This window comes from Lagenorhynchus albirostris, chromosome 20 (genome assembly GCF_949774975.1).
Source record: "Lagenorhynchus albirostris chromosome 20, mLagAlb1.1, whole genome shotgun sequence".
Classification (NCBI taxonomy): domain Eukaryota; kingdom Metazoa; phylum Chordata; class Mammalia; order Artiodactyla; family Delphinidae; genus Lagenorhynchus; species Lagenorhynchus albirostris.
This window is the reverse complement of record NC_083114.1, coordinates 36,240,949-36,311,334: the sequence shown is the minus strand read 5'-3', so window position 1 is coordinate 36,311,334 and position 70,386 is coordinate 36,240,949. Positions and strand designations below refer to the sequence as shown.

The 70,386-nt window shown below is 46.4% G+C and overlaps 2 protein-coding genes across 7 annotated transcripts; one reads left to right on the top strand and one right to left on the bottom strand.

Annotated features, from left to right (window-relative positions):
• The first annotated feature begins 11,170 nt into the window (after positions 1-11,170).
• KAT7 (lysine acetyltransferase 7) lies at positions 11,171-44,855 on the top strand. Of its 6 annotated transcripts, none has more exons than XR_009537472.1 (16): positions 11,176-11,557; positions 14,251-14,398; positions 16,646-16,822; positions 18,043-18,282; positions 23,958-24,040; positions 27,228-27,317; positions 28,738-28,836; positions 31,501-31,611; positions 33,217-33,408; positions 35,837-35,926; positions 36,158-36,298; positions 37,397-37,490; positions 39,268-39,414; positions 40,604-40,710; positions 41,339-41,538; positions 44,625-44,855. XR_009537472.1 is itself a non-coding variant. In XM_060133530.1 (15 exons), the coding sequence occupies exons 4-15, from the start codon at positions 18,171-18,173 to the stop codon at positions 41,438-41,440; spliced, it is 1,368 nt and encodes a 455-aa protein (XP_059989513.1). In that variant the 5' UTR covers positions 11,284-11,557; positions 14,303-14,398; positions 16,646-16,822; positions 18,043-18,170; the 3' UTR covers positions 41,441-43,246. The 6 variants fall into 6 exon arrangements, 3 of the variants coding, with proteins under 3 accessions (XP_059989512.1, XP_059989511.1, XP_059989513.1); XR_009537471.1 differs by having other exon boundaries at positions 44,614-44,855; XM_060133530.1 differs by lacking the exon at positions 44,625-44,855 and having other exon boundaries at positions 11,284-11,557; positions 14,303-14,398; positions 41,339-43,246.
• A 2,819-nt stretch (positions 44,856-47,674) lies between these two features.
• TAC4 (tachykinin precursor 4) lies at positions 47,675-55,044 on the bottom strand. The gene is made up of 5 exons (XM_060135721.1): positions 54,928-55,044; positions 52,096-52,189; positions 50,015-50,044; positions 49,071-49,130; positions 47,675-47,781 (listed from the first exon to the last, which is right to left on the bottom strand). Exons 1-5 carry the CDS (start codon positions 55,042-55,044, stop codon positions 47,675-47,677), a joined length of 408 nt encoding a protein of 135 aa, XP_059991704.1.
• Positions 55,045-70,386: the final 15,342 nt, after the last annotated feature.

Genomic DNA, 70,386 nt, shown 5'->3' with positions numbered 1-70,386 from the left:
GGCAAAGGCCTGGTAATCTACAAAGTAGCGTGTATTCTGCTGGGGTAGGAAGCAGCTTGGTCTTACTTCTTCCATGCCACTCTGATAGTATCATACAAGTTGGCACCTTCCTTGGAAGTCCCACCCAGAAGCTCCATCCAATTCTCTGACCTACTGGGTGTTTGCCCAGAATGTCAAGTCAGGGTCTAGATCTCAACCCTGTTAACTTTTTGGCCATATACACCCAATTTTGAATTCTTCCCCAAAAATTCTTCCTGGGATCTCTGAATCTGTGGTGGGTCTGCATTCCTCAGAATTCCCAAGAAGCTTGTGCCACCTGTGGAGACACTAACATCAGGGCCCCAGAAAGAAGGTCATATAATTAGGATGCTATAGACCATATGCCCCAACTACACAGCATAAAAGAATACTTCTGCTTTCTGGGAGCTTCCTATAGGCTAAGTAATTTGCACACATAATATCATTTAACCCTCAGTCCTAGTTATTATATCCTATCCAGTTGGTGTAACTATCCCCAATTCACAGGTGAGAAAACTGAGGCTCAGAAAGGTTAGGAAATGTATTGGAGGTTATCTAGCTAGAGAAGACAGGTTCATCTGCTTTCAAAGCCTGTGTATAACCACTACTGGGGGGTTCAATGGACTAGGTCAGAGGGATGCAGACCTAGAGGTTCACCCTTATCCAGAAGTTGAAGGTCAGAGTTAGGAATACAGACCAGATCCTATAACCCACTTCCCTGCCTCCCTGTCCCCTCCCCTAGCCCTAAACTCTCTAGAACTCTGACTTTGTTTATAGCGCAGAGAAGCAGTGCTCAGAAATTATGGAGGTGAGTCTGGCAGGTTCCAGCTGTTCTTGGTGAGGGAGTTGAACATTTTTTGGAACTCCTCCTTGAAAAAAGCATGGACTAAATGCACTTCCTTTCTCCAAGCTTCCTACCTTGGGGAAGGAGAGAGATGGGGAAGCTGGGGGATTTCCATTTAGGAGAAACCAGAGACGATCAAAGGAGGTAGAACAGTGGTGCTGCCCTTTAAGAAAGACTGCCAGAGCTCTGGAACTTGGACTCTTAAACTTCTGTAAGGTGCCAAGTAAAGTGAGAAAGCTCTTCTTGGGGTCAAAAGAGGAGCTACAAGAGGAGGCCCTAGGGAAGACTTGGCAGAAAAGGGTGGGAAGGAAGTCAGACTCTATCCAGGACCAAAAGTGTGGTTTAATTCTGAACCCACCAAAACCAAAAAAAAGAAAGGGGCTCACCCCTTGACTCCCTACGTCTGGGGTGGGACAGCCAAATAAGGGGAACTCTTGCCGGACTGTGCTCTCCATTTTGACACAAAACACTGGCTGTACTGCCTGCCCAGCCTGCCAGAGAGCTGCTGGAAAGAGCCACTGACCGCTGCATTTGGTTGATAAATGATGGGCACCCCTGCCTGCTGCCCATTCTCTTTTTTTCTCCCTGCTTAGTTTGCAGCCTTCTGCCTGGCAGGGAGCCCCAGAATAAGGGTGGGAGAGAAGGGTCCTCCAGACAGTATTTAATCCTTAGTGATTTATAGGCTGCTGGAAGGGGGTGGGGGGGAATGTCAGACAGGGGAAGCCCCTGGGACTAGTTTCCATGATGCATCAGCACACCATTGACAAGAGTCTAAGTATTTTCCTGATGCCTGTGCCTTCGGGCCCATCTTTGAGAGATGATACAGCCCTTACCGCTCTGGTACCAGGTAGGATGAGACCAGCAGAGCTGGCTGGGAAATGAACATACAACCAAATCCTCAACCTTTACTTTAAGCCACACACTGCTGGGAGAGGGAAGAAATAAGTGAGGATGAGCAGCTCAATAGCTGTTTTTGGAGGATTTATTTTTTTAATGTACGAGAATTCTTTTGAACCCTCCATGGCTCTAAGAAAAATTATTTGAAATGTTCCTGCTTAAGGGGCCGGGGTGTGGTGGGGGGCGCGGGTAAGTGCCAGGGATTGAAGGCTAAATGCCAGGGAGGCTGGTTGCAGGGATTCTTGGAACCAGGGCTATTGGCCTCCCTGCTGTGGGCTCAGAAATACCAGCCCCAGGCTCTGGTTGCCCTGAGAGATGCAGCCATTTTTACTTCTGATTGAAGGGCACCACCTTCTGGGATTTTCCCTTCTTTGGTGAAAACCTGAGTAGAATATGCCCAGGGAACCAAGAGGGCATGTGCCCAAGAGTCTGGAGGGCACTGGAGATAACAATGTGAGAGGCAGGGTGAGATCAATGCTTTTTATAGTTTAGAGTTTTGTCCCCGTTGGTGGAGAGAAGATGCATTTTGTGAGAGTGTATGGTAATTGCCCTTCATAAGGATGATCTCAAAAGGTCAAGGGATGGGCCTTGAATAGCCCTAATGTCCCTGAAATAGTCTATTGTATAGCTATTGTCCATACATGTAAAGGAACCCTTCTTGACCCTATTCATACTTTTCTGCCTCTGGGATTTCCCAAGTGAAAATCGTATTCTACTTTATCCCCAGACCCAAGTCTACCTCTTTTAAGCTTCAACAACAAAATAGTTCAACATACATTTCTTGAGCTCCTACTATGTGCCAGGCATCGTGCTAGGTGCTGGGAATATAGAGATAAATAACACACAGTCTCTTCTCTGGGGAGTCCACAGTCTAGTTTTTGAAAGATTTTCCTTCGCACTGACTTTTCAGATTTGGTAAATAAATCTGCATCTATCCCCTTTATATTTTCATATGCACGGATCATAGTCTCAGCTTCCATCTTTCCACAATCTTTAAAATTTTGCCTCATATGGTAACCTCCATTTTCCCCTTGACCAATTTAGATAACTTTCTTTGGACTCTGATATGTCTTCTTAGGAGTTGAGTGACCAGAATTAGACACGATATTTCATATACAAATGCTATATGAATGTGTGTATGAGAGTAATGCTATGTTGTCTAACTTCCTTCATTTATCATTACTATTGCCATTCTTTCATACATCCAATAGTTACTGAGTACCTCTTAAGCACTATGGACTGTGCTGGGTGCTGAGAATGCAATGGTAAGTATAATGGACACTGCTCTCATGAAACCTAGCCTGGGTATGTGTTGGGAGGACAGAAGCAAAGAATCCAAAGAGTCACATAAATAGATATATAATTATAAACTGAGACAAATGTTATGAAGAAAAACGCCGGGTGCTGTAACAGTATAGAAATAAGGGCTTTGGTCTAGTCTGGAAGCTTCGGGAAATAGTTTCCTGAGGAAATGACATTTGACCTTAGAGCTGAAGGATTAGTGGAAAGAGGTGAAGAAGAGAATGAGGAAAGAACATTCCAGACAGAGTGAAGAGTATGTGCAAAGATCCTGAGGTGGAAGGAACCAGGGGACTCCTGAGAACTGCAGGAAGGCCAATGAGGTTAAAGCCCAGAGAATGAGGTTGTGTGGGACGGGCTGGAGAATTAACCAAAGGGCAGATCATGCGGTCATTGCAGCCAGGTAAGAATTTCAGTCTTTATCCTACAGAAGATCATGGAACCAAAGTCTTTACAGAAGAGCTTTTTTCCCCAGATTATTAATGCTGCTTATACTTGTCTTGAAGGGGAACAGTAATGATAGTCTGAACTGTTAGGAACTTTCCCAGTTTCCTGGCATGGTGTGGCTATGTCTGGCTGGCCCTGGGGAGGCCCAAAGCTGATGAACCGGCCCCAGCCTGGCAGCCCTCAGGCAAGGGATGGACACTGTCAGTATGGACAGAGGGGCAGGGGTGGAGGGTGGGTGGAGTGCTTTGCCTGAGGTATCAGCCCCACAGTGACATTTGGAACAGCCCCAAGCCTATGGCTCTTGTTCCTTGATAAGTCTATCATGTGTACCCCCCCCATTTAAATGGTCTTCTCACCCTGCCACCCTTCCTACAGCAGCTGTGCGCCCCACCCAATCTGGGGAAGGCCTCTGGATAAGAACTCTGACTCTGCCCAGAATCTGAGGTCCTGGCCTTCTGAGTTCAGGCCTTAGTACTGTCTGGAACCATGTATATACATATTCCTGATAGTTTGGAGTTATTAATGGAAGCCATGGGAGAATAGGGTCATGATGGTTGGACTTGGCCTTTCTGAAGCCCTCGCTTTCCTTCTGGGCCTATCTTTGGAGAATGTGGTCTGGTGTAGTGACATCTACTGGCAAGGTTAGGCAGGTAAAAAAAATGACCAGATGCCCACTCATCCTCAAGTAATTTCCAGACTAGTAAGAAAATCATCCTTAACTTCTGAGATTGGGTTGGGTCAGTAATCGCAGTTGGTTACAGCAAGACTAAGAAGAGCAGGGTTGTGAGTTTGGACCATGTTATGTGCTGATTTACCTTAAATAGAGAAATTATTTTCCTAGTTGTAGCTTGCATCCCTCACCCTGGCAGTTGATTCACATTTGGGTACAATTAGTCACAAGGGAGATTGACTGAGCATGTGTAAGTGACTCAGAGAGAACCATTCCTGGCCCCAGTTCCTGGGAAAGCATCTCCCAACAAATGAAATGACCCTCAGTTTACAAACGGCAGAAGGCAGGGTCATTTTTCATCCTCCTGAAGTTGACTGGTTTGCGAATTTTTTTCCTAGTACTCAGTTTCTCCTAGGTCATCAGGAAAATAGTGTCAACACGACCATCTTCAAAGTTTCTACAGTGGGCAAGAGTGACTACAGCTTTTTTTTTTTTTTTTTGCGGTACGCGGGTCTCTCACCGTCGTGGCCTCTCCCGTTACGGAGCACAGGCTCCGGACGCGCAGGCTCAGCGGCCATGGCTCACGGGCCCAGCCGCTCCGCGGCATGTGGGATCCTCCCGGACCGGGGCACGAACCCGTGTCCCCTGCATCGGCAGGCGGACTCTCAACCACTGCGCCACCAGGGAAGCCCCATGACTACAGCTTTTAAAGCGGCCCCTCAGTTCTTGCTGAGGTAAGACATAACCTGCCTCCCCACTGCTTTCATCCATGTCATCTACACATTCTGTTCATAATATCATTCTCCTTCTTAATAGCATGCATAATTGACAAAGAGTTTACCACTAGAGGTAATAGGGAAGCCAGAGAGAAAGAGTGAGGAGAAACAACTAGAGAAATTATTATGAAGCAAATCTTCTGCTTTCTTAGTAACACTGATTCCATAGCTGAATGTGGCTCAGACAAAGCATCTTTCACACAAACTTAAAAGAAAATCATCAAGACCTCAGTAGAGAAATGAGTAATACATAGGATTTCATGGAAGAGGAAACAGGACTAGTAAAGAAACACATGGAAGACTGAAGTCTATCCTAACTAGAAATAAAACGAAAAGCACATTTGAGGTGCAGTTTTCATTTTTTTACTAAACTTGCAAGATTTTATTAAGTGGTAACACTCAGTTCTGGGAACATCTTAAAATTGGTATCCTCCCACAATGATGGTGACACTTTAAATTTGGGCAAGTCTTTGGGGAAAGAAATAAAGCAACGTATAAGAGGCAGAAATAAAAACAGGAGAGCTACAGATGCATGCAGACTCTCACTGCAGCATTATTTGACTTAAAAGACGCTCAATAATCCCAAATAGGGGAGTGAGGGCACATTATGTCACAGAGCCACACTGCAATGGCACACGGCAATTACAATTACAATTATGAGGACTACAGAGAAACACGGGAAATATTGAGAATGTGTAAAAAATATGAAATTTCATGTAAACAATGAGTGCATTTATACAAAACGTGTACATGTAATAAAATGTACACATGTGGAGAAAAATTGGAAGGCAATATGCAAAAAATAAAAATAGCTCTATGGCACCAGTGAGATTAAGGATGTCTTTTATTTTTTCAGACATTTATTTAGTGTTATTATACTGTGTTAGTAACTTTTGAAAAGGTGGAGGGGGTTGGTGCCGGTGAACATCATACTCCCCCAGCCCCCTCCTATACACACTTGTCCTAAATCGTCAGCTGGAGGAGGAAAAGACCATGTGTGTTTATTCACAGTGTGCACTCAGCTCCTACCCAATGCCTAGCACTTATCAGATGTTCAATAAGTTGAATGAATAAATGAAAATGTCTGCAGTCTAAAAAGTCTCAACCCATGATCACTGAGTACATTCTATCCTGGGGAATAAAGAATTTGGTTTTGCTAGAATTAAAAATAAAAAAAGAAGGCCCGTCCATAACAGCAATTCCCTGGTTTTCTTGATAAGTGAATTTGGGCATGGAGAACCCAGGGAGAGACAGTCTGTTAAAGCAAACCCAATTACCACCCAGGAACATATGTTGCCCTGAGGCCTCTGCTGCCATAACAACATTGCGTAACTATAACTACAGCCCTGGAGGCTCTGGCCCTGTCAAATAAGGAAAAGGATGTCTTCATTGTATGAGGGCTTTGTGCTCAGATTGGCTTCCCTAGGGAGCTTGGATGGGGAAAGGGAGGTAGATAAGTGGAAGAAAGGGGGAGATGAAGGGCAGGAGTGGGAGAAGAACTGCTACTGAATCAGGATCAGAGTGATTTTTTTTTTTTACTTTTAGCAATTTTCAAAATGCAGTTATTTGACTATTTAGTTTTGGCCGTTGTTTATAACCCCAGCTACAGAGGTGGGCAACAGTGACTGAGCCTGCTGGGATCTGTCTAATACCTTCCCCCAGGGCGGGGCTGGGGAGGGTGGTGGATAAGGTGATCCAAGAACCAAATTAACAAGTGACCAAGAAGGTAAGAGAAGTTTCAGGCCATCTCCAGCAAGAGTAAGAAAGGAGGGACCACTAATGACCTCACTGATTCTATTTTTTTCAATTAAAAAAAAGTATTTACTTATTTGTTTATTTATTTCTGCTGACTCTATTTTTAAGGCAGCTGTGAGTGAAAAGATTTTAATATGAGTTATGGTCACATCAGCAAATTCTGAGATTCTTGCAGAGGGACAGAGACTAGGCCAATACTTTTACTCAGAAGTTGCGAGATTGGCCTGGCTACACTAGCATTGTCTTTAAAAGGTCAAGGCATGCTCTCCCACCTTACAGGACAGTTATCTGCACACAGAGGAAACTGCTATCCCTAACCCCTCCTGGTCAAAAAGAGGCTTAGAGGTGAGAGGGTGGCTGGTTCTGTGCAAGTCTTTCCTAACTGAGCCAACACCTGGCAGAGGCCACACCATTTACCGAGCCCTTTTAGATGCCAGCAAGGGAGAAGCTGGAGACGATGTGGCCAGCCAGGCAAGGCTCCCAACCTCCAGGAACTCCCAGGCCTTTGAAGCAAACAATGGACAACTACACTTTGTATTTGAAATATGGTACCCACCATTTTACTGGCAAGGGGAGCATTTGAAAGGAAATTGAAGGATCTTTTAGGGAGCTTCAAATGTAACTGAGGAGACAAGATACAGGTATGAGAAAGAAACTTCATAAGAACATACACAAAAGATTACCCCCGCTACCCCTGCCCTGTTTGGTTCCTCCTCAGCTCTGGGTAAGGGTATTATTATGGAAGCATTCTGACTGGTCTCCCTGCCACTCTGATCAGTCCCCCTCACAGCTTTCAGAAAAAGATCTCTGAAGTTCAAGTCTAATCGTGGGACTCCTCTGATTAAAGTCCTTCAGAGATTCCCCCTCACCTCCAGCCCAGGCTCCTCAGCAGGGCATTCAAGGCTCTGCATGAACTGGTTCCCAAAACCATTCATGCCTCTTCTTATGTCAACCACTCCAAATCCAGTCATGCCCTTAGTCACACACACACCGTACTGCTCCACACCTCTGTGCTTTTTGCACATGCTGTTCCCTCTGCATAGGAAGCCCTTACTCTCCTTGTCCGCTGGCAAACTTATTGGTCCTATGAAGTTTTACTCGTTTCACCTCCTCTATGCATCCTTTCCTAAACTCTCCTGATAAAACCGTCCACTTCCTCCTCTGTAGCACTTTTGAACCTTGCTCATCTTTCTATTTTTCCATTAATACCCTTATAGTGTTTTGGAACAACAAGCTTACTGGCCTGGGGAAACACGATGTTTTATCCATCTTGCTTTGACTCAATGCCTGACATATAATGCCTGGGTAATCAAACATCGAGACCATATAAAGCTATATTCACAAACATTAAGATGTTACTGTCATAACTAGGGTAACTGGAATAATAAATATCAGTAACAACAGCCATTTATTGCCAGAGTAAGAGCACTTACTCTGTCAGGAACTGTGCTAAGCTCTCTATAACAATCATTTCCTTTAATCCTTATAACAACCCTGTGAAGTGGCTATTCGCATCTCCACTTCACAGATGAGAAAACTCAGGCACAGGTAAATTTTATAACTTGTCCAAGAGCAATGCAGACAGAAAGCGACAGAGCTAAAATTCAAATCCAGATCTGACATCAAACCCTGTACTGGACGCTAGAAGACCTGATGAGTAAAACAAAGAGGAGTTATGTTCCTCTTACTTTTTAGGGAAGGAGAGAGGGAAACAGAACATCTACCAAACTGTATAAGGAAAAGTACACATAAAGCAGTAAGTGCAAAATAACATAAATCACTATGCCCTAATACCTTAGGAAGAATAAATCAGGAAAGACCTTCTGAAGAAAGTAAATATTAAAGAAGGTTGCGAGATGCATCAAGGCAGGAAGAAAAGCCTGTGTGAAAGCATAAAAGCAGGAAGAGCAGTGGAGCTACCCATGTGAAGTCTGGCGTACGAGTATGGGCAGGGGGCAACTGGTAAAAGGCTTTGAAACGAACATCAGTTCCTGCTTTGAGCAATAACTGTATCATGATGAAAATAAAACTCAAAGTAAAGATTATGTTTGGTTCAAAAAAAGAAAGGAAGAGAGCAAAAAGCTTTTAGGATTTCCCCTTCCCCATTCTAAATATACCTAGCTAAAAAAAAAAGGGACTTCCCTGGTGGCGCAGTGGTTAAGAATCCGCCTGCCAATGCAGGGGACACAGGTTTGATCCCTGGTCCAGGAAGATCCCACATGCCAGGGAGCAATTGAGCCCGTGCGCCACAACTACTGAACTACTGAGCCCACGTGCTGCAACTACTGAAGCCCATGCACCTAGAGGCTGTGCTCTGCAACGAGAAGCCACCGCAATGAGAAGCCCACACACCGCAACGAAGACCCAATGCAGCCAAAAAAAAAATATATATATATATATACATGTATATATATATATACACACACACACCTAGCTGTTTGACTTTCATCTTTAGTATACACCTTACGATCACATTTCTACCTTCTTGGTGTTAGTTTTTTCATCTTTCTGCCAGAGGGTACACCTTCCCAGGACAAGAACCATGTCTAAAGGAAACTGTAAACTCTTTTAATGCTACCTGCAGTGTTTGAAAATTCGGTGTAAGGGATTAACTAATGTTGAACATCTGTAATGCTGGTGTTTGTATTTTGAATGGCTAAGTCAGGATTTTATTCTAAAACACTAATTTCTAGGGAGGGATACTTCACCATCTTTGAATGCTATACATTCAGAGACTGTGAAACAGTAAACATATTCTGATTGACTAGCAAGAATTTACTGTACATAGAGCGTGGTCTGGGTACTATTTACTTATTTATTATTTTTGGATGCGTTGGGTCTTCGTTGCTGCGCGCAGGCTTTTCTCTAGTTGCAGGAAGCCGCGGCTACTCTTCGCTGCGGTGTGCAGGCTTCTCACTGCGGTGTCTTCCCTTGCTGTGGAGCACAGGCTCTAGACGCACGGGTTTCAGTAGTTATGGCGTGTGGGCTCAGTACTTGTGGTTTGCGGGCTCTAGAGCACAGGCTCAGTAGTTGTGGCACATGGGCTTAGTTGCTCAGCGGCATGTGGGATCTTCCCAGAACAGGGCCTGAACCTGTGTCCCCTGAATTGGCAGGTGGATTCTTAACCACTGTGCCACCAGGGAAGCCCAGCTCTGGGTAATATTAAGGATGGTATAAAAAAAATGAGATAAGCTCTTAACATTAGAGCTCCTTACCAATAGTCGGGGAGCCACAACATCCAACAGTAACCTCAGGAACACTCCAGTAAGTGCAAAATAACAGTAATAGTGTGAAATTAAATGCTTAAGTCCTGAGGGGATACAAAAGAAGAAACATGAGCCCTTTCCAAACAAGCTCTTATGTACGATTCAACCTAAGTAAATTATTCAAAGGTATTTATAGTAAACACTAAAAGCTAAACACTAAATACTAAAAGCTTCCTGTGTTAACACCTGCCCAGGATATCTCCAAGGAGAGTACTAACCAAGGGTCTGGAACTTCAATTCTTCAGAATCCTCTGTTCAGCACATTAATCAGTTGTTTACCTTCTGCGGCTTTGTTCCTTAGCTCAGCTCCAGGGGGAAATCTCCATCTTAGCTAGCCTCAGGTGAAACTGGGGTCCAGGATCCTAACTTAATGACTGAGCTGGGCTGGATTCCACCCATGAGCTCTGGGCCAAGCCTTGGTCTTCTCAAGGCTTTTCTTCCAGCGAGGCTAAATCCTCAATGCCTGCTGTCCACTTCCCAGCCCTTTCTTACGACTCTTCTAGCCTTACATCTTCCAAAACTTCTCCTTTCAAGGCGCTCTCACGATTATTTAAAAATCAACGCCTTTCTGAGCTCCAGCTTTACTAAAAATATTCCTTCCTCTTCCCCCTTCCCCCAACTCCTGGCTCCAGCATCTGCATTCGAGAGGTCACTTGGGCTAACGGGTTCAATGCTTCTCCGGCTCTGCTATGGCGCACACTCTCACCCTGTGGGCCACCCAAGGCTCTCAAACCCATACAGAATGTGCTCACCACAGAACTAAATTGGTAATTCTTTGGAGCTACAGCTTGTGGAGAATGGTTCTGTCTCCTTTCGCGAGTGAACGGATTAACTTACTTGCTGTTCGCTAAGGGCAAGGACAATGTCTCCTCTACCAGACAAGAAACTTCCCGATGACAGACGCTACCCTTTCGTTCCTTTCACAAGCCCCCATTCTCACCACTTTGAGACACAGGATGGCTGTTAAAATATAGTTTCTTCTGCAAAATATCCCTTCCCAACTTTGAGTTTATGTCATAAACGGAAACGTCCTTTAGCCAATTCGGCGACGAAGGGGTTAAACCTCAGCAACCTGATGGATTCTGGGGCTTTCCTTCTCCGACTTCGGAAATTAAAACGACCGGGAAGGGAAATGTTGCCCAAGGTAAAGATGAGAACCGTTAACTTCAACTGTCGGGCTTCTGCCCCAAACAGGAATGGCTACCCACGCCTACAAAGGGTGCCATTCCCCTAACTAAACACGGCTCACCCCGGTTTCCACCATCGGTGTCACTTCCTGACCAAGTCCAAAATGGCGCTCAGTAGCCTCACCGGAGGAGCGAACCTCCCAGCATCCTCTCTGACCCGCAACGTCAGGTGACGCGAACCCCAGCCGGAAGTAGAGGAAAAAGCGCCTCAGCCCGCGGCGCCTGCGCAGAAGGCTGTAGACGCTGTGAAGCAGGAGGCACTTGGGATCGTACGCAGGATTGGGACTGCTACAGAGGCCGCCACGGAGCCCGCCGGAGCCACCGTTCCTACTGCTGCTGCCGCCGCTGCCCGAATCGGAACCGTCGGGCCGCAGCCGCCGGCAATGCCGCGAAGGAAGGTGAGAGGAACGGGACAGGAGGGATGGCGGGTTTCTAAGGACAGTCTTTTGAGCAACGTGACGCAGTTGGCCACGCCTCACAGTGGTTGGATTCCAACTTCCCGCTCCCCCGAACCTAGCTCAGCAACCCTCTCTTCTGTCCATACCCAACAGAAAAATGTGGGCCCGACCCTGGCCTCGGCCTATGCTTGCAACTATTCCCGCCCTCTGCTTGCCTGGCTCGGAGGCGTTCTTCTCGTTAACTGGTCGCTGAAACGTCTAGAAGCATATTGATTGGCTGGTGACACCGCCCATTTGGGCTCAACGGTCACCTCCCCGCGTGTGGGGGCGGTGTCTGGGCCCGGCCCCACCGCTCTCCTACTGGCGGTAGAGAACTATCCCTTTTCTCTTGATTGGCTGGGCTTGGCAGTCTGTCCTGTGGGGGCGCGGTTTAGCGGGGCCGCGATTGGGTGGCACGAATCCCCCTCTCTTCCGTCTGGAGATGCTCATAGGAGGAGAGGCGGGGTTTTGGAGCATCCTTCCTTTCCCCGCGGGGGACACAACAAAGCAGAGGACTGGGTGGTGGAGAACCAGCGCCCACTCCCAAGGGATCTCACTCTGGCCTGTTGCTCCTACGCTGTAATTATTATTGTTTCCTTAGTTGGACAGCGCCTAGAAAATGCAGTTCGTAAAATCAGAAACTTTGTAGAATTAGATGGGACTTATGAAATCACCTAAGGACACTCCCATCCCTTCTTTTCTCAGCTAAACAGAGGCTTATTGGAGTGCCCCAAGCTACTCAATTAGGCAATGGCAGAGCCAGGACTACAGAACAAATCTAATTCAGTTCAACAAATGCTTATTGACTACTTGCTACGTGCTGGTTGCTGGGGATTCAGAAATTAATTAGACGTGAACCCTGGCTTAAGGAAATCAGAGTCTGATGGGGAAAACAGACATATAAATAACTGTAGAAGGATCTAGTAAATTCTCTACTTGGCAGTAATGTACAAAGCTTAATGTCAGAGAAGTGGGAGAGCAATTAAGTCTGTTCTGGAATAAGATGAGAAGTAGATTGGTGAAAGCCAGAGAGAAGAACTGAGTTCTACAGTCAAGCCAGGAAGGGATGGTCAGAGATGATCAGGGATTCAAATATCTGGGTAATTGGACTAGATGACCTTTAAGATTCCCCCTTTTATCCTGTCAATTTTCTGTGACCCTCTCTGGGGCCTCCACTCATTATCTGGGCAGATTAGACTTGAAATATTTGGAAAATTGGGTGGTATTGTTCACTTCTGAAGAAATGTTTCTCTTCACAGAGGCTTTCAAATATTTACACTTTTTAATGTCTCCTAAAATGACGTACATTGACAGGTGGTATTTATGTTAAGGCTTACCAAATGCAGGAATAGTACTGGTGCCTTGGAATAGGCCCACAGTCCCCTTTCTTCAATTCCCATATACAAAGAGCTCTTGAAAATGTAGATTTTCTAGTAACTTATTTGGTGACAAAACCTGTCCTAAACTGTCCTGAGTTTTCGTGTGTCTCATTTAGTGTGATTGTTTACATATTTTGCTGCAGAAATGGTGTTATTTGCAGCATATATGCAAATTATTCCCTTTCCAAAATTCTAAAAAGTTATGAATTCTAAATACAGCTGGTCCTGAGGGTTTTGAATAAAGAATTGGGGACTTGTAATTTGAAACTTTGGTGTTTTTTTGTTTTTTATTCTTTTAGCAAATACATTTCTCTTTCTGGTTTAGTAAAAGGTATAGTGTTAATGCTCAGTTGATAAAAGTTATCTTTATGGTTAATCATGCCTCAGGAGGCTAACAATTGACAAATAATTATTTAAAAGATGATTTTTTTTTTTTTTTTTTTTTTTTTTTTTTTTTGCGGTGCGCGGGCCTCTCACTGTTGTGGCCTCTCCCGTTGCGGAGCACAGGCTCCAGACGCGCAGCCTCAGCGGCCATGGCTCACGGGCCCAGCCGCTTCGCGGCATGTGGGATCTTCCCGGACCGGGGCACGAACCTGTGTCCCTTGCATCGGCAGGCAGACTCTCAACCACTGCGCCACCAGGGAAGCCCTAAAAGATGATTTTTAAAAACCTTTTGTTTTTGCATACCTATGAGTCTTCATGTGCAAGCCACTCCCTTCCCCGCTTTCTTAAAGCACTTCTGCCATTCACGTGGAGAAACTTCAAAAGTAGATAAGAAAGAAGAATGTTACTCTTTTTCTCCTTAAGTTCTTTTGGGATCAGAGTTGTGGACCATGACATTTTGAATTAGTGTGTAGTTTTTAAAAATGTAATAGCTGTTGATGGAGACTTTGTACAAAAGCTACTCTGAATTTCAATGGGGTCTAGTACTAACATTTTTCTCATTACTCTGGACTTTCTGTAAGTACATGGTTATGTCAACCGATCTGTTTTGAGTAGAATACTTTCCAGTTTGTGGTACTGACCTCCAGATGGACTTGTTTCAGAATTAACGATAATACAGTAAGAATTCTCTTTCTGTGTTTATTTAATAAGGGTGCATTATTTGTAGGTTGTTTCATTTAAATGCTCTAAATAAAGGAAAGTTGTCTGTGGAATCCTTTCTTAGGTTTGAACTTGGTGTTTTCAGTATCACAGTTCGTTTTTTTCCCAGTGTTAATTCAGACCCACAGAGTAAATGTTTCTGTGCTAATGTTTGGATCTATGGTGTTACAGAGGAATGCAGGCAGTAGTTCAGATGGAACCGAAGATTCCGATTTTTCTACAGATCTCGAGCACACAGACAGTTCAGAGAGTGACGGCACATCCCGGCGATCTGCCCGCGTCACCCGCTCCTCAGCCCGACTAAGCCAGAGTTCCCAAGGTAAAAGGCGGCTTCCTTCTTCCTGACCACACCTCACAGCTGACTGGACATCACATTATGGTGCTAGTTACTGTGGAAACTGGTCCCATGTCTTGAAGTTGATGACAGAATCTGGTAAAATGCAGAGTAGATGACTGCGAAGTATCAGGTTTTTAAAAATGGTTCTGTTGGGGGTACTGTCCAATTTGTAGACCCAAAGGAACTATGTCTGGTTTAATAGGTGTGTGACACATGTATGTCCTGAGTCATTTAATTTTTTATAGATTACTGTTTCCCTATCAGTAAAATGAGAATGCTATCTTTTCACTTTCGTTAGAATGGTTTAGGCCTAGGGACTTAAAATAGTCTCTTGAACTTGTTATTATAGGAGGCCCAATACTTTTAAAGCCACGTTTAATTCTGTAATATAGTCAGGTACAGGTAATAAATATAAATAGTTGACCTAACTATCAATTGTAAATACCCAGAATTTTGCTTTGGTACTAAAGAACAGAGAATCTTGGTGTCAGAAGGTTCTCTAGTGCAATTAGCTATCTGGGCTTAGATTTGGAGGGTACCCCTAAACCCTCTTGGCTCTGCTCTGGGATTCCCTGGGGAAGAAAGAAAGTTATAATGAATACAAAAAGCTGATGATCAACAGGCGATAATAAGTTAAGAGGGAAAATATAATATACTTAGAGTGCTTAAACAGTGTTGATTTGGTTAGTGCTTTGTATAAGCATGTTGCAAAATGAGAGAAGAACATCTCTTCTTTCAAGCAAGAAAGTGGGAACATTCTCAGCAACTGTTCCTTACTTTATTTTTGAATCTAATATTTGAGCTGAAGTATAGATGTTGTCTCTTGATTTCTCAACTTTTAAGTTTTATCTTTTGGCATAATGGGAATATTGATAAATGGCTACTATAATTCAGGTACTATGCTATGTACTGGAATACCATGGTAGAAAAATCATACTTCCTGCCCTCAAGGAGCTCACAGTTTAGTTCGGGATGTAAACTGGTATGGTAATGCATTGTGGAACTGGCTCTGAGAGAGGTTTGCATAGAGTACCGTGGAAGCCCAGATATGGAAATCTTACGGGATCTAGTAGGAATTTACAAGTTGAAAGATGGGAAAGTGTTATTATAGGTAGAGAGTACAGTATATGCAAAGGAATGGGCATAAGTGTTCTTAGAAAGTATAATTGATCATGCCCTGGACACCTGAAAGTTGTAAATATTCAAAATAGCTAGGAATTACACGAGCTCCGGGTCTCTTTCTAGTTATACTTTATGACCACTGAGTCACACAACTCCATGGGGCACCGTTCACAGTGTGGTCCATGTAAGATGACCCTCTGTAAAGCAAATGTAGACTATCAGTACATTGTGAATGGAGCCCCCTGGAGGTATGCAAACTGAAAACCTAGCTGTGTGCTAACTTTTACACAAGAGTTGGAGAATTTCAGTTTTCTTCTTTGCAGAATCTATAATATATACATGTTAGGATTTTTTGTTGATTAAAATATGCTTTAATTTTAGCTCTGAATTTCTTTTATTCCTTTTTTGAGTGTCATCAGAGTAGAGATGAGAAAAGGCTACTGGGTGCTTCAGAATAGACTTCTCTATCCAAAAGAATTTTAAAAGTTGTAGTCTTGCCTTGCCCTTTACGAATCTAATACTATTTTGCTTTAGGGTATCAGATAGGGTAATCAGGAAGAAAAAAAAGAGATCCTTAAGGAAAGGAAATATTCGTATATTGATATACCTTTAGTAGTAGAGCATCTGTTTTCTGGTGGGTTAGATAAAGGAAGAAAGAGAGGACGTAGCTAATATTTATAAAGCACTAGATTTAGCTACCTAGGGATCATGTTAGGTGCCTTACATGAATTATTCCACGTATTCTCACACAAAATGTATGAGGAATATGCTACTAGTTTTGCCCCATTTTTTATAGATCAGGAAACAGGCTTGGAGAGATTAACTTGCCCAAGATGCCACAGCTAGTTAGTATGATGAAGTGGAATTGAATCACGTTCAGTCTTGATTCCAGAGCCTAAACTATTAATTCCTTGCTGTATTGCATCTCTATACCTGATCTATTTTGCTTATATTTAGTTCAATAAAATGGGTATTTTGAGGATTTGTTGGATTTTGTGAAATATGAAGAGGAGGGCCTATGTGCTAATAAGTCATACCACTGGGAAATAAAACAGATTTCCTTCTTTTTTCTTTAATTGTTTTATTGTTTTTAAAAATCGGGATCAGATTCCAGTCCTGTTCGAAATTTGCAGTCTTTTGGCACTGAGGAGCCTGCTTATTCTACCAGGAGAGTGACCCGTAGTCAGCAGCAGCCTACCCCAGTGACTCCGAAAAAATACCCTCTTCGGCAGACTCGTTCATCTGGCTCAGAAACTGAGCAAGTGGTTGACTTTTCAGATAGAGGTGAGTGGGTGTGGTATGATTTGGACTCATTACAGAGAGGGTCTAGTCAGTTTCCTCTTAAGGGAGGCTTGGAGCCACTGCAGATAGATAGATGCCCAATACAAAATTCAGCTAGGTGAATGCTGGTGTGTCTGATTCCTTTTTTGTGTCTTGCTGAGGTCAAGTTTGGTACTCTAGTACTCTTGAGGTCCAGAGTAGCTGGAATATATTTGATTGGACCTGCAGTAGGCAAAAGGGACTGGGTACCTCTTACCCACAGATGAAGAAGGCTTAAAGCACATTTTCTTACAGCCTGCTTGTCAGTCCATTTATCTCTGAATTTCTGAAGAGGAGTGACCCATCAGTAATGGGGAATGGTAAGGTATTGAGGTTGTGATTCAGCAGCCCAAATCAGAGGCCTTAGATGAAAGGCTTTAGGCTTTTAGCCTGCCAACACCCCACGGCATGTGTAACTTCCCCAACCAGGGATGGAACCGGCGGCCCCTGCAGTGGAAGCTCAGAGTCTTAACCACTAGACCACCAGGGAAGTCTGGTCAGCTGGTTTGATGGAACCGTATTTACTTTTTAAAAAAAGTTTTGTTGCCAGTATTTGAAAAAACAAAGATTTCATGTAAAAACCTGAGTTACTAGTTTCTTTTAAAAAATGGAAAGCTCTGGGAACATTAGGTGGCCATTCACCACAGTAATAATTGGCTGGAACTGAGTAGTAGTTGTCCCCTTGAGAGGGACAGTCAGCTCTTGATTTGGCCTTGCTCAGCCCCGGTAGGCATTTGGTTTGCAACCCCTAATTTAGAGTTAGTCAGGTCCATTCACAGTCTCACACCAAGTCTGTTCAGTGTCATCCAGAAAGAACCATTTTCGTTTATCTTCCATCCTGTGTATCTCCTGGAAGGAGAGTGGGGTGGTAATGTTTTTTAAAGATTTATTCCCATCCAGTTTTGATTACCCATGATTTGGGGCTTGGGAGAAACACAGATAAGTAAAATGCATTAGGTAAACTCCAAATGGAATTTTAGTCAGGATTTAAAGTTGCAAAAGAGGAATGATGTTATTAGTTTCTCTTCATTTTCTATTTAGTTTTATGGCAGATAAGTGGCTAAAAGTTACTGGTTAAATCGTAGAAAGAGGGTCTTGGAAAGCCCATAAGCTCTTCTGAATATAATAACCCTCTAAATAAAATAAACCCCATTCATGAGTTCTACCAATTGCTTTTACTTTAGAAACTAAAAATACCGCTGATCACGATGAGTCTCCACCTCGAACGCCAACTGGAAATGCCCCTTCTTCCGAGTCTGATATAGACATCTCCAGCCCCAACGTTTCTCACGATGAGAGCATTGCCAAGGACATGTCCTTGAAGGACTCAGGCAGTGATCTCTCTCATCGCCCCAAGCGCCGCCGCTTCCATGAAAGCTACAATTTCAATATGAAGTGTCCTACACCAGGCTGTAACTCCCTAGGTAAGTGTGCCCAAGCCTCATGACACCCTGTGATATGTGGTTCTCTCTCCCTCTGGAATTAGGATCACCCAGAAATGTTCAGTGTTCCATTGCGACTTAGCTTCTTAGGCTCTTCAGTGATCACTCCTCAGAATAACTCTGAATTGCCCGCTTGAATAAAAGCATCTTTGGGACTTCCCTGGTGGCGCAGTGGTTAAGAATCCTCCCGCCATTGCAGGGGACATGGGTTGCAGCCCTGGTCCGGTAAGATCCCACGTGCCACGGAGCACCTAAGCCCGTGCGCCACAACTACTGAGCCTACACTCTAGAGCCCGCAAGCCGCAACTGCCAAAGCCTGCATGCATAGAGCCCATGCTCTGCAACAAGACAAGCCATCGCAATGAGAAGCCCACACACCACAAGGAAGAGTAGCCCCTGCTCTCTGCATCTAGAGAAAGCCCGCGAGAAGCAATGAAGACCCAACGCAGCCAAAAAAAAAAGCATCTCTGCTTCTTGGCCTCTTATCCATAGTAACAGATTTGGTTACAAGGAAATTAACTGTAATGGGCCATTCAGTTTATTGAGAGCTTTTCCCAGTGAAAAATTCTCTCATTTTTCCAGCAAAAACAAAACAGAAAACCAGTTATCTCTAAATATCTCATTGTGCGGTGCTTCGTTCAAGCTTACTGAGGACTAATAGACTGTAAGTTAGTGATGAATAATGGTTGTATGGCCATAGCTATTAAGGAAATGAGAAAAACAGATTTTTTTGGTCAAGAGGTTCTGAAGGTAAGGAGTACAGATGAGACCCTGGCCTTTTGTGACTTCTGTAATTTTAGGTCTTGTGGCTTTGTGTGCTTTAGTAAGTATAAACTAGATAAGCATTTCTTCACAGATAGATGAATATTTCATTATTTTCTTATGACTTATTTTTCCCCCTTACTGAGGGATTCTAGTAATGGTTTAAAAACCTTATTTGTGCTCCTTAACTGAGATTAGGTGCAAATGTTGGGCTAAGCTTTTGTCTAGAGTTGAAAGGTGCTGATTGGAAGATAAGGGGCCTCTCTTTCTATCTACAAATTTAGCCTTTGGGGACTTCCCTGGTGGCGCAGTGGTTAAGAATCCGCCTGCCAATTCAGGGGACACGGGTTTGAGCCCTGGTTTGGGAAGATCCTACATGCCACAGGGCACCTAAGCCTGTGCTCCACAGCTACTGAGCCTGCACTCTAGAGCCTGCGAGCCACAACTGCAGAGCCCATGTGCCACAGCTACTGAAGCTCGCATGCCTACAGCCCGTGCTCCACAGCAAGAGAAGCTGCCGCAATGAGAAGCACACACACCACAACAAAGACCCAACACAGCCAAAAATAAATAAATAAATAAAATTTAGCCATTGAATGTGGCCACCAGGTTCAGAAAAAAAGTAGAACAGAGTAAGTTGCTGCTTTGCAGACCACCAGTACATTTTCCCTAGTATTTTATTTATTTGGATCCTTTCCTGGTCTTAGCAGCAGTTTCTTAGGTAATTTCAGGCCATCAAAATGCATAAGTAAAGCAAAAGTTCCCCTGAACACTACACCAGTTGTTACTCAAGGTAGTTGTTTCAGGCCTAAATCAATTTCCTTGAGATAAATAATGAAAAACTAAGAATAGACAGTATATAAACACTAGTACAAGAGATAGCTAATATGCTTTCAGACAGTAAGAGGATCTCATTGCCACACAGCAGGAGAAGGAATTTTCCTCAGCTCTGCTTGTTGGTATCCACGCATCCTTAGATTGTTACTTTTATTTTATGTACTATGTGTAATCAGTCATTCAATACTTATTGACTTTTAAATTCTGGGGGTGGAGTTGTGAACATGTCAAATTCCCTACCCTCATGTAGCTTATAGTCTAACTGGGGAAGGCAAAACAGATGTGTAATACATCAACTGGAGATGTATGCTTTGAAGAGTAGGATACTGCACATACAAGCGTGTGTGAGTTGGGAAAGCCACTCTGATATGCTGATATTTGAGCAGAAACCTGAGATAAGTGAGAGAGTGAACCATTTGAGTATCTGGGGGATAAGCATTATGGTAGAGGGAACAGCAAGTGCACAGGGTCTGGGGCAGGAGAATGCTTAACCACTTTGAGGAGTATTTTTTTGGGAGGGTTGGGGGTGCTGCGCCGTGCAGCATGCAGGGTCTTAGTTCCCTGACTAGGGATCAACCCGTGCCCTCTGCACTGGGAGCACAGAGTCTTAACCACTGGACCTCCAGGGAAGTCCCTTTGAGGAATACTTTAGGGGCCAATATGCCTGAAGCAGATAGACCAGAATGGGGAGGAGGAGACAGACCAGAATGAGGTTAGAGTGGGGGACTAATTCTGTGTTATTTATGTCCTGGACTCAGCACCCTTAATGTGGTAGAGACCAGAGAGTAAGTATAAATCTGCTGCATCACGGGAAAGTTTACTTGACTTTTGGTTTTAATGTATTGGCGAAGATTGAAAAGTATGAACCAGAGCTTCCAATATTATTCTGGATCCTGTTCCACTCTTCATCTTAGGCAAAACAGTGTCGTTAATTTTTTTTTCTTGGTAATTTTGGTATGAAAGTAGGATGTGCTTTTGAAAAATTAAAACCCTACAGGAGGTCTTGAGTGCTAAGTAAAAGTTCTCCTTCACTCATATCCCCAGAACCATGCCCTAGATATAATACTACTATTGGTAGTTTTTTATGAATGCTGATAAGTTTCTATACATATATAGCACACGTGTATATGTACATGTATTTCTTTTTTTGTTATTTAGAAAAAGGAAAATATACAGTGGTTTGACATCTTAGATATTTATTGGCACTCAGAGGTCCATCTGTTTAAAGGATATAGAGAATTCCATTATATTGAAAGTTCAGAAATTATTTAAATTGTCCTGTATTGATTGACATTTATATTGTTTCTCATTTTTTAACTTCTTTTTTCTTAAAGCTATTTTGAACAGTACTGTAATTGATAGCCTTGTATGTATGTATTTTGGTGTCTCTAGAAAATCTGCTGGATAAATTCATAGCAGTGGAATTGCTAGGTGAATAGAACAGCTATCATTTTTAAACTTTTAATATAGACATATTGGTTGTAGTTTACATATTATAAAATAAAACAAACTTGAATAATTTATTCAGCAGTTACAGATGCATAGTATCTAAAAAGCTTGCCATAGCGATGATACTTTACATTTTGTACATAGTGTTTGATCAGTGAGGGTAGTATTTTGTGTGTAAGATAAATGTGTGGATCTCTAATATTACGTTTTAAATAATATAGTCCTGGAGACATGGCAGCCTGCATATCATATATTAATTCCCCTCTCCCCCAGTACTTGGACTGTTTTTACCCTTTATTTATTTATTTTTTGGCTGCGCTGCAAGGCTTGTGGGATCTTAGTTCCCCAACCAGGGGTCAAACCCAGGCCCTTGGCAGTGAGAGCACGGAGCCCCGACCACTGGGCCCAGGGAATTCCCTGTTTTTACCCTTTAAAGCTTACTCTGTAAATCTTGTATAATTTTTATTTTATTTATTTATTTTTGGCTGCATTGGGTCTTCGTTGCTGCGTGCAGCTTTCTCTAGTTGTGGCGAGCGGGGGCTAAAATAAATTTATTTATTTTATTTATTTATTTTTGGCTGTTGTATAATTTTTAAATCCCTTTTAAATGTCTCCTTTACCCCAAGAAAGATAAAGGTTTTTGTAGATTTGCAATTTAGCTTAGCTCACTTATCTTTTTATCTCATTAGCCTTGGCTCACCATCCCTCTCAATCTTAGGTGTTTGATAAACCTTTTGATTGAAGGGACATATAAAAATGAAATAATCAATTCTCTGTGTATTTTCACAAACCACATGAGAAATAGAAAAATGAAGAGATACCCTTTTAGATAAAATGAGCTTTCTGTATTGTTTTTCCTAATATCTTCATCTTCCCTTCTTAAGAGGGCCTTGTGCAAACTTCCTGATTAAAAGTTTGATTATGTATTTTATAAATAAATGAATGAATGAATAATATAAAAGTTTGATTATAGAAGAAGGCTAAATCTTTAAACAAAACCAGCCACCCCTCCAAAAGAATGAATATATTTAATCTGGTCCAAAGTTATCAAGGTATGTTTCCTTATACGATAGAAAAGGCCACTTCCTTCTCCATTTTTCATAAGTTTCTTTTGATTTTTGAAAGAAGTTCAGGGGCTTCCGGGGTGGCGAAGCGGTTAAGAATCCGCCTGCCAATGCAGGGGGCACAGGTTTGAGCCTTGGTCCAGGAAGATCCTACATGCCGTGGAGCAGCTAAGCCCATGCACCACATCTACTGAGCCTGCGCTCTAGAGCCCGCGAGTCACAACTACTGAGCCTGTGTGCCACAACTGTTGAAGCCCGTGCACCTAGAGCCTGTGCTCCACAACAAGAGAAGCCACCCGCAGCGAGAAGCCTGTGCACCGCAACGAAGAGTAGCCCTCACTTGCCACAACTGTAGAAAGCCTATGCGCAGCAATGAAGACCCAACGCAGCCAAAAATAAATAAATAAATAATTTTTAATAAAAGGACTTCCCTGATGGCACAGTGGTTAAGAATCCACCTGCCAATGCAGGGGACACAGGTTCGAGCCCTGGTCCAGGAGTATCCCACATGCTGCAGAGCATCTAAGCCTGTGTGCCACAACTACTGAGCCTGCGCTCTAGAGCCTGAGAGCCACAGCTACTGAGCCCACATGCCACAACTACTGAAGCCCGCGTGCCTAGAGCCCATTTTCCACAGTAAGAGAAGCCACCGCAGTGAGAAGCCCGTGCACCGCAATGAAGAGTAGCTCCTGCTCACCGCAAGTAGAGAAAGCCCATGCGCAGCAACGAAGACCCAACACAGCCAAAAAAAAAAAAAAAGTTCAATTCAGATTGTATAACATTGCATAACAGAAAGGAAAGTACTTACTATACATATGACTTGATCAGTTTAGCATAGGAAAGTTAAATTCCACCAAAAGAAAATATTCTTGCTTGTAACTTTGTGCCTTTTATTTTTATTTACTTATTTAAATTTGTTTATTTATTTTTGGCTGCACTGGGTCTTCGTTGCTGTGCGCAGGCTTTCTCTAGTTGCGGTGAGCAGGGGCTACTCTTCCTTGTGGTATGCGAGCTTCTCATTGCAGTGGCTTCTCTTGTTGCGGAGCACAGGCTCTAGGTGCGCAGGCTTCAGTAGTTGTGGCTCGCGGGCTGTAGAGCACACACTCAGTAGTTGTGGCACATGGGCTCAGTTGCTCTGCGGCATGTGGGATCTTCCCGGACCAGGGCTCAAACCCGCGTCCTCTGCATTGGCAGGCGGATTCTTAACCGCTGTGCCACCAGGGAAGCCCAACTTTGTGCCTTTTAAATAAGTTTATGGGCTTAATGACATTTTGGAATTTGAGAAAGAATTATCAGAAAAGAAGGAACTATAATTTATACTGAATATATGCAAGTGTGTTCAAAGATTGCTAGATCCAACCTGTGGAAGAAAAAAAATTATTGTGGGTGCAAGTTATGACCCTGACAGCACTTACCTTTGATGGATTTAATCTGTAATCAGACATGTATGTGATAAAATGATACTGTAAAAAAAGGTAGAGAAAAATATGACTTTACAAGCATAAATCTTTCATCTTGAGATTAAGTTTTTTCCTCCTTTAACAGGACACCTTACAGGAAAACACGAGAGACATTTCTCTATATCAGGATGCCCTCTCTATCATAATCTCTCAGCTGATGAATGCAAGGTAACTGTATTGTCATTTATTCAACATATACTTATTGAGTGCTTACCATTTGCCAGGTACTTTGCTAAACAATGGGGATACAGTGTGAACAAAATGTGCAAGGTCCATGTTCTTACATTCTAGAGGAGGAAACATTATAAAAAACAACTGTGTTAAGAAAAAAAACCAGACAAATGAATTATTCTACGTAGTGAGTGTTTTGAGAGAAATTAACAATGAGATTATCTATGGACTATTTGGAACATCATCCTCCAAGTGCTTTGATATTTTCTGTTGAAAATTATCTTCAAAGATTGCTCGGGACCTTTTCCACTAAGGAATAATTTGCATAAATATGTGATCTCAATATTTATGCATTAGTTTCTCTTATAAATCTATGAGGACATTTTGCTTTTTAAAAGTTTTTCAAAATTCTTTTCCTCTTTCTTTGTCTGTTTCTGTGAAATACTTTTCTTTTTGTTACTCTCAATCACACCTACTCTTGGCTAATTCTTGTCTTACATTCTTGAAAAATATAGTTCTAAATAACCTTTGGGGTTTGGAATAATGGATTTAGGAGTAGAGCCTAAGATCCTATTTTGTATGTTTCTCCATGGGTTGTTGCTACCAAGGAGGAACCAAGAAACTAATTATGGGCAAGCAGGAGTTGAAAATGTTACTAATTAAATGCATTGCTCAGGTAGTATTTGGACAGGTTACCCAAGTTGGTTAGACCAAAGTATTAATTGTCATTTTTATAGTTGTTATTTTGCTAAGAAGGCCAGGATAACAGGTTTATTCCTGTTTGGGCCAGTTTCCTCCTGAGAAAAATGAGATTCCCCAGCTAACATTAATTCTCCCTGATTCAGAAATATGTTCTCTTATTTACAAGTAGACCACAGGAGGGAAAGTTTCGTTCTGTGTTGTTTAGTCTTTCAGCAAAGTAGTATACTTTCAATGCTTACGTGGATTTTGAGGTTGTGGATACTTACTCTTATCTTCCTTCATCCCAGATCTCTAATACAAGCCAGGCAGTTTCTTCTGTTCTCTGTAGAAGTGGTAGGTCTTCCCATTATCTTCCCATTAGTGTGAGACCAGATCAAAACAGGAACAGCTCTTCCAACATCTGCATCAGAAGCTGACAAGTCATTAGGTGCTTCTTTCTCTGAAAATAACTGTGAACTCTGGTTTTTGAGAGTTGTCTGTTACCACTTGTCTTTAAACATAACGATCTGATACTATGGATGGTTTTACATAAAAGTCTTCTTAAGGTATAACTTTTTAAATTGTTGGCTAATAGCAGTATGAACATGTTGCCTTAAGCAATTTATTTTTAAAAAAGAAAAAGAGGGCTTCCCTGGTGGCGCCGTGGTTGAGAGTCCGCCTGCCGATGCAGGGGACACGGGTTCGTGCTCCAGTCCGGGAGGATCCCACGTGCTGCGGAGCGGCTGGGCCCATGAGCCATGGCCGCTGAGCCTGCGCGTCCGGAGCCTGTGCTCTGCAACGGGAGAGGCCACAATAGTGAGAGGCCCGCGTACCGCGCAAAAAAAAAAAAAAAAGAAAAGAAAAGAAAAAGAAAATTTTCAGTGTGGGGAAGAAAATTCTGAAAAAAGGAACGCATTTCCTGTACTTTCCTCTTTTGTCATCTTTTTCACAAGGGGAATCAGGCTCAGCATAACCCATCTTTACTACTGGACCATGTGCTTGTGCGGATCAGGAGAATTTCTGAAAGATACATATTTTTATTACATTTAGAATCCCAAATGGAAAGATGAGGCTAATTCCTCACATTTACTAAAAACCCAGAGTTTTTAAAGTACTTGCATGTACAGAATTACTCTGAGTTTTCCAGTAAATGATTGCAATCAGTGATATTACCATTTTATATTCAGTCAAAAGACTGAATTCAATGAGTTTACATTTTCATGGGGGAAGGCAAAATCAACATATAAAATTAGTAAGCAATTAAGAATTTCGTGTAGTGGTAATGCTGTGAGAAATGAAAAGGTTAAACAGAGTGACTGTTTTGGGGGTGACAGGGTTTGGCAGTGCTTTTGCTTGGGCTGTGGAGAAAGACATTTTATCTGAGCCATGGGTGACGGCAAAGAGGCAGTTAGTTGTGTCTAGGTCCTGAGGAGAAGTATGGGCAAACACAAAGGCCGTGAGACAGGGATAAACGGTTGCATTTGAAGGGTGGAAAGTAGGCCAGTGTGGCTGGAATGTGATGGGAAGTGAAGAAGCAGGATCCATATCATGAAGGACCTGTAGGCCTTGGCAAAAGGAGTATGCCTGTGTTCTGACGGCCGTGGGAGGCATTCGAAGGGCTTTAACAGAGGCGTGGTGTAATATCATAAACACTGTTTAAAAATCACAGCTTGCTGGTATGTGGAGAGTGGACTGGAGGGGGCAAGAGTTGACACAGGGTAGATAGGCTGTGTCTGAGGCTTAGGCAGTAGATGGTGGCTTGGTTTAGTGTCATTGTCAGTGGAGATGGTCAGAATTGGTTGGACTCAGGATATGTTTTGGAGGGGGGCAGCCTGATAGAGTTGCTGATGAATTCATTGTGAGGTGGGAGAGAAAGAGAACAATCAAGCATGACGTTCAAGTTTTTGACCTGATCAGTTGTTTAGAAAGTGTTGCTATTTATTGCTACAGGGAAGATTTGGGGTGGAGCAGATTTGTGGGAGAGTGTCAGTCACTCTGTTTTGACCGTGCTGAGTTTTAGTGTTGATGTAGAATAGGGAGTTGGATATGAGTCCTCACTGCCCAGAAGATGAATTTGAGACTTGGAGAGCCAATGTGATTTGTCTAAGGTCATAACTACAGAGTTAAATTTCTCTATAGACTTGATCCCAAGTATCTAACCTTTTCTTTGTACTTCTTTACTCTGTTCTTGCACTTCCTCACACATACTGTTGCACAATGGAACGAGTACAGAGGCTCAGAGTCATCAGACTTACTTAAAATCTTAGCTTTACCACCACCTGGCTGTAATTATTTCACTTCTCTGATTCTCGGATAATGGCTGAGAAAACAGAATGTGAAGCTTGCCTTATCTATTTCTTATAGAGATTGTGATACTAAATGTGAAGACCCTTTGAAAGTAAAAGTACAGTGTAAATTCAAGGGATTACTATTGTATTCTTGCACTTTAAGTAAACATAGTCTTAGAGGCAGGTGGATTGATTGACGTTGTTGATGGTTGCAGGTGAGAGCACAGAGCCGGGATAAGCAGATAGAAGAAAGGATGCTGTCCCACAGGCAAGATGACAACAACAGGCATGCAACCAGGCACCAGGTACGGGCCTTGTTAAAGCTCTGGCCATTTACAGTTGGAGAGCCAAGTCTTGGATCTCCTCTGCCCTGTCATGGTCTTTAGGTATATCCATGCCTCGTTTTCTATGCTGTGTCTGGCTAACTGGTCTTTGGTCATAAACTTAGAATCGTACTTTTTCCAAGTAGTGAATTTTCAAGAAAAAAACTTCTCCCTCATAAAAGAAGGGATCGTGCTACCTAGAATAATAATAATAATGGTAATAATAATATTAGTAATAATAGGTGATCTTGATTATTTGAAAGATTATACTTGCTGCTCTATTTCCTTATTTGCATCCATTTTCTAACCCATTATAATTTACTTTCAGGCCCCTCTGCTCTGGTGGTATGTTTCCAATGTCACCAGTAACTTCCTTAGCATTTGACGCTTGTTGTTTATGTCAGTTTTCTTCTGCTTCTCTTTTCTGTTGGATTCCAAGATGGTGCTTCGCTCTAATCTTTCTGCCTCTCTGAACATTCATGCCCATTGATTACATTTAATTCCTTGTTCCCCCTGAATGCCTTTGGTCTTTCTCTTGCTGTTTTTCTCCCTAGAACTCTATACTTATACCAAGAATAGATTGTGTTTCTCCTTCAAGGCCTTGTGCAACTCTTAGCTGTTGTAGGAATTCTTCCCAAATCTTCTACCATTAATGAATTTCTTCCTCATGTATTCCTATTTGCAATTTTCTCAGATTGTAAGTTTAGCCTTTGGCACATATTATATACACATAGCTCATCATATGGATGTCTGTTTCTGTGGTTAGATTATAAGTGGATAGCAGAGGAGGCACGGTGATGAGGGAGAAGTTTGACTTTGGAGCCAAACAGATCTGGATTTGAATACGGCGATTCTGTTACTCTAGCTGTGTGGTCTTGGGCAGGTCAGCTAACCTCCCTGAACTTTATTTCCTTGAATAATACCTACCTGGCAGTGTAGTCAGCTAAATTATGCATGTAAAGTACCTGTTCCCAGTGCTTGGCAGGTAAAAGCACTCTACACTTGTCTTCATTGTCTATCTTGGGTTCTAAATCAGTTTTTAAATTTTTATTCATTTTCGTATCAGTACTTGGAAAACTGTAAGCATTCAGTAAATGCCTATTGAATTGAAATGATCTTTTATTCCCGTTGTTTCCATCCTTAGTTTATATTCTGTTTGGATCAATATTAAAGTATTATACATTTCCTGAGCTCGTATTAACTGACAGGGTAGTGTTCTAGGTGATGAGGGAACCCCATTTAGAGTTTTAAAATTACCGCATTATTCACAGGGTGCCCGTAATGCATCTGGCGTCCCACCCCCGCCCCCCCACCCCTTCTTTGGTGTATGTTACTTTCATTTAGAAACTTAATTACATAATGAGTTTTCTAGCTAACTTCTCAATTTTCTCCTTCTTTTTAGGCACCAACAGAGAGGCAGTTGCGATATAAGGAAAAGGTTGCTGAACTCAGGAAGAAAAGAAATTCTGGGCTGAGCAAAGAACAGAAAGAGAAATATATGGTGAGAAAAAGTTAAATATTTAATTACCATGAACTCTTGCTATCACATTTGGTTCCTTTTGGTTACTAAGATTCTGCTTTTCACATTTGCCATTTGGTATGCTCTGTAAGTAACAGGACTCTGGCAGTTAGAGTTCACTATATATAATTCCCCAATAAGAATGGAACTGGGAGTCCTCGAAAAACAAAATACTGTTAGAATTTAGATGAAAAAAAATTGAATCCTTTAGTTTGTAATCCTCACTTTAGGTTTAAAGGGTTAAATTTACCCGCTCGAACAAATACCATGATGTTGGAGATGTCTGTGTAAGGAAGAGTATTCAAGCTAAGCAGTAGTGCATTTCCTGTAATGGAAGAATAAAATACCTACATGATAAAAGGTATTAATTGGGTGATACATTGTATAATAGGTCTTTTTGTAGTGTTTTAATTTATTTTTCTAGTTTTAAAAGTAGTGCACGTTTGTAATAAAAAATATAGAAAAATTAAGGAAAGTATTCAGAAATAAACACTAATCCTACTACCTAAAAGTAACCTAAAAATAAGCTAGCATTTTGAGATAAAACTTTCTAGCTTTTTACAATGCCTTATTTACATAGTTTGGATATTATTATAAGTACAGCTTTTAATTCTGTGTTTTCATTTACCTATCTTAAGCTGATTTCCCCGTTTTATTAAAAATTCTTCCAAAATTTTTTTGCACAAAATATTAATTTTTAAGTAAAGATTTATTATAAATATCTTCATAGCGTTTACTTTGAAAATACCAACTATAGAAAAGAAAAATTATAAAAAAATCACCCTCCCAGATATAAACCACTGTTAATGTTTTGGCATCTTCTTCTGATGTGTATTTTTATTTTTTCATGGAGTTGGACTCTTTGTTTACTTAGTCATTAGAATAGATTATTAAAAGTATGGTTTGTGAATACTTAGCATGGCTTCATTAAGACAGAAATATGCCCAACTATGTATTTGCTTTTGTAGCAAATTTACTACCATTTACTACCATCTCCATTTACTCGTAAGGGTATCATTTTTAAGACAGTGTGGCAGTCATCACTGTCTTAAAAATGATACCCTTACGAGTAAATGGAGATGGTCCAATTTGAGATGTGTGGAGGCTGTGGGGTGAGTTTGTAGCTAAACACCTGCTCCAGACTGTGCTGGGTTTGTAGAGAGAGGGAAGGCTCTAGAAATGGGCTGTGGGGGGGAAGTTGTATGCTTCCCCTCTGTCTTGTTCAGTGTTTTTATCTACAAGTTGGGTAGAGGTGTAATAATACGATAATACCGTTTATTGAGTGCTTATGTGCTAGGTAGGCACTGTGGTTATGTTGCTCCCATAATCTTTGTTACAGAGATGGATGGTATTTCACCTGTTTTATAGATGGGAAACTGAGATTTAGAGAGGTGATTTTCCCAGAATCATACAGGTAGAGAGAGTGTCTGAAGTAAAACCTCCTGAAATTTACCTTACATTTGCTTTCCACTAGTTTGGACTAGGTTATTTGGACTGAACCTTCCTGGTAAAAATGCTGGATAGGATTTTTTAAAGGTTTTTTAAAAAAATTCATGAAACTAGAAGAAATAACTTATACTTAAAACCCAAGTATTAGATAACAGCCCAAATTAAAAAAGATATCCATCAGATGGGCCCAGATTAAGCGGAAGAAATTTTAATTTCAGATTAAGCGGAAGAAATTTTAATAGATGCTGGTGAGTGGTTTCTTCATATGATAATATATGAGCGAAATCTACTGAGTTCTTCCTGGGATGAGCCATCTGCTCCTCTTAACAACCATTATCTTCTGTTCTCTGGGTAGGAGGTGGAGTCTAGGACGGAGTGGGAAGGGCTAGAATCAAAGGTTAAAAGCGAAGTTTCCCCTGTGGAATTTCTTTCTTGTGAAAGGATATTTGTGTAGTGACTGCCATGGTAAGATTTGTTACTTATTTAAAACTGGATTATTTCTATGATTCTAATTTTCTATGTCTGTTCTGTCCCTTGTTCTTGCTTAATATTGAGTAAAACATTTCTCAGAGGCCAGCCTTTTTTCCAGTGCACTTGGGCTGGAGTTCTAAAGTAGGAGCATTATGGTACCTTTGGTGGATCGTGTAGTGGTGGGTGCTGCAGCAGTTCAAGTGAAAGAGTTTACAAAAGACTGCTTAGTCCAACTGCCCCTTCCTACCTGCAGATTTTATTCAGTCTAAAATCTTAGACTCGAAAGCTTAGAGATTCTAGTTTTTATTTGGTTTTGTTTTTAAATGGGGAGTATCCACCAAGGTTCCTTCCAGATTTTAGGATTCTAGGGAATTGGTAGTGCCTTTGGGTTTGTTGTATTTTATTTCTTTGTATTGTCACGCACATTTTCAGAGAAAGAAATGGAAGCATAGAGTTCCAAAGAATGAAACTCACTTTTGGAGAGATTATAAGAGCATTTCCTTTCCAGGTTCACTAGGGTGGGTAGTGGGTGTCTTCTGGAATTAATCTGTCTGATAAATAGTTTATTTTGTACTCAATCCCTAGTGCTTAGTATAATGCCTAGCAAATAGTAGGCACTAAATAAATAGCTTATGGTTGTTCTTGGCCCTCTGGTTGGCATCCATTGAAATGCAATAGATTAAGTTCTTAGAAGCAGAGAGTATCATGCTCTGGTTATTTTCCTAGGAACACAGGCAGACCTATGGGAACACTCGGGAACCTCTTTTGGAAAACCTGACTAGCGAGTATGACTTGGACCTTTTCCGAAGAGCACAAGCCCGGGCTTCAGAGGATCTGGTGAGTAGTAAAATCTCCAAGCTGAGGACCACTTGTGAGGGGCACTTGGAACTGCCAAGAAAAATGATTAGCAGTCAATTTGATGGGGATTAAATATACCTTACTGGTTGACTCTTTCCCCTTCCCCCAGCCATCCTTATTTGAGACTTTCTTCCTTCCCATTCATATTTAAAATTAATTACCCCTCCTCCCTTCCCTCGTCCCTTAAAGTTTTTCCTCCCCACCTCAACTCCTGGAAGGACCTGTTTTGTGGTGGTGGTTAGCTGGGTAAAACAACAGGTATCCCTTTGTGTCAGGTGGGTCATTTGCAATTCCAAGAACCTCTAGACTGGGAGATAACCCCTCTCTGTTGTCCTCTTAACCTAAACAGGAACTCCTCTTTGCAGGGTTGCCTCAGCCCTTCATTACAGCTATAAAAGAATAAAGAGAACGGTGAAGAGGAATAATGGACACAGTTGTTGTCAGATATTTGAAAATTATTCTTTGACACAGCCTAGTTTCATGTATTAAGATTTTCCTCTTCTGATTTTTATTTATAGTTACCATTTAGTTTTGATTCCCTAGGCAGAATTTTCAACAGTTTTGCTTTAAGAAAATTGTGAATGAGGGATCTTGCCTGGTGGTCCAGTGGTTAAGACTCTGTGCTTCCACTGGAGGGGGCATGGGTTTGATCCCTGGTCTGGGAACTAAGATCCCGCATGATGCACGGTGCTGCCAAAAACAAGAATTGTGCTTGAGTTTACCTCGGATTTAATGAATTGAATGTCTTCAAGGAAATTTAGCTTGTAAAGTGAATTTCATCTTCCTCTTTAAAAAAATTATATTGAATACTTTATTTAAAAATTCTCGAATAGACTTGTTGAAAGTTTTGTGGGAGGCAGGGTTTGATAGCTGCCCTTGGCTAGGCTGGGTTGCTGCTGTTGGTTTCCCCTCTCCTACCCTGGAACAGAGCATTTCCTAGGTCAGCTTTTCACAACTCTTTACCTGGTTATTCAAAATTATTTCTGTAGCCAACTCATAGCTGCTGAGTGGGCACAGGCATCCAAAAATATCTTCTACTTTCTAGCTTTAGGTTCCAGAATTAAAGCATCATCCCTCTTTCAAAAATATTTTTTAAAGGACCTAAGCTGAGAGGATGGCTGCCATGGCTGTATGTCATGAAGATCCTCGCAGCTTTATAAAAGCTGCAGATATGTAAAGCACATTCTAGAGAATCTTTTGTTTAGTTTTAGAATGTTTCGTAAAGGTGTAGGGAGTATTTGTGATAGATTTGCCTTTTATCATTCAGTTTGGTTCTGGCTGGTAAAAATAAAATTTTACCAAGGACTTGTTCAGGAGATGAGGCCCAGAGTGTGGCAGGGAGCAGAGAAAAGCCACTATTGAGGTCTGTGCTCTGGGCTGTGCAGATAGTTACATTTTCTGTAAGCTTCCTAGTTCTGGTTATCTATGCTCCTGTAGTTCTCTTCAGTGCAAGTTTCTCGTGAGATAGAAGCCAAATCTGATTTTTTTTTCTCATAGCCTAGCATGGTGGCGTGCACACAGCTTAACAACAACAGAAATGATCAATTCTAATCCTCCTTTGACTTAATTTCTTGTCTACAACAGGAGAAGTTAAGGCTGCAAGGCCAAATCACAGAGGGGAGCAACATGATTAAAACAATTGCTTTTGGTCGCTATGAGCTTGATACGTGGTACCATTCTCCCTATCCTGAGGAATATGCACGACTGGGACGTCTTTACATGTGTGAATTCTGTTTAAAATACATGAAGAGCCAAACAATACTCCGCCGACACATGGTAAGTTGTTTGGGGGTCCATGACCATGGTGGTGATAAGCTGTGGGATCTCTAGATTTAGACATCTATCTAAGCACCTCTAAGTGGTCCACAGAAATGGGACGAAGGCACAGGAAATTGAAAGCCACATTTCAGAGTCGGGATATACAGCCTGTGGCAAGCCTGGGTGGCCCTTAACCACATCCTGTCATACTCATCTCCCTGTCTTTTTTCTTGCTGCCTGCTCTTGTCTGTTTCTCCCTTGGGATGTGAATTACCTCTGCCCACAGTTTTTCTATGTCTCAACTAGATGAAAATAAATGGACTTCATTAGATAGACCTTCATTAGACAGAAATGGGACGTGACTCACCTTTTGTATCCCCAGCAGCTAGCATGGGCAGTTAATGCCCCATAAATGTGTGTTAAATGAACACTTGCTTAAGAAAGACAAATTATGAAATTAACAGAATGGGTCCTTAGGTCAGCCCCTCCCTTGAGTTGCTTAGTGTTTTCTGGTTTCTGAACGGTCTTATTCCTGTGAAAATAGGAATAAACACTTGAATCTGATTTTATTGTTGACAAATGTGCTCACTAGGTATTTTGCAGTTTTAAGCCATTTTTCTTTCCTTAGTTATGGAATGAAAAGGCTTGTCTTAAAGGGAATTTCTGCCATGGAGCAGGGATGGGGAAGGGTCAGGGGTGGAGATTAGTCTGTCAGGTGGGGAAACCTATCTTTTTTCTTATTTCCATAGTCACAACGTAATTGTGGCTCTAAGGCCTTTTAGGGTGTCTCTTTTCCCTTCCCCTTCTGTCTTTATTTCCCAGGATTTCCACATGCTGAGAATCTATAACCCAGACTTCCTATGATTTCTGTCATAAGACTCTCCTCCCCAGTTTGGTGATAACTGCTTTTTGGTGTTCCCAACTCTGGAGTACGTAGTGGCCCAGAACTGCCACTGCTGATTAAGCCCTCTAGACTCCAGCCCACTAGGCTCCCACTAGACTGGGTGGGGAAGGATGTGGGGAGGGGGGACGGGGAGGGAAGGCAGGTGGGTGATGAGTGAGGACTGGACTCCATGATTGAAGACCATGGAGATAACCTCATTTAGGGTTTGCTATGTGAAAGACTGGTATTTTTACTGATATGAACTGCTTACTATTTGTGCCCTTTTTCTTTTTGTTTCTGTTTATTTAGTGGCACTAACCAATGAAGTAGCTAAAAGGCAAGAAATAGTAGTAGGGGGAGCAAACAGAGGGCCTAGATAAATCTGAGGATCAAGTAAACATTCTGAATATTTGAGGTTCTCTACTGTATTATGTGAGTTACAAAAATTGAATTTCATGAAATAAAAACCTGTTTTAGTTCACACGTCGGAAGATCCCTATTGCTTTAGGCACAGTCACAGAAATGGGCTTTCTTTGGCCATTTGGCCAACAGTTTGGCTTCTGTTTCTGAAGATAATTGGTGTTCATTTGCTTATTGTTGGGAAAAGCCAACATGAATAGAGAGGTGGAGATAGGAACAAACTACAGGTGGAGCTTTCTTGAAACAAGACCAGTTACTGCATATGTGGCCTTACATGTGACAAGTTGGGGCATGATTCTTGAGTTGACCGAAAGAGTCACAATAAAATTTAATAAAAAAAATTCCATATACATATGCCTTTTAAATGATATTTTTAAAAGTATTTTACATAAAACCTTTTAAAAATTCACCCATTTACAGCAGTGGCTTCCCGGCTGCATTAAATCTATTAGCAATTGAGGGTGAGGAAAGTAGTACCTTGTGCCCCCTTGTGGCCAAGTCAGTGTCCGTTGTCCTGTCTTCCTCCCTCCTCCGCTCCCCCTGCTTCCTGCTGCTCAACCAGGCTTCCTTGCCTTTTTTTTTTTTTTTTTTTAAGCCACAGAAGGACATGCTCCTATTTCATTACAGTATAACAAACGGAACACTTGGAGAGGGGGGCATGGTTTTTATCACTGGGTCTGTTTTCTAATCTGAAAAAAAGAAGACCATAATGGTTTAGGTGGTAATGAGAAGTTTCTGGTAAAGGTGAGAGTACCTTTACCTAGCAACTCTCAGCTGCTGGAATTAAGCTGCTTAAGAATTTCCTGTTGGCACAAGGCATTTTATAATAAGCTGGGGTATTTTTTTAAATTTATCTTGCTTTTACGTGGTAGATGATTTTAATCTCCTGGGTTGGAACAGTGCCAGAATATAATCCAGAAAACCTGTTCCAAACTGCTATAAAAATACCATAAATATATTGCAGTGACTTTAGAAACCTTTATTCGTTTCACTAAAAAGAAAATCTGTTTTGCTGTATGTTCTCAGGTTTGTCCACCTGTCCATTTCAGCTAACTAAATTTGACCTGTGATTCCTTTTCCCTTTTGAGCAGCATTCTTACTGGGAAGGTTTGTTTCTCTGATGTGAATTCCATTCTCTTGCAGGCTAAGTGTGTGTGGAAACACCCACCCGGAGATGAGATATATCGCAAAGGTTCAATCTCTGTGTTTGAAGTGGATGGCAAGAAAAACAAGGTAAAAAGTGCTGACATCAGAAAAAGGGGTGAAAGTGTTGTACATTCACAGGTTTCAGAAATTTGTTTTATCTCCATCTCACCTTGTAAAGAAGATAGAACTCTTCTATTGGCCAAAATACACAATTTCTGCTTCATTAACAATAATGGTATGATCTTTAAATTTTAGGCCTTTATCTGATAAGTATAAGAATCACTGGCCCACACATAAACGTTGTTTCTCTACTTCCAGATCTACTGCCAAAACCTGTGCCTGTTGGCCAAGCTTTTTCTGGACCACAAGACATTATATTATGATGTGGAACCCTTCCTGTTCTATGTTATGACAGAAGCAGACAACACTGGTTGTCACCTGATTGGATATTTTTCCAAGGTCAGCAGGATCTGGAGATTAAGAAGCTGATGACCAGAGCAGGGTGATTGATGTTGGCATATGGTGACGCAGATCACTGATGGAAAGAGGCAGCTCCCTGGGCAATGATGACAGCCCTTTTCTTAAAGGGTGGCGGGGGTGGGGTAGAAATCCACGTATCAAAGATTATTTAATGAAAATGTGCAATTCTTTATTAAAAGCTTCTGATTTATTCATTTCTGGACTTGTGGATTGAAGCTGCCCATTAATTAATGGCCAGGGCCCTGCCTACTAACCCACAAGCCCACATCTTGTAGTCAAGCCAACCAGCTCTCCTGGCTTTGTTCTTCTCTGTGGTATTAGCTTAAAACCAGGAATATGTTCCTTTTGCCTGGTTTTCTAGCTGGGCTCCTTCAGTTGATAACGCCACTGTGCCTTTAAAGACCCAAGGCCAGATTTTGCTTATAACTTTTTAATATAACAACTTTATTGAAATATAATTCCCCTACCATACAATTCACTCATTTAAAGTGTATGGTGTAGTGGTTTTTAGCATGTTCACAGAGTTGTGCAACCACCTGGCAGTCACCACAATCAGTTTTTGTTACCCCAGTAAGAAACCCCATACCCATAAGTAGTCACTCCTCATTTCCACTCATTCCCTCCCAGCCCCACTGTCTCTATCAGTTTGCCTGTTCTGGACATTTCACATAAATGGAATCGTGCAGTATGTGATTTAATTGTGTTTTGACCCCCTTCCAGAATGGGGACTTACTGTTTGGATTCCCTCCCTTCTCCAGTAGGCAACACTCTTTTGAAATACTGCTTTTAAAGAGGGCTGCTCTAGACTGACTCAGCGTTCTAAACCTTCTTGCCTTGCTCTGTGCCTGTAAGGAACCCAGAGTCAGCCCCCTTAAGATGAGACTGGAAATCTTAGAGCTAGGGAAACCCTGGGATCATAATAAAGGGTGTGGATGTACCAGCTGTGAGCCTGACAGCCACTCCTCAGGACTAGTTAGCATATATTTTGCAAGCAACCTTGTTTTGTATCTGTGGGACTGCTGATACCTTTGGTTCCAAATTCTCATGACCCACTCATCTGTTTGCTCTTGATTTTAGGAAAAGAATTCATTCCTCAACTACAATGTATCCTGTATCCTTACCATGCCTCAGTACATGAGACAGGGCTATGGCAAGATGCTCATTGATTTCAGTAAGTGAAACAGGAAAGTCATAAGTTCCACAAGCAGGGACCATGTGAATATTGTTGTTTGTCCTTTTGTCCTGTGATCTGTCTATACAGTTCCTGGCATGTAGTGGAATTACACTGGTATTAAGTGAATGAGTAAGTGGAAGAAACCTGAACATTGTCAGTTGGCCTGATACACATTGAACACTCAAATGAATACAGGACCCTGAGTTGGTACCTAATGGTGGGAGATATAGAGGCTAGTAAAGTAAGCTCTTTAGGATTACCCCAGTTTGAGACTTACCGATAGCACATACATGCATAAGGCTTCAAATTTGTTCTTGGGTGTTAGGAATTTTAGTTTTGTAAGCTTTTGTCTAGAGGCAGTCGTCTTATTAATCATGGATTCTGTATTTGGGAATTTGCCTACTCATTAAAATTTATTCATAAGCCCCAAATCAACCAACATGCCCATGGCAGCAAAAAAAAAAAAGTCACCATGCATTCCCAGATGAAGTTAAACAAGGTGCCTTGTTTCGGCTCTCTGTGTTTAAGCCAGTGTCCTTTTCATGGTCTATTAGTGCCATGTCATTCATATTTTTGTGCCTTTTTAAAAATCTTTATTTATGTGGCTGCGCCAGGTCTTAGTTGTGCAGGATCTTCATTGCCTCGTGCGAGATCTTCGTTGTGGCGTGCGGGACCTTTAGTTGCGGCATGCATGCGGGATCTAGTTCCCTGACCAGGAATCAAACCTGGGCCCCCTGCATTGGGAGCGCGGAGTCTTAACCACTGGACCACCAGGGAAGTCCCCATATTTTTGTGCTTTTTGTTATTGATTTTCTTTTCTTTTTTTTTTTTTTTGGCCGCGCCACACAGCTTGTGGGATGTTAGTTCCCCGACAAGGGATTGAACCTGGGCCCTTGGCAGTGAAAGCGTGGAGTCCCAACTACTGGACTGGTTTTAAATGGTCCCTAAGCATAGTGCTGAAGTACTGTCTAGGAAGGCTGTGATGTGCCTTACAGAGAAAGTGCGTTTTATAGATAGGTTTTATTCAGGCATACATTATTGTGCTGTTGGCTGTTAGTTCACTGTTAATGAATCAATGATATGTATTAAATAGGTGTTTTTAAACAGAAGCATATAAAGCAAGGTTATGTATTGATTGGTTGACAAAAATGTGACCAGCAGCCCACAGGAACCTAACCCTGTATCTCCCCTAAGAGCAGTGGTTCAATATTCGCTAATTCAGTGTTCACTGTGACTTTGTAGAATATAACTACTGTAAATAATGAGATTCAACCGTGTTTTATTCGATATTCACTGTAACATGACATATTTTAGTCAAATTAGAATTCTTAGAAACAGCTTTGTGATCCTTTTTTTTTTTTTTTTTTTTTTGTGGTACGTGGTCCTCTCACTGTTGTGGCCTCTCCCGTTGCGGAGCAAGGCTCTGGACGCGCAGGCTCAGCGGCCATGGCTCACGGGCCCAGCCGCTCCACGACATGTGGGATCTTCCCGGACCGGGGCACAAACTCATGTCCCCTGCATCGGCAGGTGGACTCTCAACCACTGCGCCACCAGGGAAGCCCCCCCCCCTTTTTTTTTTTAAGCCATCTGGTAAGAGATGAATCAGGAAATGGCATAATCCACTAAGGGTGTGAGGGGATTGTATATCTTTGAATAGGTAACACCTATTTTATAATTGATATTGCAAAGCAGACTCTGCTCCTTAAATCTTTTTCCATGTTGGTACATTGTTCTTACTAGGGTGAGATACAGTGTCTGTATTGTTCCCTGGCAGGTTATTTGCTTTCCAAAGTGGAAGAAAAAGTTGGCTCCCCAGAGCGTCCACTCTCAGATCTGGGGCTCATAAGCTACCGCAGTTACTGGAAAGAAGTGCTTCTTCGTTACCTGCATAATTTCCAAGGCAAAGAGATTTCTATCAAAGGTTGGTTTTTGACTCTTAGAAAATGGTTGTTACTCAAGATGTTAGTTCCACTGAATATTCTGACTTTTCTATTTGGCCCTGTTCATGCTTTGTAACCTGCAAAGAAAATAACCCCATTCTGTGTTTCATCTGAATATGAGAGCAGAAGGCCCACTAATGTGGACCACTCACTAAAAGTGCCTAAGGATTCCAGAGTGTTTGGCCCTTGGGACTTGTTATATGATTTGGTTTCTTGGGACTGGTTATATGATTTGGTTTCTTGGGACTGGTTATATGATTTGGTTTCTTGGGACTGGTTATATGATTTGGTTTCTTGGGACTGGTTATATGATTTGGTTTCTTGGGACTGGTTATATGATTTGGTTTCTTGGGACTGGTTATATGATTTGGTTTCTTACAGAGAAAATGTGGTGGGTTTTTTTGTTTTTAAAATTTTTTTTTTTGAGTTTTGAACTTTATTTACTTATTTTTGGCTGCGTTGGGTCTTCGTTGCTGCATGCAGGCTCCCTCTAGTTGAGGTGAGCGGGGGCTTACTCTTCGTTGTGGTGCACGGCCTCTAATTGCAGTGGCTTCTCCCGTTGCGGAGCACAGCGCAGGCTTCAGTAGTTGTGGCTCGCGGGCCCCAGAGTGCAGGCTCAGTAGCTGTGGTCACGGGCTTAGTTGCTCCGCCGCATGTGGGATCTTCCCGGACCAGGGCTCGAACCCGTGTCCCCTGCCTTGGCAGGCTGATTCCTAACCACTGCGCTACCAGGGAAGTCTGAAAATGTGTTTTATAGATAGATTTTATTCAGACATTCGTTATTGCGTCTCAAATCTCAGGTTGCTGACACTTTAATTCTCCACAAAAGTCAAGAAAGAAGAAAAACTTCAAGTCTTTTGGCACACACAGGAACTTCTAACATCCCTGAATATTTGTGAGGATGGGAGAATTTAGTTTGGTCTGTCTTTGACCTTGATTTCTATAGGGGCCAAGTGGTTTCCTGCTGTAATATCCGTCTTCTGTAGTTATTTTAAGTGGTCAAATGAATGCTTCGTAAATTTCTTCTGAACAGCTTGGGTCAAGTAGTGAAGATTCCAAACATTTGGAGTCTGCGTCTAGATTTCCTCCAAGGCAAAGGGGGCCTTGGTGGGGCAGGGCGGGGGTGGTGTCTACGTTTTGGCCAAGTTCTCAGTAGCTCTTCTGTTTCAGAAATTAGCCAGGAGACAGCTGTGAATCCTGTGGACATTGTCAGCACTCTGCAAGCCCTTCAGATGCTCAAATATTGGAAAGGAAAACACCTAGTTTTGAAGAGACAGGTAAAGTTACTCTCAGCCTCTTGCTCATTGCTTAATGTCCCTTGAGGCCTAGCAGAGCAAAGTGGGGCCTTCACACCTTACAGGTAACCTTCCCTTAAAGGAGTCTGGCTCTACGCATCCTTTACTTGGTCTCATCGTTAGGCTTATCTTAAGCTCCTGTCTCAGATTTGATGACAGACGTGTAAGCAGCTCCAGTTAAGCAGCTTTATGTCGCACAGTCGCACTTCTATCCTTTGATGATTTTCTTAGATCGGATGAAGAGTGCCCATCTGTGGAGGAGAATCTTCATAAACTCCAGGGCCTGTGGAAGTGGTTTTAAATTCCTTTAACAAATGCCATCTCAACTCATGCCAATTTAAAATTTTTTTAAGTTGACTTATAACGTTTACTGATGGAAGATGAATAATGATTTTCAGGTCTTACCGAAAGCATAGTAAGAAGAAATGGATTAGGTAGGAGAGCACTAGGTAAATCAAAAGATAATTTTTTTTATATATACTTGTCTCACACCTTAGTATATTATTAAATCTTTGGCCATTTCTTCTTTGCTAATAATCATTTTGGAATCCACTTACAAACATGTTTTAGTTGAATGTATATAATAATTTTTCCCATTGTTCTCCCTCAGGACCTGATTGATGAGTGGATAGCCAAAGAGGCCAAAAGATCCAACTCCAATAAAACCATGGATCCAAGCTGTTTAAAATGGACCCCTCCCAAGGGCACTTAAAGTGACCGGTTACTCCGAGCCAGCGAACCCCAGCAGTAGGAATCCGTACCCTAGGGATCTGTCTGTCATTTCTGTTGCTCTTGTGATTGGCAAGTACAGTATCCTTTGGGAAGGCCATCCCCCTCAGGACTGTCCTGGCTCCGACCTTCGTGTACACTGCAGACGCTGGTTCTGAGGAACTGTTGTTTCGGCCTCAGTGAGGTTGCCTGGATGGGATCTGTATTAGACTTGAGTGCAGATCCCTCGTAGCACTGACCCAAGGTGTTCTGTTTTGGTACTGTACCTGTCCAGTCACTGGTTCTCTCCTCTGGCCCCATGAGGTTGTGTCGTGTCTTCTAAACTTTGTAATAGTGCTTCTTCTTGCCGCCCAGTCACCAGACCACCAACTACGGTTACTGCCACCAGGACATTCCCAGTTACTCCTTACCTGTGTTCTTGGAGGGGCAGGGAAGAGGTAACACTTCTGAGTGTGTGTGTGTGCTGGGAGGGGTCCCTTCCCTTTGGATTTCATCTCACTTTAAGTTTTTTCCTCCATTTTAACTGAAAGACCTGTTTTTGATCAGTATCAGGCTGACCAGAGCCAAATACTTTTTTTTTTTTTTTTTTTTTTTTTGCAGTACGCGGGCCTCTCACTGTTGTGGCCTCTCCCGTTGCGGAGCACAGGCTCCAGACATGCAGGCTCAGCGGCCATGGCTCACGGGCCCAGCCGTTCCGCGGCATGTGGGATGTTCCCGCACCGGGGCACGAACCCGCGTCCCCTGCATCGGCGGGCGGACTCTCAACCACTGCGCCACCAGGGAAGCCCCGAGCCAAATACTTTTGAAGACTCGCAGGGATTAGTCTTGGTTACAGCACATTATCTGAGTGAGATGGAGAAAAGAATGGAGAAGTGGTGATTCTGTATTTGGATTTGAGTTCACCTGTGGGCAGTGGGCAACGTCTTGGTGGAAGGGAATGGAATACTACTTTTTGCCTCACCAGAAAGTGCCCAGTGGTAAATGTTTTCTTCTCTTTACTCCCTGCCCGTCTTTACGTTTGCAGGTGCCAAAATACTTTCCAGTTCTCCCTTTCATGCTGCATGTTAACTGGTTAATTATACTGCAGAAACCTTTTCACCAGTACCAGTCTGATATAGCATACCTATACTTCCACATAAGTTACACTGCTTTTGTCTGAACATCCTTGGAGAAGTGATTGAAAATGACTTCCGTGTCTCAGCCCATGACTCAGCAAGGCAGAATGGCCACCCCTGCCAAGGTTTGCTTCCCTTTTCAACAGTGCCTCACCCTCCCTCTAAGACTGAAGTGCTTACGCCCTTCCAAGAACTCCTCCTCCATTTCCTTTTTGGGATTTACCACCATCCCCCCATTCTCTGGTCTCCTATTTTTGGTGGTGTTTAAGTGAAGGAAGAGATGCTCCCTCTAATTTCTCTCTAGCCCGTTATAACCTGCTATCTTGGGGCAGCTTTTGATGTATGACATGTCACCCTTTCCAACTTGGTCTCTACAACACCGCTGTCTTCATGTGGAACCCTCACCACAATCCCAACTCTGGTCATTTGTGCCTTTCTCTTGTCATCTTTGTACACTACTTATATTCACTGTGGGTTGGGGGGAGCTAATTTTAAGCATGTTCAGTGGCAGCTCCCTGCCAGTTTCAGTGTCACTGTTAAAATTTATCCAAAAGCAACTTCACTGGGGGTTTTCTTAAGGGGTAAAGGCCTTTTACAGAAGCTAATCCTTCCCCACATGTGGTAGAATGTGCTGTTCTATATCTACTCCTCAATAAAGCATGTTCTCTGCTCAAGTCTGTTTCACCTAGGAGATCTCATTTGAGTAGAAAATGGTGCCACTGACCTGCCGCTAATAGGTAATGCACTTGGGATTTATTTTCCTAGCAGTAAACTGACTGTTGAGGGATGTGGTTTGTGGCTGGGGAAGGTTGTTTCTTCCTCTGTGATGCAGGGTATCTATGGAGGGAGTGCTTACTCTGAGCTTGTTTAGTTGATGGGATAAACTCCCTGCCACACTCTGGTTCCAGGTAATAGGTATGCATAGCAATAAGTAGTCTGTATTATCCATTCTTCCATTAAGTTCATTAAGTTCAAGGACAGAAAACCCAGCAGGAAGTTAGGATATGTGGGGTACAATCGATAGCTGTGGGAGGTGGGAAAAGGTGGGTCCCTTCTTGTCTCCAGGCTTATTTGCCAGTAGTGAGCAGTGCCACCTCTAATCATTGTCTCTCTCAGGTTGAGATGATTTCTGAAAGTAGCTGCATTTTCCTGTAGCATTTACCTAGAGCAGGAAAAGGGTGGCCGAGCACTTCGCTATATGGTGGAGAGGAGGAGGGTGGAAATTGTATTTGCTGGGGTGGTTTTGCCCACTGTGGCCAGCATGGTGAGAACTTCTCCTGGCAGACAAACTAAGGTAAGGTTAGAGTCCAGTGTGTCACTTGACTGGGGGTGGGAGATGGGATGGAGAGAAGCTCAAGCTTATAAAAAGACCCTTCTTACACATCTTAGAAAGATGTGTGCCCAGATCTCCCTGTTCTAGGTATTCACATCAAAGGGAAATTCTTCTCTCTCTCACATTTTGAAAAAATTTAGGTAGTTAATGTGGACCACGAGAATGGATGCTGAGAGGTCAAGGCACTTGAAGTTTTGTGCACAGTGCGGTCCCAAGCCTCCACTGATTGCCACCCCCTTTTCCTCACCTAGAAATCAAAGGAAGATTTCTCTGGTTTAAATCCTTGCAGGTATGGGAACAGACAGTTCACTTCCTTGGCTACTTTGAGTCAGCCTGTCCCCGCTGACTCCTTTTTACCTGCACAAAAGAAGCTCAGCTGCTTAGGCTCCTTCATTAGAAGAGCAAAAGTCTGGAGTCATTCCTGGATCTAGCTCCTGAAACTCTCTAAGTGGAAGCACCTACTTGCTATTTCTGGAGGGAGGAAGAGAGCCCTAGCACGAGCTGGTTGCTTCCTCTCTGCTCAGCACCGTGCTGGGTACCTTCACACTGCCTTGTTAGCGCAATGGAAATTCACACCGGTTTTGCAGAAGGAAACCTAGAGCACAGGGTGACGCAGGAAGCGTCAAAGACAAATATTTTGGTCTGTCCAGCTTGAGAACCTATATCATTTGCTTTCTTGGCTTTTTTGATTCCTTAATGATTTATCATCTCCCTTCTAGTTAGATTTCCTTGCTTCAACTGTAGACCCCAATGCTTCTAGTGGCTTCCACTGCCAGAAGGATGACAACACTGGTGAAAACTTTAAGATGAAAGAAGTGATTTTAGTTGCTCCTATAGGCAGCATTTGGAGGCCAGAGACCTAAACCAGGAAACAAAGATGTGCTTCATTCTGGCTCTGCTTCCGATTTAGGAATAAACTGTTTAGCAAGCACTGTCTTCCCATTTACTTACATGGTTTCCTTCAGTCCTTACAACGCCACCGCTGTAAGGTGAGTATTGTAGCCCTTTTCCACATGAGAAAATTTGAGGCTCAGAGGTCTTGCTGCTGGGTTATAGAAACAGAATGAGAGCCTTGCTCCTCTGATTCCAAATCCCGTGCTTCTGACAACGCTATTGTGAGTCATCTGATGCCTCTGTGCCTGCTTTCCCATTTCTCACGGGGGAACAGTGAGTCATATTAAGTAACTTTTAAGAATATGGTGTGCCCTCTGTAGGGAAGATGATGCTTTTGACACGTCCTCAGCTTTGGTTTGACCCTGTAGTTCTGGGCAGGTTGCCTCGCTGGGGTTAGGAATGGCCTCTAATGGAGTTCATGGGAAGCCAGTATAGAAAAATACCACAGCTTGCTTACAGCACACATTCCTTCTGGAATATGAAACCAATGAAAAGCAGCTTTTTGAATGTATATTAGTAACTAGTCATAAACATGGCTGCCTTTTCCTCCTTTGAAGAGCAATTGATATGCCAAACATTGAAGAAGTGTAGTTTGTATGAAAGGTGCTAGGATCAAGCAGTGTAGCTCTCAGTGATCCTTACCCTTTTTACTTTCCTTCTGACCTTTTGAGAATCTAATCAAAGCATCGAGTCTTTTTAAAAAAATGTACATAAATGCAAATATGCACGCATTTGTCTACAGTTGAGGAAATTGAGCCTTTGAAGTCCATTTCTGAACTGGGGTTAGTAAATAAGAAACCCTGGTTTGAGAAAGCTCCAGTGAAAAGGCAGGAACCCCACCTACCTGCCTTCACTCCCAGCCCATGACTAGTTATTTGTGTAAGATGACAGGTCCCGTTAAGTGAGGTACAGTGATGACAGGGAGAAGGCCTGGCTCACGGGCTCAACGTTAGGATCCTCACAGGTGCGCATATATACACAGTGGGGTTTTGCATGTTCAGAGAATAAGGTGAAAACTCTTTTGCTAAATATATATGATGTATGCTAGGAATTCTAGAAACTACCTTTTGCTATTCGTTGATATCATGGAATTGTAGAATTGGACCTCCTCTGGGTTTGCTCCAGCACTTTCTGCTATAAATTTGTATGACAGTCTCTTCCAGACTGTCTCCTGCTGATGGGGGCAGTTTAATTGCCCACATCCTTTGTGGTATCTTCAACAAAATGCCAATGAATGTCACTAAGAAGAAAAAAGGCTGCCCAGTGGTGAAAAATGCCCCTTGCTGGAATATCAGTTTGTCTCTTCCGTCTTGTGCAATACGTGTAGATGCAGGTCATGCTGCTACCATTCTGGGGTTTGGGAGTTTGTTTATTTGTGCCCAAGAGTGGAGAAAATAACCTGTGCTGTTGCACAACTTTGGCTCCATTGCTCCTCCCAGATGTTCTATGTGAGATGTAAACACCTTTATCCGTGATAAGTCATGTCCATTCCAAGAAGTCAGTCTTTCTCAATTGGGTATTTGTTTCTGGAAACCACTCACCTTATGTTTAATCAGTTCCAAAGTTTTTAGGAACCTATACCCTTATCTCACAAAAAAAGTGCGGTAGATCACCTCCAGAGATGGCCACCAACAGTTTCTCCCATCTCTGGATGTGTGTGCCGCTCCTTCCAGTAAGAGCTAATTTTCCTTTGGAGTGTGAGCTGGACTTTTTTTGGGGAGGGGGGTGCTGGACCCTGGGAGGCCTGCAGTCAGGAGGCGGCTTGCACCGCCCCCTACTCCCACATTTCTCCCTGGACACGGGTAAGGTGTGAGAATGAGGAAGAGAGATGCCTCATGATGAACAGTCAGTCTTGAGATGGAGACCGTTTCACTACAGGTCAAACAGAAGAATCTTAACTGGTTGTGCAGACACCGTCTGGCCTCTCAGGGCCTCTGCTGTCACTAAAACCTTCCCTGGTACCCAGATGAAGGGCCTGGCCTCTCCACCAATGCCTTCTTCCCCTCCTTTTAAACAGCCTAACGACCCCATCCCCAAAGAATCAGGCACCCCCCCAAGCCCCTAACCCATTTTCTTTTTGGAAAGAGGGACACAGAAGCTGAATGTTACGCAGCCCAGTGAATTAATGAATCGCCCTTTACTGCCAAGCCCACACGCCTCCCAGCTCAGTCCTTTGTTCACCTAGGTTTGGCCCCTAGGATTTCATTCTAGCTCTTTCTAAGCATCCTAGGGTCCTTTGTGTCCCGCCTGCCTATGAGCCACTGGGGCAGGACGATGGTCTCCCCGTCAGAAGGGGGGGCGGTGGCGGCTTCCTGAGGTGGGACCTGTTTCCTTCTCTAGAGCTCTTCCCAGTGGTGGGAGCATGACTAGAGATGCCTGTGTCCCCGAAGCAGAGCAGTCAGTTGACGGGCCGCCTCATACACAAGAATTGATGAAGGACCTGGGACCCACTTCTGCCCCTTGAGGTTATGATGGTGAGTAGGGAGGGGATGTCTGCTTTCAGGCAGGGGCTTGTCACCTTTACCTGTGTCCCAAGCCTGTTTTCCCACCTCGGATGGGGAGCACAACTGTTTAGTATTTCCCTTTACAACCCTGCAAAAAGGTCTCCCAGCTGCTGACATGCCAGGCCACTGGGCAGGGTGCAGAGCCCAGGCCATCCCTGCCCTCTGCCCTGCACCGGAGAAGAAGCCATCCACTGTTCATTGGTTTATTGAGCCCCTGCTGTGTTCTGGGAGATAGAAGAGGGGGGGAGACTCATCCTGCTGTGCAGTGAGGGGGGGTGCGGGCAGGGTCACTAGCTCACAGTGGTGACAACAGTGCACTTATGCACGACTGCTGCTTGAGACCGAGAGTCCTGGGAGGAGCCCCAGTGAGTTCAGTGAGGGCCTGGTGGTAGGGACATGCTGGCGATGAGCCCAGGAGACACGGAGGCTGGCTGGTTGGCTGTCACGTCCAGGTAGGGAGAAAGGGGTTTTTCGTCCTCTGGGAAGCACGTGGCAGGGGCTCTCACTCTGACCAGTGGTCCTCATCCTCTGGGCCTGGGAAGAGTGCTGCACGTGGCCGGCGGTGAGGGGAGACTGGTCTGCCTCCTCCACCCTCGGAGCCCTTCCCTAGTCGTCCACCCAAGGCCCTCCACGTCCCTAGCTCGCGTTTCTCCAGCTGCAGATATCTAAGGCAAATTACAGGTTCATCTGGCACAGCTTCCATTTTTCAACCATAAACGCCTCCAGAGCATGGACGAGCCAACCCTCACTAATCCTCTAAAGAAAGGGAGTGGTAATCCACCACTCAAAATTCCAAAGGCCCTCCTGGGGCCACGGGAAGTGCCCTGGCCTAGGGAGCGGGACACACAGTGTTTAGTCCTGGCTCTGTTATCAGTTCAGTGTGTGACTTCGGGCAAATTATTTCCATCCCTGAAAAATGATTTCTAAGGCTCCTGCCGACACTGCATGGAGGGACATTCATTTCCACATTGGCATTGGGTTGACTTCCATGGCCCTTCAAGTGGAAAGGCTCAGACACTTAGGAAAAACTCTTGGGGGAATATAGAGGACTTTCCCATCTTTATTCCCAAGAGCCTATGTTGGAAGGAGCAGGTATCAGGGAAGCTAGAGAGCAGTCCACAGGTCTGCGGCTCTGGGGGGAGAGGTCAGGTTTAGCAAAGCAGACTTGAGCTTGGCGTCTTTGATCAGCTGTGACACCCCCTGCCCTTCCTCTTGAGCTGACTGGCTTGAGCTATGGCTCCTTCCCCAGCTCGATTCACTTATCTACTTTCATGCCTGTTCATTTATTGAGCGTCCCCTTGAACCCCTTTGGGGTTGTGGCCCCTGCCAGAAGGCGTTAGCTGATAACTACTTAGGGTGTTACCCCTCCCAGGGCCATTTGCCTTTATTTATAATCATTGAAGATAGGAAATACCTTAAGACTTTCTAACAACGATTAGTAAGGGAATAAGGGGGATGTTCAGGATCTGAAAAACCACACACTACTCTGTAGCTTCAGCTGGCCCTGAGAGGGGGGAGCAGAGTGTGCCTGGGTGTGTTGGGGGTGGAGAGGGTGCAGCTTCAGGGCTACGGCTGTTACAGGCCTGGATCATCAAAGGGATCACGATCTCCCTGCACCTTGACTGCTCTCTTCCGTGGGTCCTCTGCCTAATAGCTTGTGGGGAGCCTTTCTGTCTGGCCAGCTGCCTGGCCCCCACTGTGGAGACTGGCAGCAAAGTGGTCACTTTCTCGTTATGCCCTTGCAATCCAGTAGAAGCTCTCATCTACCTTCTGTAGATGGTCCTCCCCTGCCCAGGTGGCCCTGGACTACTGGTCCTCGTTGATACGCTGGTGGTGAAGAGAGGAGATAGAGAAGAAAAAGAGAGAGTGCAGTAGAGGAAGGCTGTCTTGGGAACCAAGAAAGACAGGGCCAGAGCTGGGGCCTCATGAATGGAGTCATTTCTCAATCAATCTAGGAGCTGAGGTTCATTCATTCACTGATGCATTCACTGATTCCTTCCTCTTTCTCCTCCATTCTCCCTCCCTTCTCCCCTTCCTTCCACAAACACCTCGTGGGCACCTCTAACAGAAACTGTGGGGACAGAGGAGATGGCAGACCTCTACCTGTCTGTGGGGTAGTTCCTGCTCTGGGGACACCAGCCATGTGACCCAGCAGAACAGTACAAGGCAGTGTGCCAAGGAGGGCACCGTGCCCAGGCTATGGAGACAAGCTCTGGGTAAGGCAGGCAAGCAGGCAGGGAAAGAGAGGAGCTAGGAGTCCTGTCAGTGAGGGCGCCCGGGAGGATGTGGTGAGTCTAGGGCGTTAGGTTTGCTCCTGAGAGCACTGAAGGGTGGTGGGTAAAGGTTGGTTTGTTTTCTTTTGATATTGTTTTTCCCTTTTCACCAAAAGGACAGCTTTTCACTTTTAAGGTCCTTCTGGATTGATTAGTTTCTCCAACTCCAGGCTTTAGTAAGACCCAAGGTAATTTTGGACCTTTGGCAGAACTAGGTTCATCCCCGTATTTTCCATATCCCTGCAGCTACTCCCCAGGTATGCACAGACCGCCTCTCTAAGGAAACAACCAGGGAGCCTAGCATGCGGCCAAACCATGCTGCCCTGGTCCTCCACAGTGCCAGCCTGGTGCACCCTGGCCAGAGCATCTCTCCCGCCCCCCTGGACAACTCGGTTCTCCCCAGGGAGCATGCTGGGGGAAGGTCTGGACAACACTTACCTCTTCTCTCTGGCTGGATGGGAGGTATTCCTGGGGGAAAGAGAGAGAAGGAATGAGGGCTGCACCGCTTCCCTGGGGGCCCAGTGAGGTGAAAGGGCTCATGGCTCTTGGGGATCCTGCACCTTTGGTGGGTCTTCAATGGAACTCCAGTCACTCCCTGTTGTCCTGGTGTGGCTGGGCTGCACAAGGTACACTCTGGGTAGGAGGCAGCGTGGGGTAGTAGGAAGTGCGCATACTTTGGAGTCATTGCTTCTGGCACCAGCTGGGCATCCTTGGGAAGGTATTTAGCCTATCTGAGCTTTAGCTTCCCTGCTGGTGGTAAAGGGGATATTGTGAGATTTAATCACATGTGAGCACAGTGTTGTTTTTTTTTTTTTTGGCCGTGCCACGCAGCATGCGGGATCTTAGTTCCCTGACCAGGGATCAAACCTGTGCCCCCTGCAGTGGAAGCACGGAGTCCTAACCACTGGACCGCCAGGGAATTCCTCAGTAAATATTTCTCATATAATCCCTTCCCCTGCTTCCTCATGGGTTGCTGGATTTGGAAGAGAGCTCTGAAACGGCCCAGTCCAAAACTCATTTTGTAGAGGAGGAAACTGAGGCCAAAAGTGTTTGCTCACAAGTTGATTTCCTCTTTTTTTTTTTGGTGGAGGTACTGGGAAGGTTTTCTCTATTTTTATACGCATTTTTTAAATTACAAAAGCAGTCTCTGGGGACTTCCCTGGTGGTCCAGTAGTTAAGACTCTTGTGCTTCCACTGCAGCGGGCACGGGTTCGATCCCTGGTCGATCCCATGCCATGTGGCATGCCCCCCCAACAAAAAAAGAAAAGAATAAAAAAGCAATCTCTGAATAAATGCCCACTATAAAATGGTAATGTAGAGGATAGTGTCGTAAAAGTCCCTCTTAACTCTCTCCCTCACCTCCACTTCCTATCCTAGGCGTAAACACTGTAGACAGTTTGATATTTATCCTTCTGGAACTCTCCCTATGTTTTCATATATATATCTGTGTAAGTATGTAGTGTTTCTTTTAAACAGGTAAACTCCTATCTTACATATTGTTATATAACTTGCTTTTTCCACTTAACCAGTATCTTGGAGATCTTTATCTTTCCACAGATCTGCCTCATCCATTTTAATGGCCATAAAGGGTATGGATGTGCCCTATATATATATATATATTTTAATATAAACTTATTTATTTATTTATTTTTGGCTGCGTTGGGTCTTTGTTGCTGTGCGCAGGCTTTCTGTACTTGCGGCGAGCGGGGGCTACTCTTCGTTGCAGTGTGCAGGCTTCTCATTGCGGTGGCTTCTCTTGTTGCAGAGCACGGGTTCTAGGCGCGCGGGCTTCAGTAGTTGTGGCACACGGGCTCTAGAGCACAGGCTCAGTAGTTGTGGTGCACGGGCTTAGCTGCTCCGTGGCATGTGGGATCTTCCCGGGCCAGGGCTCGAACCCGTGTCTCCTGCATTGGCAGGTGGATTCTTAACCACTGTGCCACCAGGGAAGCCCAAAGTACCAGTTCTTTCATATCCTCACCAACACTACTTTAAAAAATATACAATATTGGCAATAAGAAAAAGAAAACGGCTCTCTGTTCAGACTGTTTTCTCCTTGTCCCCCCAGGACATGAATCACGCGTCAAGCGTGCCCTCAGGGAACATAGGTTCATTTTAATAATTTTATTTGAGCCAAACAGAATCAACTAGAAAGCTTAGCTCATGCCTTTACTCACATCTACAGGCTGATCTTGAGCACCACCACCTCTCTCCAGTCATCCATTGTATTGAAGGAAGGGCGCCAGCAGGATGCAATGCATTTGTCCCCACCCTTAGGGTGACTGCACTCCCCGGATGCTGGAGACAGCCCTGGTTTGCACCTGTTGCCTGGCATAATTACCACTCTCTGAAGTATCCTGGTTTAGATGGTAATTGACACGGACACTCTATCCCATCTCATCACATGAGCGCCTCCTACTGGACTGGAGTAAGAGCTGCTGTAAGCTAGGGTCTCTGCTTGGTGTAACAGAACCCACCCAGAAGCCCTCCTCGCTGGGCACCCGCCCACTTCTGTCACTCACCTCCCACCTGCTTCCCCATCAGTCCAAAAAACTGGCTCGCTTTGCTCCTCTTCACTTCCCAGAGCTGGAGCTGAATGCTGGGCACAACATCTTCCTGAAGAAGCAGAGAGTTCCTTAGAGTTGGGGCAAGGAGACAGCCTGAGCAATAACAATCTCAATAACACGGGCTCTGTGCTGCCACTGAGCTCTTCTGCACATTTTACACAATACTGTAAATAATAATAATAATTAATAGCTAACATTTTACCATGTTCCTAAGCACTTGCATATATTAATTCACTTAATCCTCACCAAAACCACATGAAGTAAGTACTATTACTGTCACCATTTTACAGATGGAAACACTGAAGCACAGAGCAATTACCAGCAAGGATGTGAGATGAAGCCAGAACTCAAACCCATGTCATCTGGCTTAAAGCTCAAACACTCCAGTCATAATCTCATTTACTTTTCACAACAACCATATGAAGTAGGAACTGATTTATCCCTGTTTTACAGGTAGGGAAACTGAGACTTTGGGAGGTTAAGTGACTTGTTCAAGGTCACACAGGAAGTGGTAGAGCCAGTAGAGCCACTCAGGAAGTCTGACTCCAGAGCACAGGTTCTGCTCCATCTTGGGAAATATCCCCAATATAGACAAGGAGGGGGCAGCTGATGAACTTGGGGTGGGCACCCAGTTGGCGAGATGAGACTGCTTCCCCTCCAACCCCCTCTCTAACTCCTGTTTTCCTCTCTTCCCCCGGCACTACCACCATTGTCCTGGATTTATCCTGCCCTAGAACCTGGGCCTCCCGTGAGGATAATGGCATGTGGCCTGGGGTGGAGGCCACTCCCCTGGGCAAAGACATTTTCATCCTTGAGCTGATGGGGTGAAAGTTCTGGACCAAGGACTATAGATTTAAGTTCTCATTCCTCCGTTAACCTTTGTGACCTTGGCCGAAGTCCTCTCCTTCTCTGGCCTTAACTGCAGCCTCTGATGGAGGCCCTGCTTAGCTCTGCTGAGAGGCAGAGATGCTCGCTAGTGGAGAGAATGACAGTGTGTGACGTTCATTAGACCGTCTTCACATCTCTATATCCCCAGTACCTGGCACAGTGACTGGTACACACAGGAGCTCAGCATGTGTGGGATACAGGATGCTGAATGAAAGGTCCTTTCTCTGATAGTCTGGGAATAGGGAAGAGGATGGGGTCTCCTTTTCCAGGAAGGCTGAGACAGGTGAACAGAGCCCTAGAGTAACACAAGCCACCTGCCAGGAGGCTGGCAGCTGGGGTTGGGTCAGGGACTTGCTCTTCCATTCCCAGTTTCCATGTCAAAGCTGGAAAATGTCAAAGCTGGAAAAAAAAAAACCTTGGGGATCATCCTCTCCCCGCTGCCCCCATTTTACAAGTGAGGAAACTGATGTGACCTTCCCCAGTTCGCACAGAGTCAGTGGAGAAGGTGAGACTTGAACCTGGGTCTCTCCAGCCTGCTGTCTTCTCAATGGCACACACTTCCACATTCAGACAAACCAGGAAGGAAACCTGCCATGAAGGAAACCCACCAGGAATGGCTGTTATTCGATGGCTCGTCCTGTGGCCCCAGTGTGTTCACCATCCCAGGACTTGGAGGAGCCAGGCCCCGGCCAGTCCCATCTGCCCTCCTGGAGGCCTTCCCTGAGCACCGGGCCTGTTTGTCTCTGATCCACTGGCCTTGCTCCCCTGTCTGATTGGAACTCCCCAAGGTCAGGATCTTTGTCTCCCTGACCAGACAGGGTGGGGCACAGATGCTGTGTCTCTAACTTTGAGATTTATTCCCAGTGACAGAACTCAGGTCAGTTTAGTAGGAGAGACTGGCAGTCAAACCAGTACTTGTCAGGAAATAAGAGTTTCTGCATGTGAGACAAAACAGTGATCCCGCCCCAAGTTGACCCCCTTGAAAGGAAATGCTGGACAATGTCCTCTGAGGCACAAATACACAGAATCAGACCTTGGGCAAGGTGCACAGTTGTGCCTTTTTAAAAATAATTAATTTATTTATTTTGGGCTGCATTGGGTCTTTGTTGCTGGGTGTGGCTTTCTCTAGTGAGCGGTGAGCGGGGGCTATACTTTGTTGTGGTGCGTGGGCTTCTCATTGCGGTGGCTTCTCTTGTTGTGGAGCACGGGATCTAGGCGTGCGGGCTTCAGTAGTTGTGGCACACAGGCTCAGGAGTTGTGGCTCATGGGCTCTAGAACGCAGACTCAGTAGTTGCGGCGCATGGGCTTAGTGGCTCCACGGCATGTGGGATCTTCCCGGACCAGGGTTTGAACCCGTGTCCCCTGCATTAGCAGGCAGATTCTTAACCACTGCGCCACCAGGGAAGTCCCTGTACAGTTGTGCTTTTGAAGCTGCATAACCTTGGACAAACTGCTTGACTTTTCTGTGCCTCAGTTTCCTTATCTGTGAAATGGGGATAGTAATGGTACCTTCCCCACCAGCTGATATGAGGATTACAGGGGTTAATATTTATGAAGCATTTAGGACAGTGCCAGGAACATAGTATATGTTAAATAAGTGTTTGTTAAATGAAGTGTGAGTGCATGCACGCGCATGCGCGCGCGCCACACACACACACACACACACACACACACACACACACACACACACACACACACACACACACACACTGTTGCTTCCATATGCATGCAACTCTTTGGAGGTCTGCCAGGCCAGGGGCCATGACCTTGAACCTGCCCAGGGAGGGGAGGCAGACACCCTACCTTGCAGTATACAACCTGCTCTCCTGGCAGCCATAAAGGGGATCTTCTGCCCCCTCCACCATGTATCATCCCCTGCTTCTCCCCAAAGGCACCTACCTCCAGGGTCACGGTGCCCCAGGACCCAGCTTCAGCGTCAAGTGGCAGTTCCTTGTCACCTGCCACAGTGCAAGCAGACAGCCCCGTCAGGAGAGGCGGGGTGAGGCAGAGCAGCATGGTGAGCTCTGCCCTGGGACCCTCGGGGAGCCCCTCTCAGTCCACAGACCGCCACTAGCAGGCTCCGTCCTCTCTCTCTGGCTGCTCTCGGCAGGTGGGGGAAACTCCACCTGTTCTGTCCTCCCAGCTACTCGGCTTCTTCCTTCAGCTTATCTGACCCCCGGGGCCATTTCCTGTGACTGCCCCCCGCCCCCACCAGCTGGAAAAGCCAATGATACCGCGAGCTGCCCAGAGAAGGGACCAGGTCTCCTCCACTGCCGCCCCCCAGCAGTTGATCTCTGTTGCAACACCGCTTCACCGCTGGCTGCATTCCCCTTGGGAGGCAGGTGCACAATGGAGCAGTGTGTGGGGCCTGGTGCTTCCGGCTTCCTGACTGGAAGCCCCGAGCAGGCAGCGCCATCTTGGAAATGGGAAGGGGGAACTGCCTGGCTTCTCCCTTACCCTGTAAGAGAGGCCTCTCCCCAGAACTTAGTATTCTACCACTAGTCTCCCCTTCCAGTCACTGCACCCCTTCCTCGGCATTCCCCGCCATCAGTAGTCCTCATGTGAACATGGTTGCACACGTCTTGCCCTAAGAGGTAAGACAATACGTAAAGAAATAAGGGTCCTCACAGGCAGGAATTGGGATTTGCCAGAAAAATGACCTCCTGCTCAAGTGTCATCAGCTCTAAAATATCTTCCCACTGCTGGGATCTTTTCAAAGCCCTAACCTGACCTATCTCTCCCTGCTTACAGCCTTCCAGTGTCTCCCCACTGCCCGTGGCGTAAAGTTCAAGCTCCCTGGCATGGCGTTCAGGGCGCTTCTCCACTTAGTTCCTCCCTGTCTCCCATCCATCCATCTGTCCATCTGTTAGTGTAGGACAAGGGTCCTGTGGTCAGAGAGCCCTGAATTCCATTCCTAGCTCCCCCACTAAATAGCTATGTGACCTTAGGCATGTTACTTAACCTTTCTAAACCTTGAAATCCTCATCAGTAAAATGAGATTATTAATAGCACTTATTTCCAAAGTTGAGGATGAAATGGGATAATGCATGTGGAGCACTTAGCACAGTACATGATGGTAAATATTTAATACCCGTTAACTATCATTCCTATTACTATTATTGACACTGGGTGAGGCACTGGGCCACAGAAGATGAATAAGACACTGTCCCTGTCCCTGTCCTACAGCGTCTCACAGTCTCTAGGAAAGGAGGCCTCTGGCTGGCAGATAAGCTGTGTTCAGCTTGCTCTGCGCTGGTACCGAGGTGGGGACAGGAGAAGGCCGCGCCGCCACCCCCCTTCCTAGTCTGCCCATTTCCTGCCCCCAGACAGCTTCACCACCTGCTCCCAGACAGGACAAGTTTCCCTGATTCTCTGCTTTGGCCTCAGCTGTTGCCTCTGCCTAGACTTCCTTTTCTACCTGGTGAACTCCCACTCATCCTGAAAGGTCTCCTTAATGATCACCCCCAGTAGAGTTTCTCTGTCTCTTTTCGGACTCCAGCAAGAATTAGTTGGCTCCTTTCCTAGACTTTCCCAATATCTCCTACTCATATCTCTTGCAGCTCTGCACAGGCTGTGGTCAGAGGCTGTGCAGGTTGTGTCCTGCACAGAGGAGGCTGCCGACGGGGGAGTGAAGGTGGAAACCTGCCCTCACTCTGCTCACTGCGCCACACAGCCTGGCGAGAGGCTTCACCCCCTGCAAGAAGGTGCCTGGTTCCATTTCTCCCAGAGGGGCCAGCTGGGCTGAGGACAGCCCTGCTAGGCTGCCGTATTATGTCACGAATGCTCTGAGAGCGGGGCTGTGATATATGTGTGCTTGGCACACAGTGGGTCCTTAAGAAACGTGCAATTACTCTTGAGTCCAGGCCAGTGAAGGCAGAGATGAATAAGGACAAGTGTGGAGGTTTGGGGGAGGACAGCTTCATACACACCACGTCCACCCCCTTCCAGGAATCTCTTTGGTGAATCCCGACCTGATGGTTTCAGAATCCCTGCATTTGCCAAAATGCAGGTTCCCCAGCTCAGCCCTTTTTGACACAGCCAACTCTAGTCTGTGGGTCTGAATCTACACAGCCTCTGGCTGAACTTTCCCAAGGGCAGGGCACTTAATAGCTCACAATCCACTTTGTTTTTCCACTGTTGTTAACAAGTTCTGCCTTACAGGGATGAACAGCCCCTTCACTTTACAGATGTGGAAACTGGCACTGGGTTTCACAAGCCAGCAGGTTGGGCTTGCTCTAGGTTACACTGAGAATTCGTGGCGGACTAGCATCCCGGGTCCCCAGTCAGCTGCTTCCCACCTTCCCACAAGGGCAAGCAGCACGTGGGTGGAGGCAGAGTAACAGCATGGCCCTCTGGATAGGGGTGATGCCTTCCCATTCTGCAGATCCAAACCAGGTGACCTTAGGAGCCAAGGACCCTCTCTGAGCCTCAGTTTCTCCATCTGAAAGTTGGAGCCACCCCTTATCTGGTGGTGGTAAAGGTTTCATAAATGCCCACCCTTAAAGAGCTCAGCAGAGTGCCTGGCACATAGTATGTGCTCAATTAATCCGAACTTATGTTTTGTGATTTTTCGACCTCTGGAACCCTGGACCTCGGCGCTGGTCTCCTGGCCCCAGCTGCGCGGGACAAGTGTGGGGGGTGCACAGCGGGGAGGGGGCGGGGCCCCGGGGCAGAGGAGAGGGCGGCGGGAAGAAGGGAGAGAAAATCCCAAAGGCCCGGAAGGCCGGGAGGGAGGCCGGGCACGGGCTGGAAACCGCGGCTATTTGCAGCTTTGCCCTTGGACTGAGGTCGGGCCGGCGCTCGCGGGCCAGGCTGCCGAGCCCGCCGCCCCGCCCTGTGCCCTCGGCCACCCGGGCTCTGCCCTGGCCGGCGGATCCTGCCTCACCCGGTCCTCGAGGCCCGGCGGGGGTCGGGACGCCGCAGCCGAGCGGTGACAAGGCTGCGGGAGCGGACGGCGCGCGGGGCTGGGGCGCGGGCGGCGGGCGGGCCGCAGGGTGAGTCGCGGCCGCGGCGAGGCTGCCCGGGCGCCGGGTGGGCGCGCACGATTGCTAAAGGCTGCGGTTTGGCTAAGAATGCGGAGCCGAGAGGAGAAAGCGTGCAGGAGGGAGGAGAGCGGGGAAGAGGGAAACACAAGCCGAGGGCGGGATGAGGGCGGGAAGCTGACGTTTCCTGAGCGCCGGCTGCGTCCAAAGGAGGTGGGATGACTGGCCCCACTTTACCGGCCGGCTCGGGGAGGCTGGGCGCCTCGGACTAGGCGTCCAGCTGTGAAGTAGCAGAGTCGGGAGCCTGATCAGTCTTTCCCCACGACTGAGAACGCAAACGCGAGCCGGGGAAGGGCAGAGCGGGCCGGGGTGGGAAGGGGAGCCGGGGGCGCTGGCCTTCTGGGTTTCTCTGCCCCAGGTGACGCCGCAGGAACCCTGCGTCCGTCTTCCCCGCGCCCTTCCAGCGCCCCCGTGTGGAGGCTCCTTCTGAAGGCCGATCTACCCCCCCTTCCCCGCCTCTGCGCGCCCCTTCCTAGAACTCGGAGTTGGCTGACCCGGGAGGGGCAAGAGCTGGGTCCGGTCTCACGGCCTGCCCCTTGGATAGAGGACGGGAGGTAAAGGGGAGGCTGGGCCCCCAGAGGAGGTGAGCCTCCTTCGGGTGGGCAGTGCGGTCCTTCCAACGGAGGGGGCAGGGTGATGGGTAAAAGGAGCTCGGAGTGTGTAACTGGGGCAATAGTCTTTGCACCCTGTGCTAGGACCCTTTCGCTCGCAATGACTTAATTCTACTGCGAATCTTTGAGGTTACACTCATGCATTCATTCATTGATTCTGGATTTGCTGAGACCTTACAACACGGGAGTTGCCCCAGAACACAGGTGAAAGAAACAGACAAGCATTATAACACTTTTAGCAGTGTGGAAAGTACCGTGATGGGGGTATCTGGGGAGAGAAGAAGAATCCTGGACCCCCTTTACCCACATTTACAGTGTGGGTACGCTTCAGACACTTGTCCTAGACAGAACACTTTGGGTTGGAAAAGTGGGTCTCTACACACGGATTGCAGATGGAGCAAACAGAGCCATAATCCTCTGTGCCCACAGGTTGTGTAGGTATGGCAGACAATTTGGCCCAAGACTGCCTTGCTTTCAGCACTTCTAGCCTCTTAATAATATCCCAAGTATCTCTGGGAGGGCCTGAAGATATAGGTAGCCCAGTTTCAGAAATTCTCAGGGTCCTGAGGGTGATTCCAAACAGTCCCTGTCCTTGCCCTTTTCATCAGGCCCCTTGCCCCCCACCAAAGGTGCATCTTGGCCCAGGCCTATGGCCCTAGGAGGTTCTCACGCCATCTCCCTTCCTTCTCCATCACCTTTCTTCCCAGGGCCCTGGCCCCCACCTACCTACCTCCTTTTCGCAGTTAGATTCTATAAGGAAAGACAAACGTGCATGGTGGGGGCTTGTTTGTCCATAAGAAGGATTTAAGTCAAGAGTAGAAGCAAAGTGTAGTGTCTAAGGATAAGACTCTGGGTTCGAATTCTGACCCCACCACTTACCAGTGTGTGACCTCAGGCACCTAACCTTTCCGATTTTCACCATGAGATAGGGATAATAATATATTTTCTTAAAAAGGTTGTTGAGACGTTTAAATGAGATAATGCATAAAAGAACTTCATGCGGCATCAGGCACATTGTAGGTCTTAGTAAATGGTAGCAATTATTATTGCTATTAATAATATAATTAAACAATAACACTCATCCCTATTTTACAGGAAAGCCAGATTAAGAAAAGTCATTTTTGTCATTCCCTGATATTTTGTTATCAGGTGAAGAGTTTCCTAAGGACAGGAACTGGGTCTCTCCCATCAGACTAGGAGCTCCCTGCAGCCAGGTCTCTCAGACAAGGTTCAGTGAACCCAACCTTAAAGTTAGGGTTCAGAAGCTTCAGGCCTGGGTGCTGAGGGAGGCCTGTGGAGCCCCCCCCCTTGTTAAGGGGACGTGGGTTCTGCCCGGCCCTTGCCTCATGCATGGCGGTGAAGTCTCGCCTGTGTGCCTGTGTCTCCCAGAGCTTCTGTGCAGTAAAGGCCGCCAGAGTCTGACCCCATTAGTGGGAGAGGTGAAGCTCATGATTCCAATCAGCCTTTTCTTCCTGGATCTTGGTTAGCGAGTGTGGCAGAAAAGTGCACGTCTAATTGAAAATATAGTTAGAATGCACTGTCCTTTGTGCCTCCAGACCCCACTGTCTGAAGAATAGTTTGTTTCTCAAGTCAGGGAGGACGCCAGAGCCGGCCACTCAGAGATGGAGGTGGTACCCACGGGTGGGGTAACTTGGCTGGTGGGGGCGGAGCACGAGACTCAGCATTGACTCCTGTCCTGCTCTCCCTGACCATGGTCTGGAACACCTGGGCTCTCAGAGGATTGCTGAGTTCAGTGAGACTCTGTACAGGCTGCCTGGGGACTGGAGAACAAAGAGATGAGGCCTTGAATGCCAGGCTAGGGAGTGTGGCTTTTATCCGGCAGACACTGGTGAGTCACTGAAGGTTTTAGAACAAAGATGTTATGTGGGATTCTGTTTTTTTCCCTTCATGGGTTCCCAAATCCTCCTCACCTCAAACATGTGTATGTTAACGCCTAGAAAAAGGACTGGCAGAATACACATAGGTGGTTGTGGTGCTAACTTTTGAGATGGACAAGTAAGCAAAGGGAGGTGTCCGTCATCTATTCAGTACCCTATATGATTTGAATATTTTACGATAAGAATATACCTTTACAACCTAAAACAAGATGAGAAATAATATAAATGTCCGTTAACAGGAAAATGGATAAGTCCATTGTGGCAGTGGAATACTACACAGCAGTGAAAACGAATGAATTAGGGTGTGTCTATCAACGTGGATAAAAGTCATAGAATGTTGAGCTAATAAAAGCAAGTTGCAGCAGGATTCCTAGAGTATAAGTCCATCTATGTAGAATTGAAAAACATGAAAAACATATATCCATATTATAAATGGATATATACACATGTAGTGAAAATATACATGGGGAGGAGGTTGGGGAGAGAACACAGGTGGCTTCAATTTTCTCTGTAATGATTCCTCTCTTAAACTAGGTAGTGAGGGAATTCCCTGGCCGTCCAGTGGTTAGGACTCTGCGCTCTCACTGCCGAGGGCCGGGTTTAATCCCTGGTCGGGGAACTAAGATCCCACAAGCCACGCGGCCAAACAAACAAAAAAACTAGGTAATGAGCGTTCAGGTTTGCTGTAGTATTATGTATACGTTTTTATGTTCCTGATATAATTAACACATTTTGAAAAAGGAAGATTAAAAGAGAAATAGAAAAATATGGGGAGAGGGGTTATAAGAAAGAGGGAAGGGTCAACAGGATGAAATGCAGAGCAAGTCCTGCAGTGAAAGAGTTGGGGGCAGAGCCTGGCCTGGCCTGAGGTAGGCGAGCTCCCACCAGTGTTTTGGGCCCATAGGCTCAGGGTCTGCTTTTGGTTTTTCTGTTAAGAGCCCTGCCAAGAGGGCCCTGAAGCCCATCAACAGCCAGTGGGCCACCTGGGGACTTCCCACTGTGGTCTCAGCCCTGCCGCCTCCGGGACACGCGAGGAGCCTTTGATGTTGCTGCTGACGATACAGTGAAGCTGTCCTCGTCTCTTACCCAAGAGTAAGTGGAGTCATCACTCTGGGAGAGATTTGTTTGAGGACCCAAAGGGGTGACAGTGGCCAGGCCAGGCAGTGCTGCTGGAGGTGTAGGTTGGCCCCGAGGCAGGGGGATGACCATGCTGACTTTGGCAGGAGTCAGCAAGTCTCTGGTGCCCAGGGGGTGGGGGGGCGAGGATAGTGTTGAGGCCTGAAGGTTTGGGGAGGCAAAAGCCAAGTCCTGGTGCCCAGGCATGGAGAGCGGGCGATGCCCAGGCTTGGCAGACAGCAGACTGAAAGATACGATGCCAAGCTGGGGCTAGGGGCTGTCAGGGTTGGAGATCAGAGGAGCGGATGGGGGAGGGCCGGGGCACTGTCAGGGCTTGAAGCAGGAGGCCGCCAGGGGCAGGGTGGCAGTGGGTGGAGTGTGGAGATCAGTGAAGACAGAGGGTCACCAGGAGGAAGTGGGCAGTGCCAAAGGAGCAATGGGAAAGAGTCAGTGCCAACTTGGGGCTGGGGGGCAGGGGAGGGAGCCCTCAAACTTATTCTTTTCCCAGGTCTCATTCAGTTTGCAATAAAAACAGAGGCCTTTATTGGTGAGTTATAAACCCTAGAGTTCAGGGTTCAGAGAGGCCTCTGGGGTCATCTTTTCCAATTCGTTCTTTGTACAGATGGGGACAGCGATGCCCACAGTGGGGCACTGGCCTTTCTAGGGCTACCCAGTGAGTCGAGAGACATGAACTGGATGGAACCTGCCTGTGTGTCCAAGTCTGTGCCACACCTGTGTGGTGTAGGGTGGGGAGCTGGAAGGTGAGGGGTGCCGAGAGTGAAGGGCTCCAGTCTTGACCAAGGACACCAGTGGTCCTTGGGGAGATGAGGCCAAACACATCCAAACCCAGGCAGCAGAGGAAGGCCATGTGCGCCCCTGGGGAAATGTTCTGGGTCAATGTTCTGTGTTCTGGGTCAATCCCCTGGGGAAATGTTCTGGGTCAATGTTCTGTGAGCTGGGACCTTTGGGAGGGATTCCATGGAAATTGTAGTTTTGGTGGAACTCCAAACAATAGGGAGGTATTTAAAACCATTAGGAATTTATTTTCAATGGAACTCAAATATCCCACAGTACTAGAACGGATTTTACAAGACAAAAATACATCATGAAGGTGAGTTCTAAGTACCTGGAGCTGACCTTGGTTACTCTGCTGTCCAGGGAGGTCAGGCTGTGTGTCCCTCCTATTGGCAGATAATCCCAAGGCCTGCAGGTCTGTTGGGGGACAGAGCTCAGGGCTCTGTCATTAGCTGGAGGCCCAGGAACAGGTACTGCAGGCCAAGGCTGAGGTCCGTTGGGAAATGCCCCTGGGCGACATTGATCCCTCTCCTCTCATTTCACAGTGGAGCAGACTGAGGTCCAGGAAGAAGTAACATATTCTCCAGCACCATTTTTGCAACATTCCATTTATTTCTGAGATGTGTTGGGGAGTGCTTGGCCTTCTGGGAGGGCGTTGGCCTGAACGCCCTCAGGCGTTGGCCATCCTGCCCTCAGGATGCCCCAGAGGGCAGGCACTGTTCCTGGATGGGTGCTCAGAGGATTGGGCCTGGCTGGGCAGAGATGGAAGGGGCCATCTGCCCTGTTGTCCTCTGGTCAGGGGAGGGGCCGGTTGGGGCCTGAACCTCAGTATCCACCCATCCTGTTTGCCTGGGAGTGCCTGATTGCTTTGGAAGGGCAGCCCACCGTCGGGGGTAGGGTGGGGCTTCCAGCAGCTCCTGGGGGCTGTAGGATCGGACCCGTTTAGCCTCCGCAGTCATCTGACCCCCATGACTCAGGCCTGGCCCTGCGCTTGGAGGGCATTGGGCCAGTCTGAGCTCATCACCACTGCCCGGAGCAGAAGTGGTAAACAAGTTTGCCCTCTGCCTCCCACCCCTGAGAGGAAGCAAGGAAGAGGGTGAGGTGGGGGCCCACAAGCACCCCACCAGGGCCAAGCCATCTGCATAACACAGGTGCGTGTCATGGGTGTCCACGGGGCCTGGAGGATGTGTGCTGGGCTCTTGCATGTGGGCCACATGTACAGAAGCGTGTTTGCTTACACATGCGTCCTTGGGGGAGCTGTGCCCAACCTTTTCCAGGGACCAAGTTGGCCACGGAGCAAGGGACCTTTCACCCCATCCCTGGTGTCTGGGGGCCAACAGCTGAAGGCTCACGAGGCTGGGCCTTAGAACTGGGGGTCCCTGTGGAGTAACAACTCGTTTGACCTGCTGTTTCTCAGCCTCCTGACTTTCAGGTCTCATGGATCACACTCAGGTGCTGGGGGTGGAGCTGGGGCCCTGTGGCCCCTGGGAGCCTCTGAGAGACTGCAAATCTTCTTGGGCTGCCATTCTGGGCTGCCGGAGCCCGCGGCAACATCTGAGAGGCACAGTCCTTGGCATTCCCCCTCTTGCTGTGGGCCCCTGGCCCATCTTCTCTCCTTCCATCTCAGTCCCTCCTCTACTCTCTCTCCCTGTTGCCTGTCTCTGTCTCCCTCCTTTCCTTTTACACCCACTTTTCTGCCCTCTCGTCCCTCCTCCCTCTCTTCTCTCAACCCAGTAACTAGCATTGCTATTTGTAGCCACCAGATGGCACCAGTGCACCATGTGTCCCATCCTAGATGAGCATACCGCTCCCCCCTCCCCCCAGCCCAGGGCGATTAGACACCCTTAACCCTTCACAACATCCACACCCTGCCCAGCGCCTTCCTGGGACTTTAAACATGGAGGAAAACAGATGCAGCCAAATATGGGCAGGGCCAGGGTGGGGGCCCGGAGCTGGAGAGGCTCTAATGCCTCAGGGTAACATCTACCTCGCGAAGGGTGTTCGCACACATCACAGCATTCCTACCTCAAACCCGTGAGGTCCTGCGTAGCGTGCACTGTGCACATGAAGAGAGTGAAACCCAAAGGAATGAAGTCAGTCGCCCAGGGTGGGACATCAAATGTGTAGTGGGAGGGAACTTGAACCCCAGCTTTGCAGGTTCCCAAAACTTGGGGTTCTTGGGCTGGCAGGAGTGGGTGGAAATGGATGGTGCGAGGGTCCCCAGAGCAGGTGAGGCCCTTGGGCACTTTCTCCCGTGCTAAGGCCCGTGACTGTCCCTTTGGTGTCTCTTGGTTTGTTTCTTTCAAACCTGCCACAGAATGATCCTTACCCAGGGAAGCGCCTGCTATTATCTTAGCCTCTGGGTCTTCTCAGAGTTGAGGCATCTTCACACTAACCAGGCTCTCCTTTTCCTTTTGGTCTCTCTACGTATATTCATGCTCTGTCTTTTCTAATAAGGCTGAAATGTAGAAGAGGCAGCCCCTCTCTGCCTTCTGGGGAGCCCCAGAAGCCTATTGAAAGGGGGACACAGAGGTGTAGCTTTCTGGGAGCCCCTACCGGTATAGAGCCAGAGCCAGGTGAAGGTATTCAAGGGAGGCTTCCTGGAAGAGGCAGGGGCCAGGACTAGGGAAAGGTAGGCTGAGTGAGGGCAATGGCAGCTGCTGAGTGATCCTCATGTATGGGGAGCAGAGCGGGTGGTCTGTCACAGCCCTGGAGGCAGGGGAAGGACCCACGTTGGCCCTAACTTGGGCTAAACTCCCCAACTGGCCCATACCCCCCGCCCCACCCCTCACCCCCTGTCCCACTGGGAGGCCTGCTGTGGGCTGGGACAGGAGGCCCAGGGTGGGGTCCCTTCCCCAGGGCCGGAGCAGGATCCTGGGCCGGCTGTGGCAGTGCCCAGGAGCCAGAGAGGAGCCGCCGCCCCCCACCCCCTTGGGCCCCTCTGTAATTAGGGCTATTTTTAGCCCCCTCTTCCTTCCTATTTCAGGCCTCTGGACTGGGCCGGAGAGTGGGCTGCCCTGGGGCCGAGGGCTGGAGCCGCTAAACTGGGCCTCAGCGTGGGAGCTGCAACCACAGCACAGACCACAGCCCGGGGCGGAGTCCTTGCAGGGGGAGGGGAACGGGGACGTGGCCAGGCCTGGGGCAGGGCCCGGTGGGGGCGTGTCCTTGGCTCGTCTGACCCCTCCCTGGGCCCCTCACTGATCTGCCCCCCTGGGCCCATCCCTCTGCCCCCTCCCTGTAGCGCTGCTGATTTGAGGCAGTTCGCCCTGGGCCTGCATCTGTGTGTGTCCAGGAAGGTGCGGCCAGAGCACCTTCAGGACAGTGTCGTCCCAGAGGGGTGCCCAGAGTGTTTATAACCGTTTATTAAGTGCTTGCTGTGCCAGGTACCGACCCAGCACCTTACCTGTATTAATTCATTTACTGTGTACAACGACACTACGAGGTCCGTGCTATTTTATCCCTATTTTACAAACAGAAAAACTAAGGCTTGGAAGGAACCCCTTTTTCGTGTGCCAGGCTCAGGAAGCATCCTGATCTTTTCCGATGGTGGTTTGGGGGCGGGGTGCTGAGAGACAGGGCTTTCTTCTTCATCTCCTTCCAGGCTCCACTGCTTGGACCCCAACACTCTATCCGGCGCAGCTCCGGGCAGCAGCCTCTCGATCTGCCTGTCCCTGGTCTGATGGCCGATGGCCTGTCCTGCAGGCGGAAGGGTGGGTCTTGCCCAGCTGGTTCCAGTTAGGCACAAGAAAGCTGGCAAGGGGTATATTTAGCCCTGGTTTCTGGAGGAGCCAGAGGTCTTTCATCGTTGGAGGCACTGGCCACAGCCGGACTCAGCTTGCCAACGCTGGGCTCCTGGGCTGCAGGGCAGACGGGCTTCGGGCAGGGAGTGGGGTCAGGGGGGAGAAGGGGCAAATGTGGCCATGCCCTCTTTAGGGCTGGGGTCGGGGGAGTGTCAACGCCAGTCAGGACCACTCAGTTCTGAATGCCACGCTCAGGATGTGTCTGTAGGTTTGAAGGCTCCTACAGGCATTGGAGGGCAGGCCTGGGAGAAGACCTGCCGCCTGCCCCGGTGAGCCCAGGCGCAGCCGAGGCCTAGCGTGTCTGTGGCACGGGGCTTAGCTGGGCTTGGGAGTCTGGGGGCCCGTTCTTAATCAGGGAGGTGGGCAGGGGGCAGAGTTCCAGGGACAGGAAGGTGGTGGCCTTTCCATTCTCTCTAAGGAGACTGACATGTTTGGCCATCAGTGTTTAGAGAAGGTGAGGAGGGGGCAGGGATACGGTGCAGGAGGGAAAGAGAGGCGCACAGAGAGGCAGCCTCCTGGTGCCGGGTGGTGCTGGGCATGCGGAAGGCACACAGGTGTTTGCCTCATGGCCGCGGGTTTCGGGGTGGTGGGCACTCACTGTGTGCTGGGGCCGGTGGGCTGGGACCCGTGTGGTGTGGGTGACTGCACGGCTGGGCTCTGGTGGCACACGGGTGTGAGATGGCCCACCGGCAGCTGTGGCACTGCTCCACCGTAGGTGACCAGGACGGCATGTGACCCCGTCATGACGTTTCTGTGGGGCAGCCTAGGAGTATGGTGGTAGATGAGGGACTAGGGCTGTTTTAAACTGTCCAGCTCTGATCCTGTGGGGCTGTGTAATTATCCCCCTGGATGTTGGTCTCCGTGTGTGAGCCTGGGAGTAAACGCATGTGTGGATGCAGGGTTTAGGACTCAGGCTCTGTGTGTGTGTGTGTGTGTGTGTGTGTGTGTGTGTGTGTGTGTGTGTGTGTGTTGTTATTCTGGGTGTGACTGGGTATGTGAATGTGCAGCGGGGCTACCAGTCAGTCACCCACCAGCTTCCCACTGCAAATGAGTCCTGCTCCCACTGAGGGTCATGCCCCTCTGCCCTTCTGGGGACCCCTACCCCAAAGCCACAGGCCCTCTGGGCTGGAGGGAGGGAACCCTACAAGTCGTAAGCGCCTGTCTCTCTCCTAATCCTCTCACCCCCACTCCCTCCGACCATCCCCACAGACGGCAGGCTTCTACCTGCCCCCGGGCGTGAGGCAGGGGAGAGAGAGAGGAGCCTGCCCGCCTGCCCGCCGCCCCTCTGTCGTCTCTTCATTCAGACAAAGAGCTCACCCTGGTCTCTGTGGGCGTCTGGGAGACGCTGGGGGGATTAGCTGCCCGCGCCGCCCTCTCCCCACCTCATGCCAGCCCACCCGGCTGGCTGGCACCGACGCCTCTGAGCCCAGGGGCAGTGCCCTCACCGCAGCCTCTCCAGCCCCGGAGGGTGTGTGTGTGTGTGTGTGTCCCCCGCCCCCACACCTGGGTGCCCCCGTGAGAAATGGGTCCTGAGGTACACACACTGCTGGCGGGGCCGTGTCTCCCCTGGGTTTCTCCTTCTCTGTCACTCAGCACGCGCTCGGCAGGCCTACATGTGTGTCGGCACCCCTCTGTCTTTGAACCTCTCATTCCTGGCCCTTGCACCCCTCCCCCACAGTTGACTGCAGCTCCGACCTCCCATTCCTTCCCCTCGCATTCCTGGGGGAAGGCGTGATCTGGCCAGTGAGCACTGAAAGCAAGAGAGAGAAGGCAGTGGGCGCCCGTCTGGTGAGGGCTCGGCCCACCCTAGCTGGCGAAGCTGTCCGTTTCGGTGTGGGGTCAAAGGAGCTCCATGCAGGAGACTTGGGAATGACAGTGGGTCTCGTGTTTCTGTGGCTTCTCCGTCGGGAGAGTGACTAGTCCTTTAGTCGTGCCTCCTGACGCTGAGGCTTTAAGTCTAGCCTTTTCCTTGTATTGTGCAAAACCAGAAGTGATTTTCAAAGTTCTTTCACGTTTACTCCCGTGGATTTTCTCAACAGGTGGGGCAGGTATTACCATGTTTCCTATTTCAGAGGTGTCTAGATCAAGGCTCTGAGAAGTTAAAGGATTTACTCAAAATCACACAACTGGTGAGCCACAGAGCCAGGACGGAGCCCAGGGTCTTGCTCTGTAAGTGTCAAGGGAGACCCTTTGGACCCCTCCTAATCCCCACGGCTGGGCCTCTGCCTCCTCAGTACCCTGTCCCTGCCACCCTCGAAGAGTCTGCTGTTTCAGGAAACTATGGAATGGAGATAGGCCAGTGGGAGCCGGGTGAGAGGACCTGGCCCCGCCTCGAGTCACACCCCATCCTGAAGCAATCAGGGCCCCATGGCACGGACAGTCCTTGCACCCGTCCTGTGCTTTTGCAGGTATTTATGGATGCTCTACCAAAATATCATTCTGAGGTTTAGTCCCCTCCTGTCTCCTTTTATTTGGTCTTCAGTGGAGGCAACGAGGCACCAACCCCATTCCTTCCATTGAAGGGAAGCCGCCAAGCGTGCCAAGAAGGAAGCTGGGCTTTTCCCAATGACTGGGAAAGGGCGTGGAGGTTAGGGGTCTGGCTCCGTGCCTTCCGTATAAGAGATGGTAAACATATGAAGATGGAAATATAGTGCTGAGTGGGTGGATGAATATATAGAAGAGGGTGAGTGCACAGGTGAGTTGGGTGGGGGATGCCCGTGTCGGCTGGCGGGTGAATGGATGGACGGATAAGTGAGCAGGTGGAATGTGTGGATGGGTGAGCGGGTGGTGTTAGGATGGATGGGTGGGTGGGTATTTAGATAAATGGATAGATGAGTGAATGGTTGAACGGATGGATTATTAGGTGTGTGGAGGATGTTGGACGGATAGATGGATGGAAGAGTAGGTGGATGGATGCATGGAAGGATGGATAAACAGATGGATGGATGGACAGATGGATAGATGGATGGATGGAAGGGTAGAGATGGGAAAGTGGGTAGATAGGTGTGTGAGTGGATTTGTGGTAGAGATTTGGGAGCCTGGAGGAGCCTTTGAAAGACAGGCTATACACAGGGAATGAATTTTTCACAAGTATCTTGGTTTTGGTCAGCCCTCAATTCATCTGAACTGATGGAGAGAAACCATGTTATGGAAAAATCTAGAAGATGCTGATTGGTTGCAACCTGATTTATATCACACTCAGGGGTGGATTTTGGCTCTCCCCTATGAAGTCTGAGGGTCTGAACTTTGCATATAACGTGTCAGTCATACGCATAGGTACGGCTCATCCTGGGAGTCCAGTTCCTGCTTTCCTCACAGCCTGCCATCATCTTTCTCCCTCCCATGCTGGGCAGGACGGCATCTCCTCTCAGACACTTACAGAGTGCAGTCAGTGTGCTGTGATTCTCCTGTAGCTCTCTGGTGGGCTCACTCCTTCTCTAGGGTCAGGGACAGTGGCTGGACTTCCTGAGGGTCTAGGGCTCTTCCTTCAGGTTTCTCTGAAGCTTAGTCAGCACTGGAGGAGCCCAGGACCACAGAGATTAGCCTGGCATCTGCCAGGTGGTGGGATGCTAACATGAACTTGATAGCGGCAGTGCTGCCCTGACAACAGAAGGTGGACACTGACCTGCTTTCCCGAATGAGAGGAGGCAAACGGAAGCTGTAACAAGACACATGGAGGTTAAATGCCAGGAGGGGGTGTGCTTGGCGGGGGATGGGGGGGTGGGCTGTGGAAGCATTTCTCTGTCCCTTCCCAGGTATCAGGCCTATTCTTGGATTCAAGAGGATTCTCTGTTGCCCTCCTTTTGGGGAAAATCTTCCCTTGGGGACTCTGGATGGCCTGGCTTCCATGACAATTATAGGAGCCTCACGCATTGAGAACCTTCTGGACGCCAGGCACTTTACATATGTCATCATGTTTAATTCTCACAGTATCCTTTCAAGGCAGGGAGTATTTCTCCCATTTTACAGATGAGAAAACTGAGGCCCAGCATGATTAAAGAATGTGCCTGGTATTACCCGTCAAGGAGGTCATCAAATCAGGATTCCTATTCAGGTCGACCTGACTTCTCTGCCACATGCCATTTCTCATGTCTGA

Bases quoted from the DNA above. Each gene is read 5' to 3' on its own strand.
- TAC4 (XM_060135721.1), bottom strand. From the start codon at position 55,044: ATGCTGCTCTGCCTCACCCCGCCTCTCCTGACGGGGCTGTCTGCTTGC. The intron at 52,190-54,927 runs GTAGGTGCCTTT...CTGCTTCTTCAG, and splicing joins GGGGCACCGTGACCCTGGAG to GAAGATGTTGTGCCCAGCAT. The intron at 50,045-52,095 runs GTGAGTGACAGA...TCTTTCCCCCAG, and splicing joins GATGGGGAAGCAGGTGGGAG to GAATACCTCCCATCCAGCCA.
- KAT7 (XM_060133528.1), top strand. The intron at 33,409-35,836 runs GTAAGTTGTTTG...ATTCTCTTGCAG, and splicing joins CAATACTCCGCCGACACATG to GCTAAGTGTGTGTGGAAACA. The intron at 40,711-41,338 runs GTAAAGTTACTC...GTTCTCCCTCAG, and splicing joins ACCTAGTTTTGAAGAGACAG to GACCTGATTGATGAGTGGAT.